At 50.5% G+C, this 66,298-nt stretch overlaps 1 protein-coding gene across 1 annotated transcript; it reads left to right on the top strand.

Moving 5' to 3' along the window:
* Positions 1 to 24,563: 24,563 nt before the first annotated feature.
* Positions 24,564 to 41,276, top strand: NRTN (neurturin). Its single transcript, XM_024205307.2, has 3 exons — positions 24,564 to 24,581; positions 30,744 to 30,978; positions 40,698 to 41,276. Exons 1-3 carry the CDS (start codon positions 24,564 to 24,566, stop codon positions 41,144 to 41,146), a joined length of 702 nt encoding a protein of 233 aa, XP_024061075.2. The 3' UTR covers positions 41,147 to 41,276.
* Positions 41,277 to 66,298: the final 25,022 nt, after the last annotated feature.

The raw sequence follows: 66,298 nt of genomic DNA, 5'->3' as shown, positions 1-66,298 counted from the left end.
CACACACACACACACACACACACACACACACACACACACACACACACGAAGGGGTGAAAAACACCTGAAACATCTGAATGAAAATGCAAACCTGTTGGTCATTTCAAAATGAATTTTTTTTGATAGGACAAAAATAAATTTGAAAAAATTTGTTTGAGTGCAAATCAAACTGGATTTTCTTTGGAAGATTTTGGCTTGGCCCCTGAACCAGAAATAACATTATTCATTTAGCTCTAGTACTTATCAGAGCTGGGCAAAATATCTTCAGCAAAGGGTAGATTTGCTGGAAAATCCATTTGGGGGCACTGAACTTTTCATTTATTCAGGTGGAATTCGGTGAATGTTTCCTCCGAAAACAAACAAACAAGCCCCCTGTAAACAAACACTTTGGAAACATCAAAATGGTTTGGTTTGAAAATGTCGTTTTGAATTAACATTCTAAACGTTTTGTTGACCCGAACATTTTTTTTTTCAGTTTCCTGTTTCAGCAAGAAAAACTGAAAAAACTCCAGTTTTGGTTTGAAACTGATTTTTTTTTTCCCTTCTGGTTCAGCCACCAGCCTGAAAAATCAATTATTAGCTGAGCTCTAGATCTAATTTAAAAAAGCAACTTGGAGAAATCACATTGCAAGGGTCCGTATTCATGGAAGTGAACGTGTAGCTGAAATAACTGGTTAGAAAATATTCTCCATGTTGGCCCTTCCGATTTGTCCCCATTCCTGGCTGTTGGTTACCAGACTAGCTGCACCTCTGACCCTCTCTCTGTTCTCCCTGCGTGCACCCCATCAAGTCTGAGGCTTTGTGCCTTTACGCCCTTGGATGGAATGAAGTGATCCTTCCATTTAGACTCAGGGCGCTGTATTCCAGGACCTGGTATCAGCCATGTTTATCCCTAACAGATCTGGCTGCGTTTGGGTACCTGTGGGTCTTCCCTTCAGGAACTTGTGACTAGTTTTTAATGCAGGTGACCAGGCTGCTTTCTCTTACTAAAGTATTGTTTAATCTTAACAGCAGCAACAAAGCAAAGCATACGATAAAAGGAAGTTTAAAACAATTAACAGTCCCTATGCAAGTCTCTTACCTTTGCGTCACCGTCCCCCTGGAAAGAGTCACCCGCAGCTGTCTGTGTCAGTCTGTTCCCCACAAACAGCTACGGAACATCTGGTCCCACCTCAGACCGGAGAGTTTTTAGCTGTTTGTCCTTTCGATGTGTTCATTCTCAGCCTTGGCAAAATGAGGTTTGTAACGTGGCTGGGGCCTGGAAGGAATATCATCCCTTTTAATAGCTCAGGCACTGTCTCTTTATGACCCCGGATGTGTTTCCCGGGAGGTTGCTTATCTGGAACCATGGTGTGGCCTTCCTGCTTGTTTCCCGAAAGCTCTGCCGTTAAACCGAACCAGCGTGTTCATACAGTAATTGCTCCAGTGACCCAATCACACACAGTAATCCGACAGTATTACACAGCAGTCCCACGTCCGTCACACTTGCATCATTCTGTCCAATATTTCCTAGGCCAAAGCTACTCCGTTTACAAGCAGAAAGATGATTTTTCTCTAAAGGGCAGTGCTGAAAATTCCCCCTGGGATCTGAGAGGCAATCTGGGTACTTTCTGGATTGCATATTGCACTTGACAATGGCGAGGCAGCTGGTGTGCTCAGACCACTGACCAGCAGCAGTGTGTCCTTATGCTCTGCTATCTGTAGCCACCTGTTGTCTTGTGTCTTATACTTCAATTGTAAGCTCTCTGGGGGCAGAGACTGGCTTTTGTTCTGTGTTGCTGCAGCACCTAGCACCATGCTGGCCTACGACTGGGGCGGATAGATGCTACCACAATACACACGATAATAATACCCTCACCATTCACTCTGATTTTGCAGTCAGTATGTGGCTCATGATCTTACTGCTGGCACCTGAGCCAGAGTGGAAGCTTGCTTGCTCCCCCATGGCTGTGTCAGCGCTGTAGATTCACTAGTATTATTTGTTGTATTACAGTAGTGTCTAGAAGTCCGTTGGGCTTGGCCCTACGCAAACCTCTGCTTCAATCTAGACAAGATTGGCGGTGGAAACAAAGACATACTCATGGTTACACAGCAGAGTTGAGACTAAAACCCAGGGTGTGTTAGGGTTCTGGTCAGTGCTGCTAGCCAATAGACCACATGGCTTCTCTACAGAAGCAAAGCAGTCTTTGCCTGTATAGTAAAGTTACAGCTCTTGCCCTGGTATAAATGACTGCCTGAAGCCAAGGGCAATGGAAAAGCAGGCTCATAGCATCTTTAGAACAATATTTTTAGCACTTTTTTACAGCTATTACACGCACTATCAGACAATTCATCTCCTAGGCACGTTCCAAACATTCTGTATTCCTCATGCTATTTTTTGAAACAGATATAAAGTATACGTGACTCTTCTGGCCCTATAACAGATAAGCCAAAGTCACTCTGTTCTGTTAGATCTGAGCTCGCTTCCTATTTTGGCAGTCTGGCTCTGCTTTGAAGACTCTTGTGTAATTAGGCTTGGAAAGATTCGATTCACCAGACCCTCATAAACTGACCGAAAACCATTTCCCATTGATATTAATCGAAATGTACAGGTAGGTAAAGTAAGAGAAATGCTGCTTGAGAACGGATTAGGGTTTAAGGATATTGACGTTGTTTACTGTGATGTGGGATGTTGACCAGTTATGTTTGAGCAGTTATAAAGCTTTAACTTTTTGAAGCTAAAGTCTTACCGCCTTTAAAAAAAATTATTTCCCACAACTGTGAAAACGTACATTGATAGCCATAAAACTAATGCACAAACCTCATCACTTTGCACGACGGTGAACATTTAAATAGAAAAACGTGCCTCAACATAAACGTTGATATTATCTGTCAAAATGATTTTAAAAAATCGAATTCTGCTAAGCCTGTGCGTAATTCAGGAAACTGGATCGGGATGGGGGTTGGCTTCTGAAGTCCCATATCTGATATATGTACTTCTACAGGCTTGCTCTGCTCCCTGGCAGGGCGGCACGGTACAGTGGCTAAGGTGGCTTAGCAGTAGGAGAGTTGTGTTTGAATCCCCAAGATGTCTCTGATCAGAACTCCTGGGCAAAGTCACGTTCCACACTCTGTGTGTTGGTTCCCCCCACCTGTATGATCAACCCATAGTGCCAGCCTCTATAACCCAGTTGTCAAATCTGCAAACAAGCGCCCCTCATGCTTGGGAGGAGCTCCCACAAAGCCATTTTGCTTTGCTGCGATGTGGACAAAAGTCTTGACATTGGGTAGCATGCGGCTGTGCCGAGACCACGACCACGTCCCATCGCATGTACATGTGCTGTCTCATTGTTTCCTTTTACTCCTCTGTCTGTCTATATACACCTGTCTTGTCTTACACTTGGCTTGGAAGCTTTTTGGAGGAGGGAATGTCTTTTGTTCTGTTTGTACAGCACCTTGCACAGAGAGGTCCTGGTCCGTGAATAGGGCTCATAGAGGCTATGGTAATACAAATAATTAATAATAATGAATCAATTGCTTTGAGATCTAGGCATATACGTGCTAACTGTAGTTATTCAGGAATCCCTAGACGAATATCCCTTGCAGCCTGTTAGCTTCCGGCAGGATACGAGATACAGACTTTCAAAGCAACCCCGGAACAGATCGTCTGGTACAACACACAGCATCTTTCATCTAAAGCAGCTAGTGGCCAAGTTCAAGTGCGTGTCTAAAGGACAGGATGGAGGGCTGGCTGGTCGCTTGATATTTCCTCACCAGCAGCTGTGGCTGTGCCAGGAGGATCGAGACTTCACATTAGCTTTTGTCACTATTTAAGATGTGAACTAGCCAGTTGCCGAGAAGCCTGGTTCAGCATGTCAATGCAGCTTAGCAGGCTAATGCAGAGGGCTTTCTGATCTTTGCCCCCGGGGTGCTTTTTTTTTTTCCCTTTTGATGCTAGCTCTGTATCCGCTTGAGTGAGACATCGCTGGTGGCAGCCAGCACGCAGGGGGTTGGTTCTGGAGCGAGGAAAGAGGAGGAGGCAGAGTGGGAGAGAGACTAACCCACGCAGTCCCCTGGTGAATTCAGCGAGCAGAAATGGGTCGTGAGCCTGATACGATGGCTGGCTCAGTTTGGCAGTGGGGCTCCTCACTCTCCATACCGAAGCTCTGTTGGCCAGAACTGTTGGCTCCTGAAGGCCCACGCAAAATAAGTTGGTGGATCTCTGAGTAGGAGCTAGTGGATCTCCGAGCATCACCCCCACTAGCTGGCTGTCTCAACAGAAAGGCCAAAGAGCCTGCAGTCATGACCTCCTCTCTCAACCTTACAGCTCAGCTATAGATTCCGGGCAACTAAACTGCTGGGGCCCTCTCTGTAGGACACCAGACAGCTCAGTTCTGCCACTCCTCGTATTCAACACATATGGGGAGATATTAAGGCTGAGGGTCTTGGGCTGGCCATCTGTGCAGTGGTCCAGATTTCGGAAAGTGCTCAACAACTGGTAGCTCCCATGAACCACGAGGGTGATGGGGAGGGTTGCCAGCCCTCCAGGATTGCCTTGGATTCTCCAAGAATTAAAGATGAATCTTTCATAGGTCATGTGAGGAAACCTCCAAGAACACGTCCCACCCAAATTGGCAACCCTGGTTGGGGGATTCTCCATTGTTAATGGCAGGTGCCGGGCACTTAATTTTGGTGCCTAAACGGGAGCTTAGTTCTTTGGAAGTTCTGGGCCGATGCCTTCCATTTTTATTGGCTGTCAGTTAACACGATGCCTGGCTGGGATTGGGGCTCAGATTGACGGGGAGGTGGCTGAGACTCAATCCACAGGCCATTGAGTTGTAGGAGTCAACAAGGAGAGGAAGCAGCTACGCAGAGGTCTGGCAGTTCCAAGTGTGAGATTGACCCGGGGCAGGGGTGAGTTCGGGCTGTTTGGAGTCAGCTTTGTTGGCACCCGTCATTTTTGTGAGCTTTCTGGATTCTCTTGGCAACGGCGCCTCCCAACCAGCCATGTGCTTTGTTCGTTAAGTCACCGAGGCCCTGCCGTTCTTCTTCTTTATTGTTATCGAAAACGGTTTTGCAAGTTGTAAATGGCAACGAAAAGCCCGAGAGCACAGTTCAAACAAAGTCATGGGCTGTAATTTGTTTTTCTGCGAATTTCAGATCCCCCGTTGGCTGGCACGTGCTTTGTGGTTTGCCCAGTGCAAGAAAATCCCAAAGAAAGGAACCGGATCCTTATGGAATTTAGTCGTCTTGCGCACTTGTAGCAGGGAGCTGGTTTTTAAAAGGTCACGGGCAAGCGCTCGAGGCCAATGAGTCCGGCTTCATAAGGAGAAAGCTTTTTTTTTACAGAACCCGGTATTGATAGATGATTGACTTGCACAGTGGAGATTAGGGGCCACGGCTGCACTGCAGTAGATCTTTTACTTCTGAACTAGTACTGAGCTCTTGGGAGCGGGCTCAGGACGCTACTGATAAGGACACGGTGGCGCTTAACATCTCTGGGGCAGGCCTACGTTGGCACTCTCAGCGCTGCATCTGGAACCAGGCCTGGGTGGCGGTTGTTATCGGTATTACAAGATAACCGAGATGCCCCAGCCGGGATGGGGCTGTGCATGGTGGTAAGCACGGTACGAACACGTGGCGAGAGCAGGGGCGGCTCCAGGCACCAGCGCAGCAAGCGACGGTGTTTCTGCGGGAGGTCCGCTGGTCCCACGGCTTCCGCGGCAATTCGGCGGCAGGTACGCCGAAGGCGCGGGACCGGCAGATCACCTGCAGAAACGCCGCTGAATCCGTGTTACCAGCGGACTGCCCGCAGGTGTGCCTCCGAAGGCCGCCTGACTGCCGTGCTTGGGGCAGCAAAAAGCATAGAGCCGCCCCTGGGCGAGAGACAGCGAACTCACAGTCTCAGTAGACAAAGGGCGGGAGGGGAAACAGATGCAAAGAAGAAGCAACTCCCACCAGGCCATGCTGCAGGACAGCGGCACAGCTAGGAATAGAACCCAGCTGTCCTGTCTCCCAGGCCAGCACTATCCATTAGACCATGCTGCCTCACCGTGGGCGCAAGTTGATCGGACACCCTTTCAAGCCCACCCTTCGGTAACGTTCCTTTCAGCTGTTTGTTATCAATCTGTCAGGACGAGGAATTAGCGGTCCAAAATGATTTGGAAGGGTGGCATGAAAACACCACTGCAATGCTGCAACCTCCCGCTGCCCCAGGTGGGAGGAAGACCAAGGGCCCGGATTCTGCAGCCTTTATGCAAACAGTCTTCTTGACCCGGCTGCGAGGAAGGCTTGCAGAATCGGGAGCTAAGTTGTTACTACCGCGCCCTGAATATATCCTGGCTTCACGGGACATTGACAATATAGAAAGAAACTCTCCCCTGTCCTGTGATGCTGCTGCCAGTTTTTAAAACAAGGAGATTTCAGAATTTAATTGACTTTCTCCCACCCAGGCACTGACGCTCCACCTGCACTTTGTCCTGAGGCCCTGCCCTGCCCCCGTTCCGCCCCTTCCCCCAAGGCCCCACACTTGCCCCACCTCTGTCCGCCCTTGCTCAGCCGCCTCCCCCAAGCGCCTCCCAAGTCCCACCCGCCACAGAACAGCTGATCAGCAGGTGGTGGGTGGGTGCTGAAAACCCACTATGTCTTTCCATGGGCGCTCCAGCCCCCGAGCATCCCCAGTGTCGATGCCTATGTTCTCCCATTGCTCTTGGACTTTGCGCAGCTTGGAGAATGAATTTCAGAGGTGCTCTTGTAACCCACACCCCTCCTGGGGGCGGTGCTCTGGCCCATCGAGTGGCACTGAGACCACTTAGAAAGCGATTAATGAGTCTGCTCCAGCCTTAGCTAAGCGGCATATGGCTTTTAGTTCATGCAGTAAAGGCTCATGCCCAGAGGTCCCAGGTTCGATCCTGTCCCCTGACCAGGGTCTGTCAATGTTACACTCTCACAGTGGCAGGGGTGAAAGTAAGGGGGTACGGGCCAGTATGGCGTACCGGTAAAAGGTAGCCACTGCCCCTTTTGCGCCCCCGATTGGCGGCTCTGCCAGGTCCCTACCAGCAGGGCCACCGACAGGGGGCGCAAAAGGGACAGTGACATTAAAGTGCTGCCCTTTTGCCCCCCCCCGGCCGCCGACGGTGGGGGTAGGGGGAAAAGAAGTAGCTGTCCTGGGGCCACGATTTAAAAGGGCCCGGGGCTCCGGCTCCTGCTGCAGCAGCAGCAGCCGGAGCCCTGGGTCCTTTAAATTGCTGCTGGAGCCCCAGGCAGCACGGGCCAGGGAGCGTAGATGGACTGGCTGGGGGACACTGACCCCCTAGCCCCGCCCCTTCCGGCTGAGGCCCCGCCCCTTCGGGGGGGGCACAGAGTGGCCTCATACAAGTAAGATCTGCATTTTACTTTCACCCCAGCACAGTGGTCCTGAAAGTTCGGTCGATGGAGACCTAGGAATATGCAGAGACCTTCCGGAATATCCAATTATCACAGTCATTGCTTTAAAAACCCACAGTGTTGGAAGGGAGATAACACCTCATGCTTCAGGGTGTAAGCCAACCTCTAACAATCAAGGGTCAGGAGGAGACATCCCTGGGGACGGTTTCATCCACCAACCCTGCAAGGTGTCTTACACCTTCTTCTGGAGAATCTGGCACCGGCCACTGTCAGAGAGACGCTACTGGGCTAGATGGACCTCGGCTCTGCTCCAGTCTGCCAGTTCCTGTGGCCCACAGAAATAGGGGGTTGGCAGAGAAGCAGGATCTGTGAGAAGTATCTGCTTTCTGAAACGCTCCAGAGCAGTGTTTCTCAACGACCGGTCCGTGGACCAGCACCGGTCCCTGAGATCTCACTGACACAGTTTAGGAAGGCAGCAAGCCTGTTCCTGGCATCAAAAAGGTTGAGAAACACTGGTCTATCGGATGAGAGTTGGCGGCATGCTGCATTAGCCTGGCATTCCCGGGGACCTCATGGGGATGTCTCCACCCCTCAAACATTAAGACATAAAATAACGAAAACAATTCCTTTGATATTAGGCTTTGCAAAACTGTTTAAACCCTATATTCTGGGTCACCCCTAAACATCTTGACAGCCTCTCCTTTATAGACAGATTGAACCCAGAAGAGCATGAGGAACAAAGCAAAAAACCAGATCCTTCCCCGCGGCGCTGCTGTTTGCCTGCAATATTTCTCCTAACATTTTATGGATGTGAAATAAAACAGGGGCCTTTACCTTCCTGCTTGCCAAATGGGCAGATCAAGGGTACATACACATTGCAAAAAAAAATAAGAACACCTGGGGCAGTGAGTCTCAGAGCCTGGGTCAGCTGACTCGTGCTCACAGGACTCGCGCTATGGGGCTAAAAATACCGCACTGTGGGCTTTTAGGTTCAGGCTGGAGCCCGGGCTCTGAGGTCTTCCCCCTTCTCTGGAGTTCAGAATCCAGGCTCCAGCCCAAACCCGAACGTCTACACTGCTTTTTTTAGCCCATTAGCGTGAGACCTGCAAGCGCGCAAGTCAGTTGACCCAGGCTCTGAGATTGGCTATGGTGGCTTTTCTTTTTCTTGCGGCGTCTCCCGCATGTTTTGCTTCTGTCTAGCCGTGCAACTAAAAAAAAAACAAAAAACGTATGTGCACACACCGGAATTATTTTGCGTTTGCCGTGTGCCGCTCGTGCGGAGGGCGAGGTCAGGGATGGAGCCAAAGTTCTGACAGCGCGGTAGAAGCGGAGGTTGCAAGTCTCCTCTGCTTTCAGGCCCGAGGTCAGACCGGAGCGTGAAGGGTTCTGGAAACCCACGCAGGAGCGAGCGGAGGTTTACAGCAGCTGCCTTGGCACCACTTCTTTAGGGAACTTCAAACGGCCGGCAGTGTTCTGGTTAGTGTCGCTGCCTCCCGCTTTCCCCAGCGCCACCTGGGCTGTTTATACTGTCTGCACTCCAGCATCACATCTCTCTTGCCTTACGTTGCAGCCCGGTGCCCGGTTCTCTATTAACACCCTGCCTCATGCTGAGCCTTTCCAGGATTCCTTTCCCAGCTAGGAAACCTTTTTATAGCCGAGCAGTTTGGAGGCAAAGAGCCTCTGTGGCCCTGCGGCTCGTTTCACGCTGGGGGTTTTTAATTAGGAGTCCCTGTCATCCCCACCGAGCTGCTTCCACGCCAGACTTTCCCCCTCCTTTGCCCCCGCAAGCAGTGTCTGGATGGATTTTTGGATGAGCGGAACAGACCACTTGCTTCCCAGTAGGGAGACCAGACAGCAAATGTGAAAAACCGGGACGGGGGTGGGGGGTAGTAGGAACCTATATAAGAAAAAGACCCCAAAAATCAGGACTGTCCCTACAAAATCAGGACATCTGGTCACCCTACTTCCCAGCCTCACATCTGTCTCTAGAAAGTATGGTTAGTTCCCCAGCTTGACTTCTTCTCCTTCCCTAAGGGGATAGCCAGGGCCATCAGAGGAACAAGGAGTTGAACGGAGGTCTCCCTCTTGGCAGCTGAGGGCCCTCACCACCAGGCCATAGGCGATTCTGCTCTCCAGTGCTCCTGCTGGTCAACTTTTCATAACTCCTTACCTAGTCATTGGGCCAATGAACGAAAGAAGGACCCTGTAGCCTGGTGATGGAGGCGCTCACCTGGGAGGTAGGCACTGTGGGTTCCAATCTTCTCTCTGTCTGATTCAGAGGCGAGAGTTGACCACAGTGCCTACTTCCCAGGTGAATGCTTTAATCACCAGGTTACAGAGTGGCTCTGGCTGGCCCCAGGGCTATTTAAGGACGTATTCACAGTGGGACAGCTTTGACAGGAGAGTGAGAGCATCCTCCCCCAAACAGCCTCACATGGCAGGGGGATGATCTCACGTTCTAGCCCTTGCTCCTGAGTGGAGATTCAAGTCTGGCTGTCCGGCATTGCAGGCAAGTGTCCTACCTACTTGGCTGATGGTCACATGGGGGATGTCTGCACTACAATAGAAGACCTGCAGCTGGCCTGGGTCAGGTTGCTCGGGCTGCACGACTAAAACTTGCAGTGGAGACATTTGGGCTCAGCCTGGAGCCTGGGCTCTGAAACCTTGGGAGGGGAGTGGGTCTCAGAACCTGGGCTCCAGCCCAAGCCCAAATGTCTCCACTGCAATTTTTAGCCCTGCATGCCCGAGTGCTGCATTTTTAGCCCTGCATGCTCTGAGACTCGGCACCGCAGGTGTTTTAGTGCAGTGCAGACATATCCAAGATGTTTGCTGGCTTGACATGCGCTCTTCCAGTTTGCTGACACGCACCAAACATTTCTGGACCCAAACCAAATATTCAGTTTGCTGGCCAAACTGAAAAATCAGTAATTCACCCATCTCTACTTAAGTACCCCAATCCATTGGAATTCAGTGAAAGTTCAGCACCTAACTCCCTTAGGCACCTTTGAAATCCCAGCCTGTGTGCCTGATGCCCTTCTGCCTCCAGACCTTTCTGAGGTATACTGGGGTTTTCCCCACAGTGGCTGTCTCTGCCTGCGATGCAGATTGGATGGAAGGCAGGTCCCGAGATGGAAAGGAGACTTGATGCCTGATGAGGAGAGGCTGAGGGAACTGGGCTTGTTTAGTCTGCAGAAGAGAAGCGTGAGGGGGGATTTGATAGCTGCTTTCAACTACCTGAAGGGGGATTCCAAAGAGGATGGAGCTCAGCTGTTCTCAGTGGTGGCAGATGACGGAACAAGGAGAAATGGTCTCAAGTTGCAGTGGGGGAGGTCTAGGTTGGATATTAGGAAGCACTATTTCACTAGGAGGGTGGTGAAGCACTGGAATGGGTTCCCTAGGGAGGTGGTGGAATCTCCATCCTTAGAGGTTTTTAAGGCCCAACTTGACAAAGCCCTGGCTGGGATGATTTAGTTGCTGCTGGTCCTACTTTGAACAGGGGTTTGGACTAGATGACCTCCTGAGGTCTCTTCCAACCCTAATCTTCTATGATTCTATGATTTGTGATGTCAGAACTGTATTAATGTAATTACAGAGATCTCAACTCCTTGATGCAAAAGGTAAAACATACGAGAATGTTCCGCTAATGGGATCTGGATTAAAGTGACTGGACATTCTGACTACTGTTGGACAAACCACATGGAACATGGCTACGCTGAAGATCAGTTGTTTACTCAAGGACTTTCAGAAGCTCACTCATCTTGAAATTGGCCTGGAAATCTCCTGAGTACTTTTTGGTTTCTCTTGGCCAGGATGAACCAGAAATTACAGTGCAGACAGTGGTGCCTTTTCCCTTGTTCCAGATTTGCTTCATAAATTCTTGGTGGCCTTGCTTTGTGTGAAATCAGACTGAAAGAAGGACTTGTCTATACGGGGACACTTCAGAGAGTTAATCCAAATAAACAGAAGGTGTGAATTCAAAGCAGATTAGTTACTAATTACTAGTAACTAGTAATTAGATTAGTTACTAATTACTAGTTACTAGTAATTAGTAACTAATCTGCTTTGAATTCACCCCTTCAGTTAATTTGGATTAATGTTCCTAAAGCCACTTTAATGCCAAACGAGAGTGTCCAGACAGGGGTTTGAGGTTTAATTAATCCACTTTGAAAATTAATCTGAATTAATTTTTACTGGGTGTCCCCATCTAGACAAGACTGAAGGGTCTTCTTAAGAACCAGATGTGCTTTGCTCTATGCAGAGATGGTGAGGCTGCAGGCCAAAGCGCTGTGTCCTTGGAACTTACCTGCTTTGTAATGACGAACCACCAGAGAGAGAGAGAGAGACACACACACACGCACACACACACACACACACACATATTCTCATCTCAGAGACTCCTATGCAAACCCAGAACGAGCCCTTTTTGACTTCAGTGCAGTTGCCCCAGATTACATTGGCATAAGCCCCAGCAAACTCCAGCCCAGAGGGAGATCTCAGTTTACCTGTGCTGTGGAGGAATGAAGATGAAGCTGCGTCACGGCTGCTCTGGTTGTACATGGACATCAGGTGGGGGAGAGAGCCGTTTGCCTGCTTCATCCATGTAGAGTCGAAGTGTGAGGCGCTCGGACGCCCTTCTCTGAGTCCGTCATAATGTTCTTGGAGCGTGTTGGAGAGAAGAGTGTATGACGCAGTTGCATGGGGTCCTGCATTGCTAGCTGTGTCACGTGCTCGGATCCCACGGTGACCAGACCCTTACACTGTAAGAGCTATGGGGCAGGGGCTGCCTGTTTGTTCTGTGTTTGTACAGCACCGAGCGCATGACTGGCACTACTAGGCGCTACTGCCATACTCCTCCTCTTCCTAACCTGAATAGAAAGGTTAGGCTGGAACGCCGGCCGCTAGTGTCTGTCAAGCTACCCGAGTACATTCCCGCTGTGTGGGGCTGCTGGCTGATTTCCTGAAGTGAGGGGGCTCAGGTTACCTCTACAAAGGCTTTTCGTTCCCCGGAGCCCTGGCTTGTTACACAGGGGGAAATTAGCTGTCTTTCTGCAAATAGCTGACTCTTTCATCTCTCTTCCTTCTGTTCTCGCTGAAGCACTCCGTCCCTTTGATGGCGACCCCCGGGGGCTCGTCCCCTCCTGCCAGCATTCCGATTGCTGGTGCGAATCCCACCGCAAGCCTTGAGACAATCCTCGCCTGAAAGAGACATTTGCTTCCCTTTGTCTATTTCTGGGCCGCTGAGTGGCTGACAGTTTATTAGTTCCTGTTCTGGAAAAAGTATTTTGAGATCGTCTCTCTGCAAACGTTCACGTGGCCCGCAGCCATGCCCCCTTGTGCTGTAACCGGGCCAGCTCTTCCCAGCTAAAAGCGGCCGGGCCAGGCCTAGAAACAGCACGAGAGACCTCCACGGAACAGGACGGCGACACAGGAAGCAGTTCTGGGGATCCAGCAGGTGGCGCTCTTCATCTGCAGCAATACCGTGCTCGGCAGCTGCTTTCAGAGGAAATGTGAATCCGAGGCCCAGGTAGGGTGGCCAGGTGCCCGGTTTTCAACCGGAAAGCCCAGTCGAAAAGGGGACCTGACTGTCCGATCACATCTACTGACTGGACACCAAAGTCCAGTAACTGCAGGCAGGGAAGGTGGGGAGGCACCAAGTCATCACCTACTCAGCCAGGGCCACCTCCTACCTGCGCCGGGCGGCTGCCGCTCCCAGCCCCGGCTCCACAGGCGAGATCCCAGGCAGAGCAGGGAGAGAGGGGGAAAAGCTGCCAGCAATGACGGGAGGAGGAAAGAGGAGCCAATGGGGGTTGGAGCCTTGGGGAAGAGGCGGGCAGGGAAGGGGGCAGAGGTGGGGCTTTGGGGGAAGGGGCGGGGTCTTGGGGGAAGAGGCAGGTTGGGGCCTCAGGGGCAGGGTGTCCGGCTTTAAAATATTACAGAGTTGGCAACCTTAGGCCCTAATCGTTTGTAGTCTTTATAGATCCTGTCTCACTTATCCCAAGCACGGCTGCATTTACCAAATTCCAAATCCGCCAACTCTCCATCTTAAAATCTGCTCACAATAGACCACAATTCACAGGCCCACCTCTGATTTTCGCTCAGTTCCTCAAGAAGCAAATTCTCCTCACCTTCCATGGGCGCGCGTCTGAGAGAGCAGCCTCCGTCCGAATGCAATAATCTTCTTGGCATCTCGTTCTAAACCTTTAGCTCGCGGTGCTCTGTCCTGATAGTTGCTCTCTGTGTTACCCTGCTGTGATGGAAGACCCAGATCTGTGTCTGTCGGTTTATAAAGTACAAGCAAGACGCCTTGATTAGTATGATGCGATCTCCAACAATGTTCGCAATTGTACGGTGCAGTTTGATTTAAAGCGTGCGGTGGGTGCGGGACCTTTAGGGAGGACTCTCTGGAGGGCCATAGAATAGCTGATGCTAGAAATGTACGTCCGGCGTTTAGCTCATTCCGTCTCTACGTCGAGTCTGAAACCGACATACCGATCCCCCGTGTCTTTGTGCTCCAAGAGCACCTTTCATCAAAAGATCTGAAAGGTTCCAGGCCTGATTCGCCGCACACTTACACCAATGTAACCCTTGTGTAATGCCATGAACTTCAGGGAAGTCGCTCCTGATTCAGACAGAGAGGAGAGCCAAGCCTTCAAACCCTAATAAAACCTTAAAATATCCCTGTGAGGTAAAGAGTATTATTATGGACTTTATAGATGCAATTAGACAGCAAAACTCTACTTTTGCCAGTATAACGTATTTTACTCAGGGGGTGTGGTGAAGGGAGGCTGGACGAGTGCAGGTTTTTGCCAGTATAAGCTGCATCCACAGGAGAAGTGCTTTGTCAAAAAGGCATCATTTAAAATCTGGAAGTCAAATCCCAGCGAGGAAAAGAGAACGGAGCATAAACTCTGGCAAGTCAAATGTAAAAGTATAATAAGGCAGGCCAAGAAAGAATTTGAAAGCAGCTGGTTGAAGCCACAAAAACTAACAGCAAATATTTTTTTAAGTACATCCGAAACAGGAAGCCTGCCCAGCAGTCAGTGGGGCTCGTGGATGATTGAGGCGCTAAAGGAGCACTCAAGGAAGACAAGGCAGTTGCAGAGAAGCTAAATTAATTCTTGGCTTTGGTCTTTACTGCAGAGGATGTGGGGAGATGCCCATACCTGAGCCGTTCCTTTTTCAGTGACCAATCTGAGGAACTGTCCCAGACTGATGTGTCAGTAGAGAGGTTTTGGAACAAACACATAAATTAAAGAGTAATATGTTACCAGGATCAGATGGTATTTACCCAAGAATTCTGAAGGAACTCAAATATGACATTCCAGAACTATTAACTGTGGTATGTAACCTATCACTTAAATCAGCCGCTGTACTAGATGACTGGAGGATGGCCAATGTAATACAGATTTTTTTTAAAAGGCTCCAGAGGGGGCCCTGGCAATTACAGGCTGGTAAGCCTAACTTCAGTACCAGGCAGTTGGTTGAAACAGAATTATCAGATGCATAGATGAACGCAATATGTTGGGGAAGAGTCAACATGGCTTCTGTAAAGAGAAACCGTGCCTCGCCAATCTACTAGAATTCTTTGAGGGTGTCAAACATGTGGACAAGGGGGATCCAGTAGATATAGTGTATGAACTTTTCAGAAAGCTTTTGACAAGGTCTCTCACCATAGGTGCCGACTTTTACTTTTCCCTGGGGGGGTGCTCCACCCTGTCCCCCAAAGCCCGGCCTCACTCCACCTCTTCCTGCTCCCACTCCGTCCCTTCCCCAAGTCCTCCGCCCACCGCTCTCGGCCCTCCCCCAAGCCCCTCCCCAGCTGCCAAACAGCTGTTTGGCAGCGTTCCAGATCAGCTGTGGCTGGTGGGTGCTGAGCACCCACTATTTTTTTCCATGGGTGCTCCAGTCCCGGAGCACCCACTGAGTTGACGCCTATGTTTCTCACCAAAGGCTCTTAAACAAAGTAGGTAATCATGGGATGAGAGGGAAGGTCCTCTCTTGGATCAGTAACTGGTTAAAAGATAGGTAACAAAGGGAAGGAATAAATGGTCAGTTTTCACAATGGAGAGAGGCTAAGTTCCCTGTAAGCTGCATGGCCGCGCAGCAGCCTATTGAGTGCTGTGCAAGCGCTTAGGGAACTCGCCCGGTGGGTCAGGGTGGCGCAGCCGGAGCAGCATGGACCCAGCCCTGGCCGGATGAGGCCCAGCCATGGCTGGATCAGGCCCACGTGCAGCCCCAGGCGCAGCCCAGGCCGGCCCCAGGCACGGTGCAGCCCGGACCAACCCCGGAGTGGCACTGTCAAACAATAATAGAATACTATTTATTTTAATATTTTGGGATGTTTTCTACATTTTCAAATATATTGATTTCAATTACAACACAGAATACAACATGTACAGTGCTCACTTTATATTTATTTTTGATTACAAGTATTTGCACCGTAAAAAACAAAAGAACTGGTATTTTTCAATTCACCTAATACAAGTACTGTCGTGCAATCTCTTTATCATGGAAGTTGAACTTACAAATGTAGAATGATGTATATAAAAACCTGCATTCAAAAATAAACACTGTAAAATTTTAGAGTCTGCAAGTCCACTCAGGCCTACTTCTTGTTCAGTCAATCGCTCAGAGAAACAAGTTTGGTTACATTTGCAGGAGATAATGCTGCCTGCTTCTTATTTACAATGTCACCTGAAAGTGAAAACAGGCATTCACATGGCACTGTTGTAGCCGGTGTCGCAAGATATTTACGTGCCAGATGCATTCATATGTCCCTTCATGCTTCAACCACCATTCCAGAGGACATGCATCCATGCTGATGACGGGTTCTGCTCAATAACAATCCAAAGCAGTGTGGACTGACGCATGTTCATTTTCATTATCTAAGTCAGATGCCACCAGCAGAAGGTTGATTTTCTCTTTTGGTGGTTTGGGTTCTGTAGTTTCCTCATCGGAGTGTTGCTCTTTTAAGACTTCTGAAAGCATGTTCCACACCTCGTCCCTCCCAGATTTTGGAAGTCATTTCAGATTCTTAAACCTTGAGTCGAGTACTGTAGCTATCTTTAGAAATCTCACATTGGTACCTTCGTTGTGTTTTGTCAAATCTGCAATGAAAGTGTTCTTAAAATGAACATGTGCTGGGTCATCATGCGAGACTGCTATAACATGAAATATATGGCAGAATGCAGGTAAAACAGAGCAGGGGACATACAATTCTCCCCCAAGGAGTTCAGTCACAAATTTAATTATTGTAATATTTTTTTAACGAGCGTCGTCAGCATGGAAGCATGTCCTATGGAATGGTGGCCGAAGCATGAAGGGGCCTATGAATGTTTAGCATATCTGGCACGTAAATACCTTGCAATACCGACTACAAAAGTGCCATGCAAACGCTTGTTCTCACTTTCTGGTATCATTGTAAATAAGAAGAGGGCAGCATTATCTCCCGTAAATGTAAAGAAACTTGTTTGTCTGAGGCCTGGTCTACACTACGACTTTAATTCGGATTTAGCTGCGTTAATCCGAATTAACCCTTCACCCGTCCACACTACAGAGCCAGTTAATTCGAATTAAAGGGCACTTAAAATCGATTTCTGTACTCCACCTCGACGAGCGGAGTAGAGCCTAAATCGATTTTGTTAATTCGAATTAGGGTTAGTGTGGCCGCACACCACCGAATTACTGTGGTTAAATTAATGGGGTAGTGTGGCCGCACACCACCGAATTAATGTGGTTAAAAACCGAATTAATGTGCTTAGTGTGGCCGCGCACAATCGAATTTATACAACCTGTTTCCCAAATTCGAATTATCTAAATTCGGATTAATCCCGTAGTGTAGACATACCCTTAGCGATTGGCTGAACAAGAAGTAGGACTGAGTGGACTTGTAGGCGCTGAAGTTTTACATTGTTTTGTTTTTGAGTGCAGTTATGTAACCAAAAAAAATCTACATTTGTAAATTGCACCTTCACGATAAAGAGATTGCACTACAGTACTTGCATGAGGTAAATTGAAAAATACTATTTCTTTTGTTTATCATTTTTACAGTGCAAATATTTATAATCAAAAATAATATACACTGATTTCAATTACAACACAGAACACAATATATAAGAAAATGTAGAAAAACATCCAAAATATTTAATACATTTCAATTGGTATTCTATTGTTGAACAGTGTGATTAAAACTGTGATTAATCACGATTAATTGTTTTGAGTTAATCACGTGAGTTAACTATGATTAATCGACAGCCCTAATGCAAAGTCGTGCACAGTGGGAAAAATAATCCCAACTATACATGCAAAAGGATGGGGTCTAAATTAGAAAGAGACCTTGGAGTCATTGTGGACAGTTCTCTGCAAACATCCGCTCAATGTGCAGCGGCAGTCAAAAAATTTAACAGAATGTTAGGGGCCATTCGGCAAGGGATAGATAATAAGACAGAAAATATCATAATGCCGCTATATAAATGCATGGTACATCCACACCTTGAATACTGCCTGTATTTGCACTTGCCCCCATCTCAAAAAAGATATATTAGAATTGGAAAAGTTGCAGAGAAGGGCAACAAAAATGATTAGGGATATGGAACAGCTTCCATATGAGGAGAGATTAAAAAGACTGAGACTGTTCGTCTTAGAAAAGAGACAACTAATGGGGGATATGATAGATGTCTATAAAATCATGAATGGGGCGAAGAAAGTGAATAAGGCAGTGTTATTTACCCCTTCATATAACACAAGATCCAGGGGTCACCCAATGAAATGAATAGGTTTAAAACAAACAAAAGGAAGTACTTCACACAACACACAGTCAGCCTGTGGAACTCCTTGCCAGGGGATGTTGTGAAGGCCAAAACTATAACTGGGTTCAAAAAAGAGCTAGATAAGTTCGTGGCGGGCAGGTCAGTCAGTGGCTATTAGCCAAGATGGTCAGGGTTTCAGTCTCATGCTCTGGGTGTCCCATAAGCTCTGACAGCCAGCAGCTGGGCCTAGAAACAGCAGATGGCTCACTCGATAATTTCTCTGTTGTGTTCATTCCCTCTGAAGCATCTGGCACTGGCCACTGTCGGAAGACAGGATACGGGGCTAAATAGACCATTGGTCAGACCTAGTATGGCCGTTCTTATGTTCTTAACCATAGCATAATAATCTTTAATATATTCTCTCCCCTCCCCCCGCAACACCCCTGTGTGGTAGGGCAGTGCTGTCGTCCCCACTGTACAGCAGGAGAAATGAGACACAGCTCTCAGCCCAAAGCGACTTGCCCCACATCTAGTCGGGGGTAGAGCAGGGAATTGAGGGGCCTTTCCCAAGGCCATGCAGTAAAACAGCTGGGAGTAGACCATGCGTCTCTTGACACAGAGGCCCGGCTCTAACCAGTACCCCCTACCACCACTCTGTGTAGACTCTCTCAGACATAGTCATCACCTTGGCGTTGGAGGAAGTCCAGCATCCCAGTAATTGTCTCAAGTTGCAGTGGGGGAGGTCTAGGTTGGATATTCGGAAACACTATTTCCCTAGGAGGGTGGTGAAGCACTGGAATGCGTTACCTAGGGAGGTGGTGGAATCTCCTTCCTTAGAGGTTTTTAAGGTCAGGCTTGACAAAGCCCTGGCTGGGATGATTTAGTTGGGGATTAGGTCCTGCTTTGAGCAGGGGGTTGGACTAGATACCTCCTGAGGTCCCTTCCAAGCCTGAGATTCTATGATTCCCCTGAACGCTGTGCTGAAGCTATGTTCCATTTCTCTACTGCCAAGGTTTAGGTTATTTACTCTGGCTCTAGACGCCAAGAGGTGATGGTGTGATGTACTAGCTTTGTGTGAATGAGTGGTTGCCACGCTGCCCTCTAGTGGCTGCAGCTTAGCCCTACAGCGAAAGTGAGCTGAAGGAGCTCTCCATTAGCTCAAGGGCAGAGAGGCCTGTGTTTTGATTCGAAGGACCGGGGGTTCTAGACTTGGTTCCCCAGTTTTGTGCCCGATTTACCTAGTCAGTTAATAGTTCCCCTGCCACATGTGGGTTTGTTACCGTTGCTCGGTCGCATCCACGGGGACTGGTAACTAGATAGCTGAGCAACCACCTTGTCACTGACATCCCACCGCTGCGGTTCAAATGCACTAGGCGCTTTTCAGTGCGAAGAACTGAGCTTTTAGTCGTTGGCAGCAGTGCCAGTCCCACACAACAATGGGGACCCAGACCTGTAACCTACAAGTCCAGGCTGTCTGCCGCTTGAGGTCCAGATGACTGCGAGTCTGCACTGCAGCCACTAGAGGGCAATGTTGAACTTGAGGTCCCTCATCTCTGAAACTCCACGCCCCAGGCCAGTGTGGGGTCTCTACCAATGGGAGAGGAAAGATGTTCCTGTAGTGACGGCACAAGCCTAAAAGGCAGGAGAACTGGATTCTGCTCCGGAATGAGTCATGTACTCCCTTGTGATCTCGGAGAAAGGCATGCGTCCCTCTAGGCCTCAGTTTACCCCATCTGTAGACTGCGGTTACTAATGCGTCTCTGCCTCACAGGGAGTGTGGTGATGCTTTATTAGTTGTCAAAGTGCTTTAAGAGCCTCAGATGAAAGTGGAGCACGTGAGGCAGCAGGGGGGTTGTGGTTAGGGGCCCTGGATTGTGAATCAGGAGACCTGGGTAAAGGGCCCAGGTCGACCCCTGACCTAATTGGCATTGGGCAAGTTGTTTCCCCTTCCCATCCTTTGTCCACTGAAATTGTGGGCTCTGTCTCTTACGAGGTGGATGTACAGGGCCTAGTGTCATGGGTTCTGATCTTGGTTGGGGTCTCTCGTTTCTACTGTAATGATTCTTACAGAAAGGCATGAAAAGCGGCCTTGAGCATGGCCCGTGGCATGTGCTGAATTTCACCCCTTTCTCCTTTGGGGGGGGAGGGAGGCAGTGAATTGGCCAAGAACTTAGAGCAATTTGCTCCGTCTTTTGTTTTTCCGAGCTATTAGCTGAATCCTTCCTGTGACCCTTTCTGAGCCCTTGGGCAATTCATCGCACGATGGATTCCTCGTGCCAGCTGTTTTGACCGGACTCGCTGGTCGCAAGGTGCGATTCTGCTCCCTCCCTCGAGGGGCGCGCTGCTCGAAATCCGGCGCGACCGCTCGCCAGTGCGGATGTGATGGTCGTGCTGGGTGAAATTTGCCTCTCTGTTAACTGGGGAGAATAAACCTTCCTTTCTCCCACCCTGTGCTCTGCCTTGTCTCGCTAGATTGTCGGCTCTTTGGGACAGCAACTGTCTCTTACAGTGTGTATGTACAGTGTGTAGCACGGTGGGGGCTTGGATCTCAGCTGGGGACTACACAAAGTAATACAAACTTTGTGCAGAGAACCAATACAAGCCTTATACACCACTTCCTTACTACGCTCTCGAAATCACTTAAGTGAGCCCTCTGTGATCTGTAGAATCCTTGTGCTATCCCTGTGCGAATTTCACCCTTGGTGCCGGCAGGATCAGGTCCATACACAGCTAACCTTTTGGTACCATGGCTGCCTTTAACAATCTCACCTCCTTATATGGCTAAACTATTCTTTTTTCGAGCTCGGCTTTGTTTACAGTCCACTTAAAATATTTAGACTCTGGCTGGGTTAGACAATTATCCTGTAACCTGCGGGGCATATAATTACTGTGTTAGTTAATATGTAATTATTTACATCCTATAAAATAAAGTGTTATTGGCAATATAGCAGCTTCCTAGCTCCATTTTTAGTATTTACTGTGCTAACATGAAAGGAGGCTCTGTCGAGTTCCGTTTTACAATAAACATTTCTTTCCCCAGTTAAAACTCACTTTTTCCCCACTTGGCAAATGTTCCTTTTTTGTTTCTGTGGCTCTAGATTGGAGAATTTGTTTAAAATGGAGACGGGTTTGGAGTTTGCAAAGAGCTGAAAGGAACAGGGAGGAAATCACAGGCCTTTACAGGGAATTGAGTGGTACATAAGAAAGGCCAGGCGAAGTCAGACTGCTGGGCCAGCTGGCCCAGTGTTCTGCCTTTGCAAGTGGCCAGTGCCAGGTGCTTCAGAAGGAATGAACAGAACAGGGCAATTATTGAGTGCTCCATCCCATCATCCACTCCCAGCTTCTGGCAGTCAGAGGTCTAGAGACGCCCAGAGCATGGGGCTGCAGCCATAACTATTTTGGCTAAGAGCCATTGATGGACCTATCCTCCAGGAACTAATCTAATTCTTTTTTGAGCCCAGTCATTCTTTTGGCCTTCACCAACTTCCCCTGGCAAGGAGTTCCACAGGTTGACTGTGCGTTGTGTGAAGAGATACTTCCTTCTGGTTGTTTTAAACCTGCTGCCTATTAATTTCATTGGGTGACCCCTGGTTCTTATGTTATGTGAACAGGGCCGGCTCTAGGTTTTTTGCCGCCCCAAGCAAAAAAAATTTTGGCTGCCCCCCACCCCCCCGCTGAGCTCTCCCCCCCCCCCCCCCCCCACCCCCCCCGCCCCCCCTGCCACCCCAACTCTGGGCTGTCCCCCCCACCCCAACCGCACTCTCTGCTGCCCCAGCCCTGGGCTCCCCCCCACCAGTGCTGACTCCGCCCGCTCCCCTCTCGCCTCCAGTCGGTCCGGCGCTGTCAGGGTCGGGGTAAGCAGCGGGGCTCCCGGGCCACGCCTCAGCTCAGGGTCCCTCCAGCTGGGGCTCCCGCCTCCAGGACCGGCCGGGACCGGGGAGGACAGAGCTGGGGGACTGCCCAGGCAGGGGGCTGAGGAGCCAGGGCAGGGCAGCCCCAGAGGGAGCGGAGCCCTGGATAGCGGGACGCGGGCCCCGCACAGCAGCGCCCCACCTTCTATGGCCCCGCTGCTGCTCCTGGCCGCCCTGCCACAGTCCCTGGACGGCTCGGGTTGCTTCACCCAGCCCCGGCTGCGGCGCTGGGGGGAGCCGCCCTGCAGCACCTACAGGCGGCTCCGTGTGCCCCAAGGGGCGGCCCCCAGCCCGAGTGTCCCGCGCTCGGAGCCCGCCCGGCCATAAGGTGCGGGCGCTGCTTCCCGACGCGAACCGCAGTGGCCCCAGGGCACCCCCGGTGCAGGACGCGCTGCTGCTGCCAGGGCCGGCTCTAGGCTTTTGCCGCCCAAGCGCAAAAAAAAAAAGAAAAAAGAGGCTGGCTGGAATGCCGCCCCTGAAAATGTGCCGCCCCAAGCACCTGCTTGGTTTGCTGGTGCCTGGAGCCGGCCCTGTATGTGAAGGAGTAAATAACGTGTTCTTATTCAGTTTCCCCTCGTGATTTTATAGACCACTATCATATCCCCCTCCCTCTCATTTCTAAGCTGAACAGTGCCAGTCTTTCTAATCTCTCCTCATATGGAAGCTGTTCCACCCCCCTCGCCTAATGGTACAGGATCAACAGAACCTAAGGCTGTGGGTCAGAGGGGGAGGAGGGGGAGCTAGAGACTGGAGGAGGGGGAGCCAGCTCCAGGCTGGGAAGGGGTTTCCCGGTAGTACCTCAGTGGCTGGTGCCCTGCGTGCTGATGCCCACCTGACCCCCGCCCAGCTGACAGTGCCCTGTCCTGTCCCCTACTCCACTCAAGCAGCTGTTGTACATGGTCCTGCCCCTCTCCTGGGCTGGGGGTCTGCACTAGGACCTGCTGTGGCGGCTGGAAAGCAAGTCCAGGCTGGTCAGGGGAGTCCTACCTGCTCCCCAGTGGCTGGCCTGATATTGTGCACTGCAGTGGCTGCTTCAACCTTCCTCCAGGTCCAGCTCTTGTCTCTCCTCACCCCCACCCCCAGCACATGTTCAGGACAGAGCTGGGTCCCACTCGGCTCTCACCTCCGCAAGATGTTGGGGGGGGTCAGAAATCTAGCTCGGCCTCTCCGATATTTCTATCGTGGTGGTGTTAGGCCCTCCACCCCCCGGTTCTGCTGCCCCGGTTTAAGGTCTAATTCTCAGTTGCCCTACATATTGGGCGCTCATTTGCATCCATGCAAGCAGATTGTAGAGCGGGCGTGAAATAGGCAACCAAATCGAACCAGCCTTGCAGCTGTATAAACTGTCTGTTGAATCTGACCCAAATTCATAAGTCGTTTTGGAGCCTCCCAAAAAGGCGTTTTCCAGCCAAATTTTTATTCGCTGCACACAAAAAGAGCATGCCTCCATTTATCACTTTGCAAGGCTGATTCTCCTGCAGATCCAGCAGAGGGCGCATGGGGCACTTTGTGTTCTGAATCCAACCGAAAAGGGAGGACGGGCACTTCAGTTCAGATAACATTTATAATCCACCGACTCCAGCCTCCAGAGCAAGGATTTTATTGGGTCCGGCTGGAGACGGAGAGAATAAGGCAAGCGGGAGAGAAATGAACAATTTGCCAGGTGCCCCAGGGCCTGGTGGTTGAAGGGAGGAGGTGCAGATAGCCGCTGTAATTAATGTGAAATCCCATGGTTTGGGGAGACACGCTGAAGACCCACAAGAAGTCATCACAGGGCCAGATGCTGTGAAACGATCCCCTGGGGAGAAGCGGAGCAGCGGCTTGCTTAGAAAGAGCCATTTGGGCACAGGGAGCATTTTCAAAAGAGCCTAAGTCCCTGCGTCCCTACACTGAAAAACCCACCCCCCTGGGCGACACAGTTATGTCGACCTAACCCCCGGCGTAGACAGCGCGAGGTTGACGGAAGAATTCTTCTGTCGATCGAGCTACCGCCTCCCAAGGGAGGTGAATGAACGACAGCAACGGGCGAACCTCTCCCGTCATGGCAGTGAACGTCTACGCTGGAGAGCGACGGCGGTGTAGCTGCAGCGATTCTAGACAAAGCCTTCACTCCTACGGCTCCAAGTCACTTTGGAAAATGTTGCCTTGCCTCACTTAGGAGTCTCTGTCGCATTGAATGGCCATGGGTCTGAGGCGCCGAAATGTGTGTCACTTTTGAAAATGGGGCAGAGGGTCCTAAATCACTGAGGCGCTTGTGCAAATTTTGCCCTGCTCCAACAAACGCACAGAAGCAGCCGCTTGACACAGGAGTCCACATAAAGTCAAGTGCTTTGTCGGACGGGCTAATGCCGAGCGGAAATGACCGGGTTTGCTACTGATCAGCACTTGGGAACAGCACTGCAGGTGTGCCAAGCTCGTCACCGAGGAAAGAAAGGTGTGATCCTGGTACCCGAGAGCTTACAATCTACCCCGCTCCCCACGATGCTGGGGAAGACAAGAAGCAGGGAGGCCGGAGACATGCATAGAGAGTGGTTGTGAGATGCCTTGGGCTGAAACAGTGAGCAGTTTATTCGTTCCTAGTTGTTTGCTTTGTTTTGTTTGACATGATCTTTGGAAAGATGTGTAAGGGGAGTGCCCGGCAGGGTCCCTGTCTGAGGGATGGTGGGGCTAGTTGGGGTTTTCAGAAGAAGGAGGAGTGGGAAGTGGCATGGCGTACTGAGCAGGGAAGACCTTTCCAGGGGTAGGGAGCAGCACAGAACTTACCCCTTCACACCCTTTGGGTGTGTCTACACTGCAGTTAGACATCTGTGGCTGATTCAGGCTTGGTGGGTCTGTGGGCTAGGTCTACACTCCGGGGGGGGGGGGGGAGGGGTGTCGACCTAAGATACACAACTTCAGCTACGTGAATAGCGTAGCTGAAGTTGCGTATTTTAGGTCGACTTACCTGGCTGTGAGGACGGCAGCGAGTCAGCCGCTGCTGCTCCCCCATCGACTCCGCTTCCGCCTCTCGCCGCGGTGGATTTCCGGAGTCGACGGCAGAGCTATCGGGGATCAATTTTATCGTGTCTACATGTGAAGACGTGCCCTAATTGTGGTGTAGATATTTGGGCTTGGGCTCCAGCGTGAGCCCGAACATGTACCCCTCAGTAAAACAGCCCCCGAGCCCCTTATCCCTTAACCTGTGAGTCCGCTGGCATGGACCAGCCACGGGCTTTACATTGCCGTGTAGACACCCCTTTAGAGTACTTCTTGAGGGCCAGTGTTCAGAACAGAGGATACTACGGTATGTGCCCAGATACCAGGGTGAGAGGCAGTATATAGCCATCAACAGATCAGACAGGATATGAGACTCTGTTCCTGCTTCTGCCACTGGCTCGTTGGGGGACCTGGAGGCTGCAGAAGGGGCGTGGAGGGGACCGGGGTGGAACTGGCAGAGCGCAGAGTCGGAGCAGGAGAGTGGTGGGTGACCGCAGGGCCGCCCAGAGGATTCAGGGGTCCTGGGGTCTTCAGCGGCGGGGGTCCTTCCGCTCCGGGTCTTCGGGGCACTTTGGCGGCGGGTCCTGGAGCGAGTGAAGGACCTGCCACCGAATTGCCGCCGAAGACCCGGAGCAGAAGAAGCTCCGGGTCTTCACTCCGGGTGTGTTTGGCAGCACTGAACGACCTGCCGCCGAAGACCCGCTGAAACTCTCGTGGGGGCCCCTGCGGGGCCTGGGGCCTGGGGCAAATTGCCCCACTTGCCCCCCCTTCTGGCCGGCCCTGAGTGACCGAGGTGCAGGGCCTGGGCAGGGCTTGGGGGAGGCAGAAGCGGTGAAGGCACTGGAAAGCGAGAGGGAGGTGATGGGAAGAGAGCGACAGTGAAGAGGACGGGGATTCTGGAGGCTGCAGCTGATCGGCAGCAGTTTAACTGGCTCATTGTAGAGATGCCAGTCAGAAATGGAGGGAAATGTAGCCTCACAGAACCACAGGGCTGGAAGGGACCTCGGGAGGTCATCTAGTCCAGTGCCCTGCACGGAGGCAGGACTAAGTATCACCTAGACCATCCATGACACGTGTCATCAGGTCGCCCCTCATGCGTCTCTTCTCTAGGCTAAGCATGCGGCACAGGACATTGTGGAGGGCAGGGAGAAGGCAGCGGCTGTGGTAATCCTAGAGGGAGATGGGTCCTCACTCCTGGGGATCTGGGATGGACTTGGCAGCCTCCAGAGTATGCCCTTGGCCCAGATAATTGGCACTAGCACAAGATCAGACGGTCTCTACTGGCTGACGTTGCGTCAGTCCCATCGTATCCACACCTCAGTGCCGTGGCTGGACAGCACCTCCGCAGAGGGATTGGTTCACAACTCCAGCACGAATACCGTTTTCCTGCCATCCCGGTTAGTCCTCTCCCGCCTGCCCCGCTGAGCTGCAGGTGTTTTCTGCGTCAAGCTGTGACGAGGTCACATGGCCCTGCTGGAGCCATGAAATGGGTAGGATCCCTGCCGTGAACCCCAAGCTCGGCTCTCAGCTGGGGCTGTCACCCCAGGGTGGGTAGGGGACTCCAGATGTGAGCACAGCTACCAGGAGCGCCGGGGGGGGGGCAGTCAGGTTCCTGGCTCTCAGCTCTCCGCACTGCCCCTCTGAAGTCAGTGGAAGCGCCCCTGGTGGCCATGCACAGCCTCAACAGAAGGAGGTTAGTGTCGACTTCATTTCATAGTGTAGACGTGCCCTAAGACTTCACTTGGCGTTTCAGCCAAACCTCTCCGTGCTTGTCCGCTGAGCCTGCTGGGCTCTGGGGTCGCTGGGAGACGATAAACACAGAGCCGCCTTTGCAGTCGCTTTTCAGAACGTTACATGCCTGGCCCGCGCTCGGGAACGAGTGTGCTGCCCCATGGAGGTCAGCCAGGCGCTTGCAGCCAGAACAGCCTGGCGGGGGAGAGAGCACCGCTGGTGGCAACCTGGATGGCTTCTCGTCCTCCCTCTCCAGCTCGGCTCCCTGTCCCTGTAGAAACAGGTCAGTCCGAGGGTGGAGAAGGGATTCGTTCTTGCTGTGAGCTCCAGGCTGACCTTTAAAGGAGTAGTACGCCCCTTCCTAGTCCTGTTCCGTGCCCCAGAATGGCAGCTCTGATCAGACGGGCTATAGCTGCTGACTGCCCGGGAGGCAGGTCATGGGCCCATGACCCCCACTAGTTACTGTCTCCCTCTCGGCATATACCCGGACCCCAGAACCCACCTCCTTCCAGAGCCAGGCCGAAGAGCTGTCTGGTTCGGCGCTAGCCTGCCATTGCTGTGGGGGAGGATTGGCTCTGGGCGGCGGCTGCGTGTGTGGCGGGGCGTGGGCGGAGGGCAGGAGGCCAGCTCAGGGGAGCGGCATTTGGTTCTGCTCTCTCGTTTGTTTATTGGCTCCGTGGGCTTTTTAATGAGACCTATTACTGCATGCTAGGTGCTCAGAGACCTTGTGGGTTGGCACGGGGTGCCCAAGATATAATTTATTGGTATTATTGGGCCAACTTCCTGTGGTTTGTTTAGACTTTGTGTAGGCAACACTCCTATTAAAGTCAGTGAATCTGATTCTCATTGAAGCAAAGGCCTGTAGCCATATAAGAAGGCCTTGCTTTGGATCTGTTACATTTACACTCACTATTAAGTCCCCTTTCGCTGTCAGGTGTAACGGGGAGTTAGGGTCAATGAAAATCAGACCCATGTGAGGACTTGGCCCATAATTATGACTTGGTTATTAAGAATCGTTGGTAACGAACGCAAGAATCTCCACTAGCTGGAGAACAGGGTGCAGGGCATTTGACAACCGGAATGCGGCACATCTGGAAACATCTCATTTTCCCTTCTAAATTAATGCATTCAATTGTGGAACGGCTGTGAAAAGGACCGTAAAAAACGACATCGTAGGGCTGTGTGTTGTCTCTCCAAGACTCCTGTGACTTTTCCTCTGTTCCTTGTCAATTACCCCAGTGCAAAGAGAGGGTAAGAGGCTACCAGATCAAATAATAGATTTTGCAGTTAATTGGATGTTCCAAAAAATGGTGGAGGAGGGGAATTCATTTGGGGTCAGGCCAAAAAATGAAAACGTTTGCAATTTTTCAGCAAGTCTAACATAAAAAACCGTCTCGGGTCGAACACAATGTTTCATTTTGACAAAATCAGAACATTTTTATTTTGCCCGTTTCGAAACACTTTTGCATTTAAAAAAAATATATACAGTGTGACTAAAGGACATTTTGCGACAAAGTCATTTCACACCAGAAAATCAAAGCACTTCATTTAGAGAACGTTGAAATGTTTCAATGTCTTCGGAATTAGGTTTTGTTTGTTGTTTTAACCGATTCGTGAAAGGTTTCGATGTTGCTGCCGCTGCATTTTTCACCACATAAAGTTTCTTCCAAAATGTCTCCTGGTTCTAATCAGAATGAGCGCAGCTTGCACCCACTCGGCACTGGTGTAAGGGTCCCTAATGTGGGTTGCAGCCCGAGCCTGAATGTCTACATCACAATTTAACAGCCGGCCCCAGGTTTTTAATTGCAATGCAGACTCGCCCTGAGGTTCTTTCCTTCTTATGCATCAACATCACTAACAAAGGGGTGGTTGGTGTGTCAGATTAGCCCTTCTCTTATCCATGGGCTTCCCCTGCTTTGAAACGTAGGCCCTTGATGACACTGCAGAATCCAGATGTCCTCAGGGAGTTTGCACAGGGGTAACTGCTTGGAACTTTGTAAACAATTCTATTGACAGTGCCCAAGGAAGAACAGATTCTAGCTCACTCTCCCTTAGCTGAGCTGTTTTTGCCGGGCAAACAATAAAAAGCAGTGAAACTTGTATAAGGGCAGGTCTGCACTTAACTCTGCACCCGTGCAGATGTGCCGTCTTCAATGAAGACGCTCTACGCCGACGGGAGAGAGCTCTCCCATTGGCGAAGTTAATCCGCCTCTGCAAGAGGCAGTAGCTACGCTGGTGGGAGAAACCTAGTGCTGTCCATACTGGCGCTTGGGTCGGTGTAACTACGTCGGTGAGGGGAGCGGATTATTCTCACCCCTGAGCGATGTAGTTATATCAAAGTCATTCTCTGTCGTGTAGACCAGGCTACGTCTCTAACAGGGCTGGTCAGGAATTTTTCAGCAAGCTGTGTTTGGCTGGAAAATGTCAATTCGTTGAGACCGAAACCGTTGGCGAAACAGGGCTGGTTTTGCCGAATCTCCTGACCTGAGAAATTATTGGGAAGAAGTGTTTTGAAAATTGTCAAAATGTCCCACGTCCACATTTTTGACATGGAAAATTCAGGTTGTTTGAGTTGAAACCGTTTTTCATCTTGAAATTTGAGGACATTCCGAGGTTTAAAAAAAGAAAAAAGGATGAAAACAAAATGTTTCAAAACTATCAAAACGGAATGTTTCAAAGTTATGGAATTAAAATGTTTTAATTCACCCAAACCAATGTTTTTTTGGGGGGGTTTTTTTTTTTTTTGATTTTCAGGTCTCCAAAATTTTTGAGATTTTGACCCTTCTTCCCAATTCAGGCTGGGGAATTTTTCTGATATCTCCAAAACTCTCCCTCTAGGGGAAAATCATTTCCCGCCCAGTTCTAGTCACTGCTGTAAAGGGGCCGAGCTCGGAAGACTTTCTCTCCTCATTAGACCAGGGCAAAGCGGGCGTGAAGTGCTACTGGCTCAGAATGGCATTTGCTTTGCGCTGGAGTAAGCGACTCCCCGAGGCTCAGAGCAAAGGAAGGATCAGGCAAAAGGTCTTTGGAAAAGAAGCGAAGTGCGAATTGCTTCCGTGGGTGGTTGTTGGCAGCAGCTTCTGAATCCATCTTGTTCCGGAGGTAGTGATCAGATTTAGCAACCCTACTCAGCACTCACATCCTTGCTGTTCTGGCTGGACTGGGGTTTTTTGGTACTGAATTATGGATATTTATCCGGAGGCGAAACATGCTGGCCCCTGGTTATATATATATATTTTTTAAAGGGATTTAAACCCATCAGGCTAGACTGTCCATTGCCCAGCATGGGAAATGATCCATCACCTGCAATCCCAGGTAGAATCCTTCTCGCCTCCTCCAGAATTCCTCTGGGGGAGCACCAGGGAGATCTCCTGCCTTTTGAAAGGTGCAGCTGAGATTCCGCCTGCATCTGGGTGGCTCTGCTGGCTGGGGTGAGGAGGGGGCGCCTGGCACACAGAAAGCGTGTGCGTTGCACTACCTCTGCACGACCTTCTCGCACTGGGCAGCTGAGCAGTGCCTGTGTCCTGGCCCCTAACCCCTTCCCAGGGCACATACGTGCGTTCGTGTGCCCTCCTTTCCCCCGTCCGCCCTCGCTAGCGCCTGGTACAATCTGCTCCTCATGGCTGATTCTCTGTAAATGTCCTCTGTCCCACAAGCAGAGCGGCCTGCTCCCGTGATGGGAAAGTGATGGCACGAATGAGGTCCGTTGTTGAGAGCTTGGGGCTGCAAATCGGGACGCCTGGGATCTGACTTGCTGCTGGGCTCTGGGCGAGTCACGTCCCCTCTCCGTGCCTCAGTTTCCCATTATAAAATAGGGATGAGGATGATACTGACCCGAGGGAGGGGGGTGAGTCTGACCGAAGGAATGCGTGTGATTGCTCTGAGATCCCCAGGGAAGGTTGCTCAGAAGCCCACGGCACGACCGTTATTACAGGGGACCTGTCCGCGGGGAGGTGTTGGGGGCTGGGGGAGAGGCTTTGTAATAAGGATATTTGTTTTGCCTGTTTTGCAGAGTTTCAATGTTCTGACTTGCTCTAAGATGAAGGTATGGAAGTTTGCAGCCATTGCCTCGATGCTCCTCAGTTCCATGTTGTCCATTTTAGTTTGTAGAGACATGCTCAACGGAAGCCGGAAATACAGCCCCTTCCCTTCCTCGCCGTCAAGGTCAGCCTCCTCTTCTGCCTTGCCTGTAGGTCAGCGGAGATCCCCGCGATCGCTGGAGCACCGTGACCCGCTGATCTCTCAATGTAAGCTATAGCATGCTTTGCCTTGACTCCATCTGCTCAGAGCCATCTCCTCCGCTGGCACTGCTGGGGGAGAGCGTTTCTTCCCCGGGCCCTGGTATACATGGAACGGGTGGGATAATGGTGAGCTACAGCTAGGCAATGGGGTTTTATTGCAGTGTAGACGTACCCTGAAGGGTCTGAGCCTGAGCCAAGCTGAGACCCAGGGTTCAAGCCTTATTGTTCTGCAGTATAGACGCAGCCCCGCTGGACTCGTGCGCCGAGTTCTCCAAAAATAGAGTCGAACCTCAGAGTTACGAACGCCGCGGGAATGGAGGCGGTTCGTAACTCGGAACAAAACGTTACGATGGTTCTTTCAAAAGTTTGCAACGGAACCTTGACTTAATTCAGCTTTGAAACTTTACTACGCAGGAGAAAAATGCTGCGTCCCCCTTTATCCTTTTTAGTAGTTTCCCTTTAGCACTGCCCTGTACTGTATTTGCTTTTTTTTTATTTTTGGTCTCTGCTGCTGTCTGATTGCGCACTTCCGGTTCCAAATGAGGTGTGTGGTTGACTGGTCAGTTCGTCCCTCTGGTGTTTGTAACTCTGTGGTTTTGCGGTATCCTACAGTCCCACAAGCTGACTTTCTTTGTCCTCTGGGCAGTCAAGTTTTCCCACTCTGCATCACGAACAACTGGCTCGAGTGGGCACATTTGGGGAGGGTGCTAGGAAGTCTGGGATACGGCTGGTTGGACTCATGCCTGCATAATGCAGTGTCGATGCTGGAACCCCAACTTGGGAGCCAGGGTTCAACAATTCCTAACCTGGGGTTACAAATGAGTGTGGACGCTCAAGTCCTAGGTTAACAAACCCAGGGCCTGTTCACTCAAGTTCTACTAACCCAGGGCTTCCATTGCAGCGTAGACAGATCCTGAGTGTCTGAGCTGGGCCACCACTAGGTTCTGAAGCCAATTCAGCGGCAGGGATCATTGTGTTCTCAGCTCATCCAAGCCTGACCCCTCCAGGGGTTTTGTTCCTCTTCTGCTTTGCCCGAGGCCTCCTTATCCATGGTGTGACAGCATGTGGTTTTGCGTATTCCGCATATGATGGCCAGCATGTGACTAAAAACAAGCTCGAACCCAGCCCGCTGTCTTTAGAGCCAGGGCTGTGGGCCGGCAGCTGTAGCCAGCCTTTGGAAGAGCAATGAAATTCTGGTCCTGACCTCTGGCGTTTACCACTTTTTGTTCAGGCTGAGGTTGCTAGGTCCTCGATGAATTCTAAGTGGGTTCATTACGCCTTTGCTTCATTGAGAGGGAGTACGGTCTGGTGGCGAGAGCAGGAGATGGCCGGGTCTGCTCCTGACTCTGCCGATGAAAATATTATTTATTGTATTACTGTAGCACCTAGAGGAGCCCTAATCAGGCCCCATAACCCCATTGTGCCAGGCGGTGCCCAGACACAGAACAAAAAGACCCTCTGTGCCCCAGAGAGTTCGCAGTCTAAGACAAGAGGCAATAGAGGGATACAGACAGACGGGGTAGCACAAGGAAACAATGAGACAGGGTTGGTCACGATGGGCAGTGTCTCAGCACATCAGCAGCCTGGCCGTTGTAAAGTTTTTTGTAGGCATCTCAGTCGAGGAGAGATTTAAGGACGGATTTAGAATCATAGAAGATTAGGGTTGGAAGAGACCTCAGGAGGTCATCTAGTCCAACCCCCTGCTCAAAGCAGGACCAATCCCCAACTAAATCATCCCAACCAGGGCTTTGTCAAGCCTGACCTTAAAAACTTCTAAGGATGGAGATTCCACCACCTCCCTAGGTCACCCATTCCAGTGCTTCACCACCCTCCTAGTGAAATAGTGTTTCCTAATATCCAACCTTGAAGGAGGACAGGGAGGTGCAGGAGTCGACAGCAAGTTTGGCCCAGATGTGAGGGGCAGCCTTGGTGTGTTCTCTGCGTGTGTCTCTCGCAGGGGGTCTGTGTGGGTCCACGAATGGTGGAGAGCTGGCTGAAAGGTGCTAGAGGAGACGAAAGTAAAAAGAGGAAGTTAGTGGCAATGCTGAGAGTCAAGGGTGGCCTCGTGCATCCCGTTATCAGACGGCCCCTGTTTTCCGCTGGTTATAACTTTGCCAGACTTTAACCGTTGTGGCTGAAATATTCCGTTCTTGCTCTCAGCCGCCGGCTGAATTAGTTTGGTTAGTTTCATTGAAAATGATTCAGCCCTTTCCAAGCATGAAGCAAAGGGAAAGTCAGGTCATGTTGGTAACATTAAAGAGACTTTTCAGCTGTTTCTTTGCAGAATTCCGGCGTGTCCATGCTTTGGAGCAGGGTCATGAAGTTTGCGGGGGCGATAACCTTTGGGTCACAGATACACCTTTTTGCTGCCCTTTATGCCTTCTTCCTGCTTCTTACACCCCAGCTCTGAATTGAGGTCTGTGTCTGGAAGGATTAGATGCCGTCTGCTCTGAGGATTAGGTTGTGATCTTATTGAAGTAAGATGAGAGTCAGGCCCAGAGAGTTTGCACTGAAGACAGAATAGCCTAGGCTTGTTACAGTGTATAGTAGGGTTACCATATGTCCGTATTTTCCCGGACATGACCGGCTTTTTGGTTCTTAAATCGCTGTCCTGGAGGAATTTTTAAATATCTAAAAACATCCGGGATTTTGCCATTATTATTTTTCCCCAAAGAGAAAGAGAGTGAATGTTGATCATTCGAGAGAGTGCCCGCTTTTTTCCCCTAGCTCCCAGCACTTGCGCCGCGAGACAGCTGTTTCGCGTGGCTGGGAGGGAGGGGGAGGAGGGGGAACGCGGCGCGCTCAGGGGAGGAGGCGGGGCCGGGGTGGGGATTTGGGGAAGGGGTCCAATGGGGCAGGGAGGGGGCGGAGTTGGGGCGGGGACTTTGGGGAAAGGGTTGGCATGGGGGCGGGGAAGGGGTGGAGTTGGGGCGGGGCCAGGGGCAGGGGGGGCACAAGCAAATACCCCCCTCCCCGTGGAGTGTCCTCTTTTTTGAATGTTCAAATCTGGTAACCCTAGTGTATAGTTTGATCCAGAGTGACAGCTGGCTTTAATGGTGTTAGAGCTTTTGGGTCTGATCTGAACTCACATCAGTTTAACTCCTATGGGCCAGATTTTCCTCCCACTTACAGCTGTACAAATCAGGGCTCGCTCCATTGACTTCTGTTGAGTTACGCCAGTGTGACACTGCAGTGAGATTGGAATCGTCTCCTTTGATTCCAGCAGAGTCGTTCCTGGCTGATTAGATCAGAAGCAGGCCCTTTTTTAGCTACAGTACAGCTGCCCAAGACCCAAGCGCTGTGGTCCCCGTTGATCGGTGCCACGTCTCTTTGCTCCCTGCCCTCTTCCCCGTGCTTTGATTGCTTGTGACGCCTGCATGAGTGGGAGTATGCTGTGCCTGACCTGTTCGCTGCAGCACACGCTTGCCCGTTCCCCCTTGGCTGGAGGAAGCTGCGATTCCTCCCAGCGTCTCCGACGTGGCTGTGTGCACGGCATCTGGAAATCATGAACGCAACGGGAGTTAGTTTTATTTATTCACCAAATGTTTGATTTTTTTTTTTTTTTTTAAGCATGCACTTTTAAGTGTCATGCAATGAGTGGTGGCCCGAGCTGCTGCAAGCGGTGAAAGTCTGATAGGAAAATAAACAAGACAAAGTGAGGGGCGTGGAGAGCAGGAGAAGTTCCAGCAGAACTCTGGAGCGGGATTGGAGTTAGCTTGGAAGAGCTATTGACCTGATCTTTTCAAACCAAGGAGCTGGAAGGCGGGATGAGGGTGTGGGGACAACGTTCCTTTAAAGGAGCCTTTTCCTTGTGGCTCAGCAGTGGAAGTGCTTCATTCAGGAAAACATCCCTGCCCATCCAGGCTACGTCTCAGCCAGGGTGAACGCGGGCACCCAGCGATTTGCTTAGGTTTCTGTCACAGGCTGCTCCCTCGGCTACCCGGTGTGCTGCAGGCCTGGCCCGTTTGTGCCGTCTCTTATTCACGATATACACACCGTCTGTTTCTTTTCCCCACGTGTATCTGTAATCTCTAGATTCCCAGCATTGCAGAACATAGTACAGGCATGTGTCAGGAGGAGGAACCTTCCACCCAGTTTCAGAGCGGTAGCCGTGTTAGTCTGTATCAGCAAAAAGAACAAGGAGTCCTTGTGGCACCTTAGAGACTAACACATTTATTTGGGCTAGAACCCACTTCATCAGATGCATGCAGTGGAAAATACAGTAGGAAGATATATATATGAAAAAATGGGGGTTGCCATACCAACTCTAACAAGACTAATCAATTAAGGTGGGCTATTATCAGCAGGAGAAAAAAAACTTTTGTAGTGATAATCAGGATGGCCCATTTCCAACAGTTGACAAGAAGGTGTGAGTAACAGTAGGGGGAAAATTAGCATGGGGAAATAGTTTTACTTTGTGTAATGACCCATCCACTCCCAATCTTTATTCGAGCCTAATTTAATGGGGTCCAGTTTGCAAATTAATTCCAATTCTGCAGTTTCTCCAGCTCATTCTCCGAGCTCCCCCCGACTTCCTGCCAATTCTCTCTCTTCCTGTATTGAGCTAATGAATTCAGTAGCCCAGTCCCTGCCCCCGAATGTCAACAATCTCCACCATAACAAGTTAATTGCCTCCAATTAGGCCTGTACCTGTAACTGAGGTAACGTAGTTACCTCAGGGCATGTCTACATTACAAACTTTTGCCAACTCAAGTTAGTATATCACTTGTGCATGGGCACATGTGGCTCTTTGTGTCGGCGCTGCGTGTGATCACCGGGCGTGCTTGTTTCGATGCGCCGTGCAGGTATCCCAGGGTGCAACTCACCACCATCCAGTGCACTGATGGGGCAGAAACAGGTCACGCAGGGGTGACTGGGACCGCAGCGTCAAGGTTCCCTCGTGCAACTGTCTCCACCCCAGAATGCTATCTCCATCCCATAATTTTCACGCCTATTCAGAAAATCCCACAAACCGGCGTGGGACTTGTCGCTGTCCACCATCTCTGACAGAAGCATGGAGCCTGCACTGCTCTGGACTATTGTCATGAGAGTTAGACACATAGACTTTGAGGCGAGAAGGGACCATCATGATTATCTCGTCTGACCTCCTGCGTATTGGAGGTCAGACAACAGACCCCTAACCTCTGGCTGAGTTACTGAAGTCCCCATATCATGACTTAAAGACTTCAAGTTCTAGAGAATCCACCATTGACACTAGTTTAAACCTGCAAGTGACCCATGCCCTGTGCTGCAGAGGAAGGTGAAAAACCTCAGGAAAGGTGAAAACCCCCAGGACAAGCACAGGCCTGGCGATCCTCCAGTATTTGAGAGCTACGAGATAAGTCGTGGGGACCACGCTGATTCCTGGAGGGCGGATTGCTGTGGAACACCGCGAGAACCAAGTGAAGGTTTTTGGCGGCATTCACGGAGTAGCTACAAACGGTGGCTGGTGGGATCGCATCGGAATGCAGGCGTGGGATGATGAGCAGCGGCTGCAGAACTTTCGGCTGCTCAGAGCCACATTCCTGGATCTGTGCACCGAGCTCGCCCCAGCCCTCCAGTCCAGGGACACCAACGTGAGAGCGGCACTGACAGTGGAGACGTGAGTGGCCCTCGCGCTGTGGGGACTTGCCACGGCAGATTGCTACCCGTCTGTGGGAAATCATTTTGGAGTTGGAAAATCCACGGGGGGGTGGTGGTTGTCATGCAGATGTGCAGGGACATCTCCCGTTACGCCGGACTGTGACTTTCAGCAATGGGCAGGACATAAGGGATGGATTTCCAGCAATGAGGTTATCGAATGGATCAATAGACGGGACGCAAATCCCTATTTTGGCACCAGACCACCTTGCCACAGATGACAGCATCAGAAAGGGCTATTTTTCTATGGTTATGCAAGCACTGGTGGATCACCAGGAATGCTTCACCAGCATCAGTGTTGACTGGTCAGGGAAGGTGTGTGATGCCTGCATCTCTAAGGAGACAGGACTGTTCACAAAGCTACAAGGAGGGACTTTCTTGTTTTGGAACACAGCTTAAAGAAAGGGAAGGGGCGTTCATGTCCATTTTAGCTACACATACTTCAACTGTGGCTCTCCCAGGTCAGCGTAGGTGAAGCTGTGATTTTCCTTAATGTCCCCCTGTGTAGAGGGGTACGGTAGGGATATGGCCCCTAATGCCACATGGAATATCGCAGGGTGTCGGGAGCAGTGACCATGGAGGTCTCCAAAGCGAGCCTGGGATTATTGAACCTGTAGGTCCACAAGGGGCTGCAGCCTCTGCGTTTGCTGCTGGAGAAGACCCATTATGTCCTGGTGCATCTACCTCTCCTTTTCCTGCTGGGCCTCATGGGCATTTCTCCTGTCCGTTCTTTCCTTCTGCATCCACTCTGCTATATTCATCCGCCAGGCCCTCTGTTCATGGTCTGATGCAACATTGGCTTGCAGAATCTCGCTGAACAGTTCAACCCGAGTCCTCTTCTTTCTCCTTCTCTGACTCGGGCACTCCGCGGGCGTGGAGGGGGAACCTCTCAAGGCCGCAACGGCATCAGCTACAGATGAAACGCACAGAGGTACCATGGACAGTAGAGTCATGATGGAAAGCGGAAGTTAAGATTCAGAAGTCCCCTCCCCTCCCACAGCTGTTGCTGGCGTCCCAAAGCCATCTGGGCCCATAGGCTGCTAGCCCGTTCGCTTTGGCAGCATGGGAATGTGTCCTACTGCAGAGGAAGAAATAAGGCTGCCATGCCTGGAGACCTTTAGGAGAGGATTGCGGAGGACTTCCATGAAAGTTTCATCGCGCTCTCTCAGCAGGATTCAAGGGGCATGCCCGTGTACATAAACAAACCACTCCACACACACCCTAACTCTGAAGGGGCATGAACAGCAGATAACAGCTCTACCCCTCTTCATGGTACCACTATGTCTCCTAGTGTGAGTAAACTAATGGAAAGTTGATAGCCGTGTCCTGCTCAGTTAGGGGGCGCCATCACGGTAATGGGAAATGAATTTACGTACTTGCCTGGGGATCCTTCCCCTGCATCGGGCTCATCCATGCTCAAGTGTTGGGACGGACTGGACTAAGGTGAAATCTCAAACAGTTTCTAGCTTGCAGGACAGCCACTAGTCCAAAAAAAAAAAAAGGTAAATTTGGGGCCTGGCCGGGGGGCCTGGGCAGCTGTGGGGAGTCACAGACCCCCCACCTGCCCTGGATGGGGGCCCAGGGGGTGGGGACATGGGCTTGGGGCTGCTCTCGGCCCCACCCCCCACCTCGGGCAGGTGGAGGGGTCCACCCAGGTTCCCCAGCCCCGCTCTGGCTTGGCTGGGGGTGGGGCCTCGAGGGGGGGAAGAGGAGGGGCAGGGACGGGTCCACAGAGGGGACAGGGGCCCCTGCCCCCCTCCCCCGATTTTTGGGAGGGCTTCACCGCCCCTGTTCACATGTCCTATAAAGGCAAGCCCCATGCTGGACAATATTAACTCAAAGGGAAGTTGCATTGGCCAAAGCATGTGGAGGCCTCCTACCCAAACACCTACCCAACCACATGGGGCTTAGCTCAAGGAAAGCCATGGAAACACAACACAAAGTGAGATGGCTTTGGAAATGCTGCACTGAGTTTGCTGAGGGGGTGGGGCAGGGGGAGGAGGGTGCATTACTGGAATAGGTCAACCAGCCAAACCTTTCAAGTGTAGACGAGGCCTAAGGCAGCCTCCCCGAAAGCATTCCTGTCTCTTGGGCCCTGGCCACATCCTCCAAGCGGAGAGCATCTGTGCCATCTGGAGCCGGCTTGGCTCCTTGGGCTGAACTGGGAAGCTGTCGTTAAAGCCTCTCGCTCTGAGGCTGAAAGATTTTTCATCCTGTTTCAATAAGACGCTTGAATCCTGACTCATCCCCGTCTTTTATTTTTTGTTAACGATCTCACCCATTTTACAGAGAGGGGCCCCTGTGGCCATGGAAACGGGGTTCTGCCCCACCCAAGCCACTGGATCAATGAGCTCTAGCTGCGGCGAATCGGCATACGGGGCATTCGCTGCTGCGCTGGCGTCTGGCTGCCTAGCAATGTGACTCCCAGAGCTGTAGGACCCCGGGCAGATCCTGTCCCTGCAACCAACCCTCGTGGCGGGGAATGGACCCTTAATTCATGGAGCCTTATATTCTCGGGGGGGGCTGATAGAGGGCACGGTGCCAGGCAAAGCATTTCCCCACCTATGGATCTTGGCCCCAGTGAACCCGCTCCCCGCCACCAGGGACTGGGAAGGTGGGGGGCAAAGCTGATGCCGAGCAGCTGGCTTCTGTAACCTCCTGCCCAGCTCCGCTGACTTTTCATCCCTTTCACCCCCAACAGGCCAATGGGATGACTCGCGCCGGGCCCTTTTCCAAACGGCTTCTGCTGTTGGCTGGCTGAGACCAGTCATTGGAATGTGCATCCCTCAAACCCGCTCCCGCCCCCAGGGCCTGTACGCGCCGTAAGCCGCTCTGGGCATGCGATTGTTTGCAAGCATTCGGGGAGGTTGTACACATCCAAAAGCTCAGCCCCCACAAAAGCCGGCGGTCCCATAAATACCGAGCATCGGGTTAATTGCTCACCATGTGTTAGAGAGGCCAAGGTGCTGGTGGATTCTGCTGGGAGGAATTCGTTCAGCCCTTAGGAAGGACTCCAGTAAGAACAAAGTGGACTGGGGCACTAGCCGGCATCAGGCTGGTGGCATCTGAAAGTTGTTGCCTTGCGGTGGGTTTTCCTGCATGAAACGGGTTAGCTCTGTCCACCTGCAGCCCCACGAAAGGGGCGGACTCCCTGCTCCCATCCAACGTGGTGTTGCAAACTGGTTAAGAATACCCTCAGGCTCTGACTGCACTGGGACCTCTCAAGCGGGCGCCTCGTTCTGAAGGACACGCCCGGTTCAACGGCAGGCGGGTGGGCTCGGTACAGGGCTCGCTGTGGGAGGGTCTCTGGCCTGCGTTGTGCAGGGGACCGGACTAGATCATCAAAACAATCGCCGGGAAGGGCAGGGTTCTGGCTTCCCTGGGTTAAACTGTACGATAGGCAGGGCCCAACCCCCACTTGCACTAGTGCTTAAACCACAGTACTTGAACTGGTGATTTTTTCAGCCCTAGTGTAGATAAGGCCTCTGCTCTGCTAAATAAAGCGGGCCCATCTGACCTCTAAGGAGCAAGCAGGGTGGGGGAGAGGGGTGAATGTCAGCCTTTGATGGTGCTGGAGTTTGGCTGGGGCCCGTTTTCCGCAAGGCGGCTTAACCAGGCAGGAGCGCGCCTGTTTCGTTGCACAGGCCAATTGCTTCACAAGGGGAAATGCTAGGCAGGTAATTTGGTGTCTTGAATGGAAGCTTAAATTTGTGTAGATCATAGTCAACATTGCAGAGGGGCTTCGCAAATGATTGGAGCCTTGATTTCCTAACGCCCATCACTCTCTCCTGTCCCTTTTACAGGCTCTTTCCTGCTTGTGCGTGCAGCCTGGGGACGTGAAGGAGCGGGGAACCTATGTGATTTAGGAGCTTAAATCCCATTGTACGTAAATGGGACTTAGGTTTCTAAGTCACTTAAGCATTTTTGGAAAGTTTACCCGCAGTCCGTAGAAATATTCGGGGCTGGGATTTTCAAAGGCGTCAGGTGGCCAGATTCCATTGAGATCTGGGTGGCTAGCTCCCGGGGCTGGTGCTTGCTGTTCCCCGCTGCCTGGCTCGCTAACCCCTGTCCCTGTTCTGTTGCAGACAGTACCTTGTTTGAAAGCTACACGGAGGGGGAAATCCGACAGCTGATCTCCACGCTGGTCGAGAGGTACAGCCAGTCCATGAACTCCGGGGGGCACGAGCTGCCGCTCTTCCCCAAGCCTGGGAACCGCATGAAGCGAGCCCGGGCCCGTCACAAACCCTGCGCCCTGAAGGAGCTGGAGGTGAGCGTCAGCGAGCTGGGCCTGGGCTATGAGTCAGACGAGACCGTGCTGTTCCGCTACTGCAGCGGCACGTGCGAGACGGCCGTCAGGAACTACGACCTCTCCCTGAAGAACATGAGGCTCAAGAAGAAGATCAAAAAGGAGAAGGTCAGAGCCCGGCCTTGCTGCAGGCCTCTCGCGTACGACGACGACGTCTCCTTCCTGGACACTTACAACCGCTACTACACCATCAACGAGCTGTCGGCCAAGGAATGTGGCTGCGTGTGAAGCGGGGAAAGGGAACCTGGGAAGGTTGATGTCGGTAAGGCAGCGCCCCAAAAGCCAAGAGCGCGAGAGCCTAAAGGGATATTGCTGCGCTCCGAGAGTGAAAGGAACTAAGAGGGGACCCAGGCTCAGAGGGTCAAGAAGGCAACTGTTTCCAAGTCTACCTCGGTTCTGTGGTTGGACTCTAGGGGCAACAGGGAAACTCTTGTTGCCGGGTTGTGCTTTGAGAGAAATCGAGGAGCCTTTCGACACTTCGACAGGTGCCTCCGCGCTCCCCCCACCGGCCCGGTGCCCCTGAGCGTTGGGATGCTCTAAGGAGGAGGAGCTGGGGAATGGAGAGGAAGGAGGAAACACCTGCTGATTTCCTCAGGGATGCCGGCATCCGTCATGCCAGCCTGGCATCCACATGCGCTTTTATTGTATTGCTCGCACGAAGGGATTGAGCAGGAAAGCTTTGCTGGCCAAGTATTTCAAATCCAAAAGGTGCCACTCGTCCTTGTCTTTGGATGCAGTGGGACGGCCAGCTCCGGAACTGCGATCCAATCGGAATGGAGGAGTCTGATTGGCATCCACATTCCTAGTCCTACGAAAACTGAGGCCTCTTCTCAGAGGCTCCCCTCCGAGACGGATTGCGGCCTAAAGAGAATTGCACCAGGACATGGAGTTCACATGGATGGAACCTTGTTGGGTGCGGATAAATGACTGAACGGTCAAGAAATATTCTTTTATATCCTAAGATCATATCTTACCCTTATTTTATTGTAGACATGCAGTATATCCATGCTCTGTAAATATACAGGAATATATAGAGAGATATAGATATAAATATTGGTGGCAATCGCAGACATACAGAATACGATCATTCCTTCACAGCTGTTACGCCAACGTTCTAGTGAGGTCAATGAACAATTATTGGATGCTTCCCTCCCCCCACCCCCAGCCATTCCATTGATCTGGGCCAGGAGAGTGATCTTATCACACCTGTCCAGTTGGTGGTTTTAACCAGAGAGAGGGCGAGAAAGAGGATTGGCGTGGGGCGTGGGGGTGATGAGAATTTCAAAGCTGCCTTAATTTTAATGGGAACTGGGTGTTCTGATCTCCTAGGCAGCCTTGAAAATCTCAATGTTACGCATCAGTCATATTTACATTCAGGTAGTCGGGAAATGTGATAGTTGAGAAGGAATTTCCCATGTTTCTACTGCTTTGAGCACCTCCTTTGCTTTCCATCTGGCAGGCTTCTATCCTGCTGAAATGAACCATCATGCCTCTCCTTGGACTAGCTTTGCAGGGACACTGCTGTAATAGAGTTACTGGCACCTATGCTCCTGCAGGGTCTACAGACTTCATCAGACACCGAGGGCAGGTCTACACTACAAACTTCCGGTGAAGACTCTCTAAGCTGACGGCAGAGAGCTCTCCCGTCGGCGTAATAATTCCACCTCCGCGAGAGGCGGTAGCGATGTCTGTCTACACGGGGGGTTGTCAGTATAACTACGTTGCTCAGGACTGTGGATTTTTCACATCCCTGAGTGATGAAGTTATACTGAAGTAAGCGTGTAGCGTAGACCTGGCCTAAGACTTGGGTTTGCAAAGGAGTCTAAGGCCTTGTCTGCACTTCAAGGGCATGTCGCTTTGACTATACCAGTGTAATTAAAACGGTCCAACTTCCCTAGTGTGGACACGCTTATACTGGTATAAAGGTGCTTATATTAGTATAGGGAAGGAGAATAAACTATAAAGCAACTTTTATACTAGTATAACTGTGTCCACATTAGGAGCTGTACTGGTATAACTGCAGTGGTCAAAAATCACACTCCTAACCCAAATAGTTATACCAGTACAAAATCTGTCTGTAGGCCACGCCTAAGGGAGTTAGGCACCCAAATGCCATTGAGTTTTGTGCAGTGGGGATGATTAGCGAGTAAGGCTGAGAGTGTTGACGCTGCCTTGGGGCTTCCCGTTCATTTTGATTGGGATTTGGGCATAAAACGCCTTTGAAAATACCAGCCTCGGGCTCCGCTTTCCCAAAGACTGGGGTGGCTGTTGAGCCCAGACTTCCACTTGGCTGTGCAAAAAATTGGGGGGAAGGGGGGCTGCTCCAGCCTGGGCCGTCCTTTGAAAGGAAAAGGAGTTCCCTGGCATTCATACACAACTTTACCTCAAATGCGGCTTTTTAATGGACAAACGTTTGGTGTTTCCACCCCCCTTAGGGCCTGATCCAATTCCTGCTGAGATCAGCAGAAACCCTCCCTTCTCACAAGAGCTGGTGTAGGCCTTCAGATCCATTCTAATCACCTCTTGTTTGCCCACTCATTGGAACGATCTCTTTCCCATCTTCCTTCTCATCAGCTTTTTGTCTTAAGGCTCATGCCAACCTACAGTAACTGGATCAACTCTCCATTTCCTCCACCGTTGCTGGGGTCAGCTCACATGACCAGGTTGTCCTCAGTGCACCTTGTAAAATGGTTTAGAAACACTCTGGAGAGTGAGAGATGGGTGTTTCCATAGGATGACGTTTTAGTCTGAGGGCTAGGGATGCATTGGGTTGTGATACAGTGGAAGACCAGAGCTATACATTTAGGATACATATGAGCAATAACATCCTAGCTGGAGCTGTAATAGAAGTTCAATGGCAGATCAGAAAGGCCGGATCCCAGTCCAGAAGCAGTCGAAATCAACAGGTCCATCGGGAGCTGCGTGTAGGGTTGCCAACTTCGTAATATTTAAAAACCAGACACTCCAGCAGGAGTGCTGGCAGCTCCCCTGCCCCGCCTGTTCCCCCCGAGGCCCCACCCCTGCCCCACCTCTTCCCTCCCCCCCCTGTTGCTTGCTGCTTTTCCCCTCCAACCCCCCCACCCGTGTCAGGAGGGACTCGCCTGCGGAGCCAGGGCTAGGAGCTACAGCTGACCAACACAGGACAGGTAGGAGGTGGTCCCGGCTGAGTAGGAGCTGGAGTGGGTGATGACTCGACGCGTCCCCGCCTCCCCCGCTCCCAGTAACTGGACTTTGAGTGTCCAGTCAATAGATCTGACCGAACACTCTCAGGTCCCCTTTTCGACCGGACTTTCCAGTCGAAAACCAGGCACCTGGCCACCCTAGAGCTTGCACCTCAGCAGATAAGATGGGGCTGAAATCCATAGGAATCTTAAGAACCCAACTTACAGCGGCCTTTGCATGCAACAGGAAACACTCAGCACAATCACCTGAGCCTGAACCCTAGAAGGACTTGGATTTAGGACTTCCCACCCAGTTGGCCGAATTTACGAGAGTGTGGTGAGCTGTGTGTGCTGATCGGCTGCTTAGTTAGTTCCTTGTCTCCAAAGAGCCCAGGCCCCGTTCTTCCCACGGCACGTACACAAGCGATTCCCATTGGCTTCAATAGGGTAGAGTAGCTTGTATCATGGGTGAGAGAAGAACCAGGCCCTTTCTGTCTATGGTTAGCGTTTACAGCCGGGTCAGTGTTGTTTACTATGTGGGGAAATAAATGAGACTACAGACTTTTGCAGTCTCTGAACAGGCTATATTTGTCGCGTGGAGTAGCTGGTTTTCTCCTCTTGGCTCCTTTCCCAGCTAATGCAAATGATAAACAGAAGGAGAACATTGGTGTCATGTACTGGGCATTCACCAAGACAATGAAAAGCCAACAGGCCTGGAATTCTTTGATTGTTATGGACTTCCCTGTCTTTTGCCCAACTGTGGGCCAGGCTTTGATCCCAGATACAGCCGCTATAAATCGGAAGACACTCCACATTAAAGTAGCGGAGATCAGAATCTGTCCCTCTTGTTTCTTTTTCACAGCAGTCAGGGAAAATGTGTTTCGTCCTTCCTGTTCGCCTAGATAATTAGCATCTACGGCTGGGATTTGCAAATGAGACAAGGGGAGTTAGGCACGCGACTCCGAAAAAATGTCAAGGGGGACTTGGGAGCCTGACTTTGAAAATCCCAGCCTGTAATGTGAATGGGAACCCAAATACTTCTTGTGTGTATCTTCTGCAAGACATGAAAAATGTAACGTGGAGAGTGAAGAGCATAGATTTCTGACCCCTGCCAAAGGTCAGGCTTTTTTGCATTGGATCCAAAAGCTGCTCTTAGCTGAACGGAGCCGAGATGTATCAAAGCAATATAAACATCATCATTCAGCGGGCTTTGACTCACTTGCACCCTGCTTCCATATAAAAGCAGGCTGCTGGGCTCTGGAATCCTAATCTTTACCCTCACCTTTGAAAGAGGAGCCCAGATGTAGAAACTGGCAGGAGGAGAGGGGGAATAAAGTCCATCTGTTGGATTTGTACACACATGTAAAACCGCCGGTCAGTTTGCAAAAGGCAGCTGTTTACCGCAATGCTTTGCTTCACTTGTACCCAGCTTTACAAACCATGTCTAATGCCCTAATGGGGATGCGAACATGGTGTACTTAAAGTCTCTTCAGCAGCAGGCTTGGCTAACCCAAGCGCCTGCTAGTTCACAAGTGACAACAGCCAATGTAACAGAGAGTCCCTGTGGCACCTTTAAGACTAACAGATGTATTGGAGCATAAGCTTTCGTGGGTGAATGCCCACTTTCACCCACGAAAGCTTATGCTCCAATACATCTGTTAGTCTTAAAGGTGCCACAGGGACTCTCTGTTGCTTTTTACAGATCCAGACTAACACGGCTACCCCTCTGATACTTAACAGCCAATGTGTATATTTTCTACAAAATACACTGAATATAGCACAAGAACTTCCACCTCCTAATGCAGGCTGTGCATGAGAATTCAGCCCGAGGCTGTGTGGTGGAATTCCCCTCTTTGGGCTTGATTCTACGATCGCTTACACCCTTTTTTTACTCCACCGCAAGTCTGTTGTTTAGTGGGATTGCTGCTGATTTGCACTGTGGTACATGAGAGGCGAATTGGTCCCTTTAATCCATTCCACCTGTGTCTCAGGCCTTTGCTTTTCATTTTATTTGATGTGCCAAATTCTGTGATGCCTTGCCCGGCGCCCCCCCCCCCCCCAGCCCTTATGCAACTCCAAGGAGCTAAGATTCTCCATTCACAAGAGTAACTATGTTGAAGTCAGAGGAGTTGCATCAGTGTGAACTTGGCATTAGTGACTGGAGACTCCAGTTTACTGGCTTCATGGAGAATTGCCCGAGGTATAAATCAGATCAAAATGTCACCCAGGTGATAGATAAATCAAAGACACGTGTGATTTTTATGACTATTCACTGTAGACAAGTGAAGATTAGCACTGTAGATGAAGATTAGCACTTTGCCAGAATCAGTGTAGGGTGATATTTACATCCGAGGGAAACCTGATATGCTAGCAACAGTCAAGAGATTCCACGTGTATGTAAACTGAATGTCACTTTTGGAGACAAGAAAACAGATGGGGTGGACCACTGGAGCGTAGCACTTTGGTAATCCGTGTGGTTCGTGGCAGAGCCCTAGGGAAGATCAATGCTAATTTCTTCATGGTTTTCATTTCCTTTAGGCATGCAGAAAAATAAGCCATTATGAAAGATGTCAGGGAATGGAAGAATTGATGCAATATGAGAGGTGGCCATAGTGTTTGGGTGCAGGCGTTCAGAACCAAAATAGCTCTTTGTTTTCCTTTGCTCTCATCCCCTTGTTGTTACATCTGCTAGTCCTGGCTATTGGTAGGAACAAGGGTTTTGGTTGGGGAATGTCTCTTCTTCATGCACCACCCTGCATTCGCTTGTGAACAACGGGAGTTTTCCCATGGATTCAGTGAGTGCTCGATCAATTACAGAGCTAAGTACTGTGAAAGGTAAATGCTTGTAAGTAATGAAGTCAGGTGCAGAAATCTGGATCGATTCATTGGGGCGGGGGGGGGGGCGCTAAAGCTGACAAATATTCAATGGATTTATTCCCAGCAAACAGTCTGACCAGCACTGCCTACACAATTGCTATTTAAATTATTGTTTCCGAGCATGGCTTGTGTCACAGCAACAGTTCTGAATGAAAAAATCCCCTCATACCGCCTCAGGCCATGGGCCTGGCTAGCAAATGCAATAGCATTCAACTTGGGAGCTGGGATCACGGGATGTTCTGACTTCTAAAAAAACTGAAGAAGAGTAAATGGCCTCTTGAGCGTTTGGTTCCCATCCCACTCTGCTCTAAAAAGTGAACCTGGTTTTGTTTGCAGAGTCTCCGGTTTAAAAAGAAAAGATGATCTATGGCTGGGGCCAGAATGCAGCAGACAGGGAACAGGGGTTCTGTGGGTTGATATACTTGGATAGGTCTTCATTGCAGAGTTCTCTCAGGTGGGAAACGGTTTTCCCATCCTGCCTAAATGTTTTGAGATTTCGAAATGTTCCCTGTTCTGCAGTGTGATGAAATTGAGACCTTTTGGAATTTGTCGTGGAAAACGAGAGAGAGAAACACCCAGAATCGCCAATAACCCACTCCTGGAAATGGGTCTCCCCCAACCACCCCAGGACTGTGCCCTGATCACTGGGCAGTTGGCTACTCTGGGGGGATAGGGGGAGTAGGTGTCTCTTTTATTCTCTTGTGAGAAACCTTCCTGAAACTAACCCTTTCCTGGGGAAAATTTCAATTTCGATGAGCCAGCATCTTCTGACCAAAAAACCCCAAGTTTTTTCAAAAAATTCCCAACCAGCTCCACTTGAATTATCTCCACGCCAGGTGGCTTCTCTCGTGCGAGCCAAGCTTGAGTGAGAGCAGCCACACCACAAGGTAACACTCGAGCAGCCGTGTCCTCACTGGCGCTGCACTCACACGTGCATGGCACGAAGACTTCTGGGGATATTTATCCCGTAATGACTTGAGCCCACAGTAAGCAGAGCTGCTCTGACACTGATTTCCTAGTGAATTCTGGGAGAACTTCCTGTCTGGCCACACGTGGGGAATTATGGGAAGGCTCTGGAAGAGCAGAGGCTTGGGAGTGTCAGTAGCCTGCGTCCACACTATGGGGTGGTTGTGTTAGCAACTGATGAGTTGTGCTCTCTCAAGATGTAACCCATAACCCCGGACAGGCCAGCCGATTGCAGCAAAATGCAGCGCCATACGCCAGTGAAGGCCGTCTGTGCGTGGCAGGGACTCGAGTTCGGGGCAACACTCAACTTATCTTTGCAGGGAAGACAAACTCTTACGGTCTGATCCTGTGGAAATTATTCACAATCACACCAGGCTCCCATTGAAATCAGTGGGAATTGGAGGGAAGAGTTTGGTTTACACTGATGTCAGTGGAGTCACACCTGGTTTAAGTGATGTCCAAATCAGGCCCAAAGGCCAAGATTTTCAGCAGTGTCTAGTAATTTCGGGTGCCTGACCTGAGTTACCTTAAACGGGCCTGATTTTCAGCAACAGCTGAGCTACCCTCCCACCCGCCCCCTGGAAATCAGGCCCCCTTAAGGTGTCTCCAGCTGGGCACTGAGGATTGCTAAGAATCTTGGCCTTTTGAGCTGGATTCTGAAATCACTTTTGCTGGTGTAAAACAGGGTTGCCGGGTTTGGTTGGACGTATTCCTGGAGGTTTCATCGCATGGCATCATCTTTCATTAAAGCATCCTCTTTCGTTCCAGGAGCCTCCAGGACAGTTCCGGAGGAGGCCTGGCACCCCTCGTGTAAAACAAAATGGGTCCAGTGAGCCAACGTTATAACCCGTGTGAGGCCCTTTGAGTTTATTCGTGGAGTACGACTGTTTCCTATGTAGCGATCCAGATCTTCTCCCTGTCCTTCCTGGGACCCACGCTGACGCTATTGTAGAGGTGTGACTAACTCACCGGTCAGTGAGAACTACAGGTCCCGCTCTGGGCCTGATCCACAGAGGATCACACAGAGGATATGTCCGTTACAACCCTAGCTAGGGAATTTTAGCTCCAGCTGTAGCAGCTTCTGCTTTTAGCCTCTGTAGGTTCCCCGCTTCAGTCCCCAGAGTGCCAGCCAAGGTGGCAGCTATCACATCACTCTAGAAGAGGACGTGATGAATAGACATGTGGGAGACTTGCAGTTGTAGTGAGAGGCGTGGAAACAGGAGCGAGACAAGGAGCAAGATGGCTCCCGTTGGTTGGATCTCGGCGCTGTTGTTGCAAAGGTGCCACAGAAGGAGGGACTGTGGCGTGACGTCTCCTGAGCCGATCTCAGTTTCTTTAGGATAGGAGCTGTAGCCATTTCCTGTCTGTGGTGTTGCTAAACAGCGGGTGTGTTTCACCCCAGAGGAGGCTGCATTTTGGGGGGTGGATGTCCCATCCTCAGATACCTGCATGTCACTTGTATGTGTCCAAGGGCAGAATTTGGCCACTGTTTGTACAATGGGTTCGTGAAGTGCTTTGAGATCTGTCTAGATGGCCAGCACTGAATTGTTGTGACAGGAGGGGTTGCCAAGGGAAAGTGAAGTTTCATTATATGAAGTGTTGAGGCCATCCATTAACTCGGAGCTACAGCTGCCCTCTTCGCCTCGGTTTTCCAGCCCAATGGTTGAGGCTGCTTCTTCTCATCTTGAAGCTGATGAAAATGTTCTGATCTATCCGAATGCCCAATAAAGCCTTTGAAAGCCTTGCTGACTGCCGTGTCATTCTGGCTACCAACCTGCTCTAGCCCAAGGCGATTCTACCTGGCATTTGCAGGCAGGGCGTCGGTTAGGAAAACCCCTTTCCAAAAATCACAGCCCCATTGTTAGTAAAGAACCAAGGAAATGATTCAGTAGCACAACAGAGGGCACTCGAATGCCTGATCTCTGCGGTGCCGTACCGCAAATGTGGCCGGCTGAATTGGTTTGGTTTGATTTCTTGTTTGAATGTGAGTGTTAACGTTTGGCATTCTGAGTGCCAAGCTCCCTCCCTCTCGCCAAAGGATTTTAATGTGTGTGTCCTGTCCAGCGCTGTATTTGGGGCCATTACACAGAGGAACTGTAAGTCCCTCTGTTTGTGTTACGTAACAATGTTGCTCAATCGGTCAATACTGGGTGCTCCTCCATTGCTTATTCACTGAAATCTGTTTTTAATAGGCTCTCTCTCTCTCTATTATTTGACAAATGCTTCTGCATCTCCTTCTCGGCTGCAGTAAGAGATTTTAGGCCTCCCAAAGAATGTCTAATATGCAGAAAGGGAAAATTCTCTACGTGAAAGCGACATCCAAATCTGCCGCCTGGCTCTTTCTTCACCATCCCATGAATTATTTATTGTTAATAACAATAACATCTGTTATGGTTTTTTTCCCCCTGCAACTTGCATATCTGTATGCTGCAGATCGGCCATTAGCTTTAACTACTACCCACCAATAAAGGGCAAAGCTATTTCATAGCGTTTGAAAAATGACGCACTTTCCAGACACGACGCATTTAAAAAAAAAAAAAATTCTGGCAGTTGTGATCAAGCCATGAGAGTTGGTAGATGATTTTACCCTCTTCTGTGTTTTTACTAGATATTCATAGCATTGGCCAGTGCAAGAAGGATTGTGAAGTCCAGAGGTGGTTAGACCAGTTGCAGCTCCACTGGCTGAATTGGAGTCACTTCTGATTTGCATTGGTGTATGTGGGAGAAGCAGCCCAATTTCATTGTTTTCATTTGAGTGAAACCATTGGCAAACGGGCCATTCCTTACTTAAATAGTTCCAGAAACTTTTTTGTTAAATCGGATTGCCTAATTTATGAAGACAAATTATTTTTAGGGAGGAAAAAAAAATCTGTTTTCTTAATAAACAGGGTTACTGAATACATTCAATCTTGGTTGAGCAAGGAATACAGTTATGGCATAGTCCCAATTTCAAAGAGGAGAGTAGTTTCAAATTAATTGAAAGAAACACAATGGGAATGGGAAACAATATTTCATTTCTCTTTGTAAATTACACAGGATCAAGTTATTTTACTGGGTTCTTCCTAGTAACCATGGTCCATTCTTCAGCGCTGGTCAATTTCATCTGTTCAGCCCCTTCCATTCCCGCATTGTTGGCTTGAATGACCAACTGCAAGAAGTTGATGCAATGCATCTGTATTTGAGATGATCTCTATTTATTCAAAGTAACTTATGTTATTTATTTAGATACTGTAGTGTGCAGTCTACATAAAGCATTCTGTCTTTCTTTTTTTTTTATTTATTGAGCAAAAATGGTGCCAGTGCAGTTTACATTTATTACATTTTACCATTTATTCTGAACATTGAGTAAAATGCAGTATGAAATTTTTTTTTTAAACAACCTAAAGCCAGGTGTGATGCTGTTACATACTTAAGGTGAAAATAAAGTGAGGATTGTATTGATTTCTGTCCAGTTATTTTCTTTCACTTCTGTCTCTGTCTAATCAATGGCAACGAGATGCTGCATTCATTTTTTTTTGCTATTAATTTTGCAACTTCTAGAGCTGGGTATAAAGCCAAACAAAGCTGCCCTTACGGTAGCCCTCCCTGTAGGCTTTATTCACATGGACCTCACTTGGCCCATTGGGCAAAGGTTTCAGAGCGGAAGAGAACCTGGTCCTAATTTGTAATAGTGTCTAAGATTCATAGACTCTAGGACTGGAAGGGACCTCGAGAGGTCATTGAGTCCAGTCACGTGCTTTTATTTGTTCAGTCTCAGTGCAGCAAGCCGTTCCCTTTGTTATCTCTCTGGCTGCATCTTCCAGTGGCTAGCACACAAAACTAAATCCTGGTCTGGTGCCTGCCGGGGCGTCTAAGTGCGCCCGCGTACTGGCCAGCGGACAAGCATCCACTGAAATGCTGCCGAATTTTGGCAGCGACACCCCTGGATGATGCTGCTTGCCGCCGACAAGCAGCGTCATCCAGAGACGTCACCGCCAAAATGCCGCCAAAATTCGGCGGTATTTAGACGGTGACACCTCTGGATGACGCTGCTTGTCGGCGGCATTTCGGCGGATGCTCGTCCGCCGCCACAGTCCTCCGTGGCTCGTCATCTGGCGCCCGCCAGACGAAAAAGGTTGGGGACCACTGGTCTACATTATGGCTCAACAACGGCACAGCTACAAAGTCTACGAGCTAGAACTCCAGGGGTCCATTTCTGACTCTGCCACTGACTTGCCTAAGGTTACACAGCACGGCCAGTCATTTAAACTCTCGGCCCTGCCTTTTCCCCATCTGTAAAATGAGGATAATAATCCTGACCCTTCTATGTAAAGTTCTTGGTGATCTATAGATGGAAGTTCCCACGTGTTACAGTACTATTCGGGATACTTTTCAGCAAGTGTTGAAAGAATCCGCTTCACTATTTGGCAGCACCGGAGTTTTGGCGTTGTTGGCAGCAGAGCTGACTTTTCAGTTTGCTGGCGGTTTTGAAATATTAGAAAAAATGTTGATTCCGGTCGAATCGAAACCAAAAATGTTCACAATTTTTAGCAAATTGAAAAAGTCGGAACAGTTTTGTTTTGGGGTCAAATGGAACATTTTATTCAACCTGAAATGAAATGGTTCATTTAATTTTCAGGCATTTTAGCCTTCTTTGAAATAAAAGCAAAGGAAATGAAGGGATGGATCACAAAACCAAGGAGAAGGAGGGGGTGGCCCACTTCTACCCAATAGCTAGAGCACTACCGTGGGGACTGGGACTTGAACACCTCCTTTGAGCAGGGACTTGGCACAAGGATTTCTCTTCTCTGAGAAGGCGACACTCACCACTAGGCTAGTCCAAGCCGGGTTGCTGGCAAACTTTCCTGTTGAAGCTGTTCAACTTAGTATAAATAATACTCCTAGGGGAATTCTGCGCCAATGTGCATGCACAGAATTTATGTCCCCCACAGATTTCTTTGCTTCCCCACAGAAAAATGTCTTTCTGACAGGGGAGCAAAGGGAATTTACAAGATCAGTCACATGACCCTCCCCAGCAGTATGTTTCGAGTGCCCAAGGCAGCCAGCAGAAATGTAAATCACTGTGGGGCAGGGGGCGGGACTGGGGAAGACCCGGCTGGTGGCTCCTACCCTGCGCCAGGCTCAGCTTCTAGTCCTGGCTGGGCTGGGGAGGACGGGACTTCCTCTTCCCCTGCACGGCATCCGGGGCCATATCAGACTCACCCCTAGATTTCTCCCCCAGCTGTAGGAAGCTCTGCACACTCTCTTCCCTCCCCCGCCCCGTGTGCTTCCTGAACTCAATGCTCCTCAGCTGCAGGGGAAGGGATCTCTGTACAGGGAGCTCCTTCCCCATCTGCCCAACCCCTGTGCATCCAGACTCCCTCGCACCCAGACCCTCACACTAAGGCTCATCCGCCCTGCACCTGGACCACCCCAATGAGCCACCCGCACCCAGATCCCCACCCTACCAAGCCCCAACCAGCTGCACCTGGATCCCCACCCTACTGAGCCCCACTCCCCCAGCATCTGGATCCCCACATTCAGCTCCCCACACCCACACATCCCTGCCGAGCTCTATCCCCCCGCACACCCTGACCCCTCCATGCTGAGCCCCAACCACCTTCACCTGGACCCCCTTCCAGAGTCCCATTACCATTGGACCCAGAACCCCCCTGTGCATCAAGATCCCCCACTGATTCACCCGCATCCAGATTGCCCCACACAGAACCCTCTCAACCCACACCTGGACCCCCCACACTAAGGCCCTCCACTCTTGGATCCTGCCTTGCTGAGCCTGCTTGCCCACACCTGGTGCACCTGGCATGGAAGGGCAGGGTCCTGGGGTGTTTCTGGGGCAGGCCCGGTCCTTGCGCTGTGTCAGGGTTGGGTGCAGCCTCACCACTGAGTCTGTGTTCCGGGGTGGAGCTGCACAGTCATCTCCCACCTCTGTGCAGCCAGTGGCCTGTGCTCCCCACTGCCATGCTGGCGCCTCCACATTTATTTGACAAAATTTGCAGAATTTTAAAATATTGTGCGCAGAATTTTTAATTTTTTTGGCACAGAATGCCCTCGCGAGTAAAATAATTAACTAGTCCCTGGAGCGGGGATGAACCAGGCATCCCCGTGTCGGGAGAGTTCCCCCCCCATGCCCAGGCTGGTGAGTGATTCTTAGCCTCTCTTTCTGGCCCGAAGTCAAACAGCTTCAACAAGCGAGATCGAGTGAGCTCCCTGAATAGCCAAATGCCCAGTGCTTAGGCCACCCTTCTGTGAGGGGGTAGACCTGCACTCCTGCTCCAGAATGGGGACTTAAGTCTGGGTCTCTGACATCTCAGGAGCGTGCCCGAACCACTGGGCTAGTGGTATAAAGGGAACACCACTTCTGGTGCTTTGGTGAATGGCACTTACATCCCCTTCTGAAGCTCTTTCCCACACCCCTATTTTTTTTTTTGGCTGAAACTATTATGCAAATTCGACCCGAATTTTTGGTGACTAATCTAGTTGTCCAGAATATTTCACCGAGCTCTACTTGTCAGCTGAATTCCAGGGCCAAGCGCTCCATATTTCAGAGAGTGCTAACTAGGCTCCTGAATCCACACTTCAGTACCTAAATAGAAGTGTCGTGGTTTGCCAAGGTGCTGAGCAGCTGCGGCTCTCACTGACGGCAAGGGGATGCGTGAGGGCTCAGCATTTGGGGAAAAAAATCTCTGGTTTGAATGTGATTCATCACACAAGCTGTTAAACTGAAATTAGCAAGAGTTTGAGAACTGACCTCCCGGCAGCTTCAGGGGGAGAGGAGTATTTTCAAGCCAAATGTCGCCAAACTCCCGTTTGCGTGTTTGTTGGTGATGTTCAAGATGCTTATGAGCGAGGGGAAAAAACCTTCTTTCTGTTCTGACAGAGTTGCTACACTAGCGTTTCTGCTACACTGGAGTTTTCTTTTGCTGATGGACTCTTTTCTAAGCCAAACAAGTCACTGGCCAAAGATCATGCCCTACCGGCTGTGTTTGGCACGAAGATCAACGAAACTACCAGCTGGAAACAAAACAGGAAACCTTTAGCTCCATAGGACTTAGTCCTGCAGGAGCAGAACTGAGGGAAACCAGCTCTAAAGCCTCAAGGTGGCTGCCGAGAGCATTATGTGCTCTGTTACTCTATTGTTTAGATCAAGGAGCAAGCCCAGCGCTGAGTCTCTGCCGCCCTATACCCCATGCAGTCATTTACATCTTCACAAAGCAAGTGCAAGAGTGGCCGTAAAATGCTCCCATATCAGTAGTATTTTGCATTGGTAGAAACAACTGCACAAGGTGCAGTGGAGCTGAGGCTGGATATGCCTGATGGTTCGGAGCTGAAAATGCAGCGCCCTCTCTCCTCTTCGAGGCTGTTTACTCACCCTAATGTTTCCCCCTCCCAGTTCACCGTTAAGTGTTTGGGCCCTGACAAGGCCCTGTTTCAACCCCCGCCTGACAAGTCCATGTCTCCCTTGTAACCCGCACTATGTTAAGAGCCGGCCTCCAGAGTTATTCATGTCTCTGCACTGCTCAGTGTAATTTACCAGTGTTTAGGGCCACCCCAATTCCTGTGCACCACTTCATCCCTACTGAGAAGGTTTCAATGGGCTTGAAATGGTACCTTGGCCTTGCTTTGGGGTGAATTTCCCCCTAGTGCGTGGAAACCTCCCTGCAAAGCAGAGCGAAAGCCGAGCGTTCAGAACTAATGCTTTGACTCTGCACCTCTTGTCAGCAACCAGCAAGCCCTTGTCTGCCGCAGGAGACTTCACCCAGATCATGGACTTCTCCAAAACAGGCTTGTGGATGGCAAATACTTTGGTTTTCCCCGCCCTGTAACGAAACCTCTGGTGGGTTGTCTCTGGGGATTGAACCTGAGATGGCTGGATCTAAAGCATGAGCCCCTGCTAAAAGTCTGGGGTTATGTCTACATTACAGAGCCTGTGCCAACTTAGCATCCTAGTGTAGACACTGCATATGGCAACACAAGGAGTTCTTCTGCCGACATAGTAACACCTCCTCCATGAATGACATTAACTAAGCCAGCAGAAGTCCTCTTCTTTCAGCCTAGTTGGGGTTTTGCTGGAAGAGCTTTGTCGCCTAACGGGAGGGATGATGTAGCCATGTTGGCAGAACTTTGTAGTGGAGACTGGGCCTAAGCCCTATTAAAAGTCAGTGGAACTTAGGCTCCTAAGGCCTCGTCTGCACACAAAAGTTGTATCATTTTAACTACACCAGTATTATTAATATGGTACAACACCCCCTAGTGTGGATGCACTTATACCCGTATAAGAGAGGTTAGCCCAGTATAGCTTATGGTATGGGAAGAGGAATACACTACATTGGTATAAGGCACCTTTATACCGCTATAACTGTGTCTATGGGTACGTCTACACTACCCGCCGGATTGGCGGGTAGCGATTGATCTATCGGGGATCGATTTATCGCGTGTAGTGTAGACACGATAAATCGATCCCCGATCACTCTCCTGTCGACTGCTGAACTCCAGCTCGGCGAGAGGCGGAAACAAAGTCGACGGGGGAGCGGTGGCTGTCGATCCCGCGCCGCGAGGATGTGAAGTAAGTTATTCTAAGTCGATCTAAGATATGTCAACTTCAGCTACGCTATTCTTGTAGCTGAAGTTGCGTATCTTAGATCAATCCCCCACCCCACCCCTAGTGTAGACCAGGCCTACTAGAGGTTGTCCCAGTATATCAGTAAAAATCACCCCCCTAACTATATTAATTATTTTTACCAGTACAATATTTGTGTATAGCCCAGACCTAACTCATTTAGGTGCATTTGAAAATGTTATCTTTTGTCTATTACCTTGCAATACTCAACAATCCCATCTTAGGCCTGGTCTACTCTTAAAACTTAAACCAGCGTATCTGCGCTGGCTTTGGGGTGTGATTGTTTTACTGAGCCCGGGTTTACACTACAGCGTTAGGTCGACGCAAGGCAGCATGCGTTGATCTAACCAGGGAAGGGTCTACACTAAAATTTCGCTCCCGCCGACATAACTCGCCCGCTACCCTGACTTAATAACTCCGCCTCCACCAGAGGCGTAGAGTGGATGTAGTTAGCTCGATGCACTGACTGTGTAGACACTGCGCTGCTGACAGCGACGGTTGCTGGCTTTCAGAAGCCGTCCCACAATGCCCCAGAGTTCAACTGGTGCTGTGTCCCTGGTGAGGATGTGCACCGCCGACCCAAGGAGCAAAGTGTAGATGTGCACAAGCAGCTGACGTAAGTTAGGTCGACTTACTTTTGTAGTGTAGCCAGGCCCTGCCAGAGCTATGCTGGTATAAGGCCTAGTGCAGATGCAGTTATACTGGCATATACTGTGCGCATGGGCAGCCAGCGACCCGGCCGCCGGGGGAGGCTAACCCTTGGCCCCTCCCCTTGTGCCCGAGGCCCCGCCCCTCCCATTCTTCCCCCTCTCCCTCCCCTTGTATCTCCCCTTCCCCTGCAGGAGCCCGTAGCACCCCCCAGCTTCAGCGCCCACAGCCACGCCCACAGCCCCAGGGCCCCAGGTGGCCCCTAGGCCAGGTGCTCGGGTGGCCAGCGCCGGGCAGGCAGCACGGCACCCCGGCCTGGGGGCGGGGCCCCGGGAGGCCGTTTGGAGAGGCACAGCCTCCCCTTGCCTAAAATACCTGCCGCCCATGACTGTGAATCTGCTATTACGGCATGAGGGCTGGTCTACACCAGGAAATTAGATTGACCCAACTCTGTCGCTCGGGGCTGTGAAAAACCCACCCCTCCAAGCGCCGTAGATAAGCTGACTGAAGTCTCTGTGTAGCTCGCGCTAGGTTGACGAAAGAATTCTTCCATCAGCCTCGTTCCCGCCTCTTGGGGAGGTGGATGCACAACGGTGCGGAAGCTGTGCCACTGTAGCATTTGAAGTGTAACCATAACCTATGTCTAGGGTGACCAGATGTCCTGTTTTTATAGGGACAGTCCAGATTTTGGGGTCTTTTTTTCTTATATAGGCTCCTATTACCCCCCACCCCCTGTCCCGATTTTTCACACTTGCTGTCTGGTCACCCTACCTATGTCTCTTGGGGAACTGGTTTAAAGTAGGTTGGCAGAAGTACTTTAATGCTGGTATAAACAGCATCTACACTAGGAGGGGTTGCTGGTATAGCTATGGTAGCAAAAAATTTCTAGCCTAGACAAGTCTTAACGCTTTCCCGCAAAGGGTGATTTAATTTACTGCTGCTCTAAAAATAGCCAGCGCCTTGTGGGCGAGGGTAGATAAGCATCTTGGGGCCTGTTTGCCGAACGCCCAGTCTAAACGAAAGAGCCTGATCCTCCCCACAGCTTGCAGCGAATCCGTGCTCTTTGGCCGGGAGGTGGGGGAATGGATTTTAGATGAAAAATAGGAAAAGCTGTAGGCCCAGAAGATTTATCGCGTCTGGGGGAATGGAAAAAGGTCTGTTTACGTTTCCCCACTTGCCACCCAGATTCCCGACAGCGGCGGCCGGCTTGGGGGGGATTCCATCACTCACATTCGAAGCTACACTCTGTAAATATTTTAGGCACCATCTTCGGAGACTCATAAATCTCTTTGTGTGTGTGTGTGAGAGCAGAACAAGCCCGCGCGCTCACTGCCAGCCTGTGTCAAAAACCGGGAGGGGGGATTTGATTTTTTAATGATCAAATTGGAAAAGGCTGCCTGGAAAATCTGACGTGCGCAACAGTTTAAAGAAATGACAGTTGATGGGAGAGGCTCAGGCGGTAGATCCCAGACTGCAGCCCCCTTGATGGGCCATGGGGGCTACCCCGGCGGGCGGAGGCCTCCACACCATGGCCATCTCTGTGCTGTCAGGGCTCATGGAGCCAACTGCCAACATGGCTGTCTGAGGGGCGAGAGGCTGGCTGCCAGCTCTGCCCCTTTTCAAGGTAAGGAAGGGGATGGAGCTGAGATCTGGATACGCCCGCACAGACGCACCACCCCTTCCTCATCTCCTACCAATTAGGAGCCAGAGGAAGCAGAGCTGGGGGGTTGGCCTTCCTCACCACTACATAAGGCACTGTCAGCAGCTATGCCCACAGCGTCCTGGGCCTGCACTGAGCTCTGCCAGGGGAGTTGAACTGGTGAGGAAAAATGAAGGAAGGGGGTGTTTTTGCACAAAATTTAGATTTTTTTGCAGTGAAAATTGGATTACCACAATATTTTGCTTTGGAGGTGCTGCCGTGGTGCCTCATGGGAGTTGTAGTTCGGGTGCCCCATGCTCCCATTCTTTTCTATGGGCTGGGTTCACTGGTTGGACTACATTTCCCATGATGCATCGCTGTCTCCTATCTTGAAGCTGGGAGGCAGTGCATCATGGGAGGTGTAGTTCAGGTGGGAAACCCGGCCCATTGAGGAGAATGAGGATATGAGGCAACCAGACTACATCTACCATGAGGCACTGCAGCATCATTTGCAAATTCAAATATTTCTGTTTTGGGGCATTCAGGTTTTTGATGAAAAATCAAACTTTTGTGTGGAAAGCGGCCACTTTCTGTGAAAAATGTCATTACGTTGCAAAAAACCCCAATTTTCCATCAAAAAGCTGATTAGATGGAGACGTGTCAGCCACCCTACTTGGGAGCACTGTCCATGCAATGGGAAAGCAGGGAGCCATTCACTCATAATTACTACTGTATGCCCAAGGCACGTGAGTGGCTGCACATCCCCCTCCACTCATCCAAGGTAAGTGCAAACAGCCAAAGCTGTTCTGTTCTAGCTCAGAGACACATGCTGGCCAGTAGAGCCGTCTGGTTGCAAGCATCTCAGCTACGGAGCCCTGCCCAAAGACGTCAGCTGGAGTCCCTCAGGGGCAGGCCCCACCCAGCCTTTTAGTCATGTGATGAGAGTTCTGATCACTGGGGCCTCCCTTTCTTCACTAGCTTTTTCCTTTCAGGGACATTTTTCTTGCTGACAGGTTTATTTGGCAATGACGTTAACTTTTCCTTGGGCCTCGTTTTCCAGCAGGTGCTGAGCTTTCAAAACGCCTGCTGAGCTCACCTCTGAAAATCAGCCTCTTTGTGCAGTGTGGATCCTGTGCAACTCTCCCAGCTGATACATCAAAACAAGTCCACTAAAAGATATCTGACACTAGAAGGCGCTATAAGCTAACAGGCAAAGAGCCAATGGTTGGAAGTTGAAGGCAGAAAAAAATCAAATGATGGGCAAAGTGAGGGTAATGAGCCATTGGCTATGGTAGATCCACAAAGGGAAGTGGCACATTCACCGTCACATTAAGGCTTTACATTCAGATTGGCCGGCTCTTTCTGTGCTTCAGCTCAACCACAAGTTGTCGGGCTTAATGTAGGAAACCCTGGATGAAACTGTCTGGCCTGCATTATGCAGGAGGTTGGACTGCAGTCTTGCCAGCACTTGCAATTTTATCGCGAGTCTCTTGACAGTTGGTGCTTTCCTAAAGCCCCAGCCCCTGGCAGCATGTGATTAGTTGAGAATCTCAGCTGTCATTTAAATACAAAGTAAGTTTTTAACCCTCATGGTTGCAGAGAATAAATACCAGGGAGGGGGAGGAATTATTTCAGCTCAGTACTAATGTGGACACGAGAACAAATGGATATAAACTGGCCGTGGGGAAGTTTAGGCTTGAAATTAGATGAAGGTTTCTAACCATCAGAGGGGTGAAATTTTGGAACAGCCTTCCGAGGGAAACGGTGGGGGCAAAAGACCTCTCTGGCTTCAAGATTAGGCTAGATAAGTTTATGGAGGGAATGGTTTGATGGGATAACGTGATTTTAGTCAATTAGGCAATAACGTGCCATCGCTGGTAAAATGAGGGTCCGGCTGGAGAATCTTGCCTGTATGCTCGGGGTTCTACTGATCGCCATATTTGGGGTCGGGAAGGAATTTTCCTCCAGGGTAGATTAGCAGAGGCCCTGGAGGTTTTTCGCCTTCCTCCGCAGCATAGGGCAGGGGTCGCAAGCTGGAAGATTCTCTGCGACTTGAAGTCTTTAAATCACGATCTGGAGACTTCAACAGCTGAGTTAAGGGAAAGTGGGTGGGTCAGCTTTTGTGGCCTGCATCATGCGGGAGGTCAGACTAGATGACCATAATGGTCCCTTTTGACCTTAAAGTCTATGAGTCTATGAGAGAAAAGCTTGAAAACTTGAACTCCATAAGCGCTGGCACTGGGCGATAAATAAAAAGTCCCCCAGAGTTTATTTTGAAAAATGTTGTGATTTTTCAAGCCAATCTCACGATTTTTCCTGGCCTCATGGTTTTTAAACACTCGGGGTTTGTAGCACCGAGACCGGACAATCATGATGTTCCTTCTGGCCTTAAACATTGAGGCAAATGAAATCAAACGAGCCCCACCCCAAAGAGGTGTCAGTAGAAGGTTCGAAAGCACAAACAAGCACCGAGTTGCTGTCTCCATGAGCCCAGCGACACCTCGTTTTTCTTTTGAGTGTGATATTTTGCTGGATTTTCCTCCTCTCTTGCACCATCTAGATTCTGTTCCAGCACTGGAGGCTCAACCTCATCCTGGCATTTAACCAATTGCAAAAGCCTTTTATTGCCTCAGACGCTGCTCGGCCAGAAACGCTGATGCTATTGAAGGGCTGGTGTCTCAGTCATTGAAAAGCTGCTGTTGTCTGTTTCACATAGTTGGCGTTGGATTCCTGGGATTAATCAAACTGCAGTGGGTCTTGGACACCTCTGGGTTTGGATTGTTCCCAGCCACATCAGTGGTGCTCAACATGCCAGGTTTATGTTGATAGCACCGTGGGGCTTCATCCTAGAATCATAGGGTTGGAAGGGACCTCAGGAGATTCATAGATTCTAGGACTGGAAGGGACCTCGAGAGGTCATCGAGTCCAGTCCCCTGCCCGCATCATCTAGTCCAACCCCCTGCTCAAAGCAGGGCCAATCCCCAGACAGATCTTTGCCCCAGATCCCTAAATGGCCCCCTCAAGGATTGAACTCACAACTCTGGCTTTAGCAGGCCAATGCTCAAACCCCTGAGCTATCCCATCCTAGATCAGGGCCCCCTGAACAGATACAGGTGAGAGAGTCCCTGCACCACAGAGCTTACAATCTCAATAGGCAAGACAGACAAAGGGTGTGGGGGAGGAAACAGCGACAGACAGAAATGCCTCGCCCGAGATCACTGGCCATAGAACCCAGGTGTCCGGCGTTCCAGTATCTGGGCTGTCTGCGGCGTATCTGGCACATCCCAAGTGACAGGAGTTGAACTATTGCTGGGGAGCTCTGTAACAGGGTAGCGGGCCCCGTAAAGCCCCAGCTCTCCTGCTCCAGTCCTGGTGCACCCTAGTTTGGTGTAATGAGCGGGTGGGGCTGCACCCGGGAGTTCTAAACGGGAGACAGCCCAAAGGCAAGCGGAGAGTCCAGAGTGAAGATCTGGGGGTGTCTAGAGAAGTAGAGACCAGGAGAGATGGTCTGAGCGCTTCAAGGAGGGGATGCCCTTGGAGGGGGGAGCGGTCAGAGTTCCCTAGCGGGTAGTGGAGCCAGATCCGGCTGGTGAAAGTGGCAGGCAGTCAGGGGTAGCGTCACCTACCGACTGCCCCAGGCCAGAGAGAGCTGAAGGCTGGCAGCTGCAGAGGGAGATGCCTGCTGGCTCTCTGAGCGCTGAAGCCGGAGGGCCCGAGAGAGCTGAAGACTGGGGAATGATAGAGGAGTGACCCCGCTGGTGTCTCACCTGAGCATGAGCAGGGCTGAGAAGCATCCCAGGGAGAGGGGCTGGGGTGAGGTGCAGCGAGAAACTCCAGATCCATACCTGAAAGGTGAGCGGGGTGAGAAATGCCAGAGCTGTACTCGGGGGGATGGAGGGGACTTGAAGATGGACTGTACTGTCTGGACTGTGCTGGGGAAATCTCAGTTGTGGTGGTGGGACTTCTGTAATAAGTTAACCCCACAAAGGGCTATTTATACTGCCAAAACTGGCTGCGTGTTGTTACTGGGGCTTCTGCAAGAGGGAAACTGAGGCAGGGGGCTGCTTGCAGGCCCACCCTGAGGCCAGGATGGGGCGTTCTGAAGGCGACCAGCCTATAGCAAGAGGACTACACCTACCAGCCAAAATCTGACCCAAGAGATGTGGGTAGGGTTATCAGATAGACCTAGGGACAATAGTTACCAAGCGGCTCAGAGACTTCCCAAGCAATGGAAGAGTGAAACTTAGTGGTGCTGGATAGCAGCAGTGACACTGACTGGTGTCTTGCACTGTTTGGCAAAGCTATGAGCAGCAATCTAACCAGGCGAGCTGGCTGACTGCAAACTCCGGCCGACCGCACCGTAGTGGTCTGCACAGGGATCACGTGTGGAAGGGTTTCGTCCTCTCGAGGAGGGCTAGAAACTTCATTTGTTTATAAAAAGAATCTTAAATTCTGCAGAAATTGGGACCATCTCTGGGTTCTGTGTTTGACGGAGCACAATGAGGCCTTGGTCCTTATGGTGGCTTGGCTTAGGCACCTTCACTTACCCCGGGGAGCTTCCCATTTGCCACGGATGATGATAATTCATTATTTATACTGCAGTAGCACTAGGAGCCCCCCTTTACGGACCGGGCCTCCATTGCGCTAAGCGCTGCCCGAACACAGAACATACAGCTGCTTCCTGCCCCAAAGCCCCTACAGTTGTAGCTGCGATGCTGGCAGAGTAAGTGGCCAGCTCGTGCCCAGGTCCCCATGCCTCGGTGGGACACTGACAAATCCGTATCTGGAATCAGTCAGGCTCACCTGTGTGTTAGTATTGTTGAACTAGGTATTAAGATTATAAAAATGCACTTCGCGTGGAGACCTTATTGAACGCTTGGAAGTTGCTGCCTGCATTTATCTCGCTTACAACATCTGTATCCCATAGCGTAAGGTAATATTTCAATGGATATATTATAAGCCTCTGTGACAGTGTAAAGTCACCAGACAGGAGAGAGACATTAACTAGTGTAGAGTGCTGATCTCCAACAGAAGGTTTTATGTTCTGGCCAGCTAGGAAGGCCCAAGGGCGCTAGACAAACTATTGTGGAACATTAAAGAAGACAAAGGACTTTGCTGATTGCTCTTCCTCCAGATCCAAACGGTAGCGCTTTGCGCTGGTGCAAATGACTGCACCGCATGCCGGGCGACCGAGAATCAGGCCCGCAGCAGAAAGCCTGGTCTGCGCTAGGGCAGCTGCCTCCAGCATGCTCCCTCGTGGCAGACCTGCGAGTAGCGCCCTGCCTCAGTTTCCCTCTTCCAGAATTCCCACACAGCAAGCTATAAATGCCCTTTGCGGGGTTAATTTATTCAGTTTCCTGACTGCTGGAAGGAGCCCTCATGATCTCTCCAGTCAGTTTGCTGGGAAAACAGGTGGCCTGCGTTACTTTCTCTCTCTGTTACCTGGCTCCCATCAGTGCAGTATCTGAGGGGTCCTGCAGCATGGCTCGTCAAAGGAGGCTAGTGCGAGGATTGTCCTCCTTCCCCCACAATGTCCACGCCGTGTTTCCCTTTATATGGGAAGGCCAGTACCCTCCTTCCGGCGCGTGTGAGTGCCCCCCATGTGCTCCAGGGCCATGCAGAGACAATGAGGGCGCTGGGGCGATTGATACAGATGAACCATCTATTCTGGTTGCTTGAAGACAGGCTATTGAGTCAGTAACATACGCTCTGGAATGTCTGACTCCCAGCCCCATGCTGCACCCACTAGCCCATACTCCCTAGCCTCAGATACCACCAATCCCCTCACACATGGGGTGAGTCCCACCGGACACAGCCTCACCATCCAATCTATCTAACAACACCTCTCAAAAAGACAGTCCCCGCCCCACAGGCTGCGAAACGGCACCTCCCTGCATGTTGCAATTTGGATGATGCTGTTTGGCCTAGTTCCATATGTTCGAAGGTGTCGTTTTTTTCAACACCCACCAAAACAACCCTTGATTATAAACCTCGTGCGCCATCCGGGAGATCTACAGAAGGAACCAAATTTGGGAACAGATTTTTCTCTCAAGCTCATGGCACTGTTTGCATACACCCTGTGATTGCACTTGGGTGTTTTTTTTCTTTTTGCTTCCCTGGACCACTGTTTTGTAAAACAAGGCCTGTTTGAAAGGAGGCAGGGAGCTAAGCCCCTGGAGAAATTGGGCACTTAGAAAGGGGAAGCAAGCATGCTGCTTCCTATCAATGCTCCTGCGCTCTTGTTTAATAAATGGGCCTGTCACTTACAGAGTAATTCTCCACTCCCTGGCAGCCAGGCCCCTGAAGTACAGGAATCCAGATGTTTCACTCGATTGAATTTCTTCATTACATCGTTTTTGGGCTGCTGTGTCAATTTTCCCTTCCAATAATGAACTCAAACTCCGTGGCTCAGTAGTGCAAGCTCACTTCTCTTTACTTTGAGTCAATAAACTGGGAGCTTCGGGTTAATAAAAGCTTGTTTTGCCATTCGAAAGCACATGGCCCGGGTTTGTTTGTGCATGGGGCATTCATTACACCCTGCTTTATTCTCAGACTCTGTTGCTTCTGGTGTCATTAAAATAAGAGGGTTTAGTTGATCCCTTGAAGGCTGCATTGCCATTTTGGGCATCGGCGCTGGGAGCTGTATTGCTGTTGGATCAGCTATGTCAATATTCATAAATCGTAACCTAGGGTATTTATTTTGCCTGTGCTCCTAAAGCCTTCGCAGCCGACGGAAAACCCGATCCAAAGGGCCAAACGATTGACTGTGCGGATTCCTGAAAACGTCCAAAAATAGCTGGAGATGTTTCTAGCTGCTCCAATCACACCCCCCACCCGATCCTGGTGAAAATCTCCTCCTGTGTCCCAACTTTCAGGGAAAGGGAATAAACTCGCACTTAGCAGGACTCCAATAATAAATAATAACACAAACTATCCCTCTGTTGTGACGGCTCCATAAAACTCGACCATGGCTAAGCAGCTCATGCCCTCTGACTGTGGAGCTCGGCTGTTCTCAGTGGTGGCAGATGACAGAACAAGAAGCAATGGTCTCAAGTTGCAGGGGGGGAGGTCTAGGTTGGATATTAGGAAACACTATTTCACTAGGCGGATGGTGAAGCACTGGAATGGGTTCCCAAGGGAGGTGGTGGAATCTCCTTCCTTAGAGGTTTTTAAGACCCAGCTTGACAAAGCCCTGGCTGGGATGATTTAGTTGGGGTTGGTCCTGCTTTGAGCAAGGGGTTGGACTAGATGACCTCCTGAGGTCCCTTCCAATCCCATTCTATGCTGCTTATCACGCTGCTCACTGTTACCTGTGCTCCCTCCCCTGCCTGTCAGCTCCAGTCTCTTGCATTAGTAATACAATAATAATCATGATCATTTATATTGCAGTAACAACAAGGAGTCTGGTGGCACCTTAAAGACTAACAGATTTATTTGGGCATAAGCTTTCGTGGGTAAAAACCTCACTTCTT

The sequence above is a fragment of the Terrapene carolina genome, unplaced genomic scaffold (assembly GCF_002925995.2).
Source record: "Terrapene carolina triunguis isolate 2854851 unplaced genomic scaffold, T_m_triunguis-2.0 Scaffold194, whole genome shotgun sequence".
In the NCBI taxonomy this organism is placed as follows: domain Eukaryota; kingdom Metazoa; phylum Chordata; order Testudines; family Emydidae; genus Terrapene; species Terrapene triunguis.
Note: the sequence above shows the minus strand (reverse complement) of the source record. Positions and strands in the feature narration are given on the sequence as shown.

What these genes read in the sequence shown, in the direction of transcription:
- NRTN (XM_024205307.2), top strand. An exon ending in TGACCCGCTGATCTCTCAAT is followed by an intron (nt 30,979 to 40,697) that starts GTAAGCTATAGC and finishes GTTCTGTTGCAG; the next exon opens with ACAGTACCTTGTTTGAAAGC.